This window comes from Nelumbo lutea, chromosome 8, assembly GCF_056320005.1.
Source record: "Nelumbo lutea isolate HS-2025 chromosome 8, American lotus-T2T, whole genome shotgun sequence".
In the NCBI taxonomy this organism is placed as follows: Eukaryota; Viridiplantae; Streptophyta; class Magnoliopsida; order Proteales; family Nelumbonaceae; genus Nelumbo; species Nelumbo lutea.
The window spans coordinates 43,396,226-43,468,314 of record NC_142691.1 but is presented as its reverse complement, the minus strand read 5'-3'; the positions used below and the strand labels follow the sequence as shown (position 1 = coordinate 43,468,314).

General features: G+C 40.0%; 1 protein-coding gene across 1 annotated transcript; it reads left to right on the top strand.

Moving 5' to 3' along the window:
• The first annotated feature begins 21,855 nt into the window (after window positions 1–21,855).
• Window positions 21,856–57,704, top strand: LOC148843931 (coatomer subunit beta-1-like). Its single transcript, XM_088958685.1, has 5 exons — window positions 21,856–22,268; window positions 22,508–24,571; window positions 29,663–30,172; window positions 56,450–56,535; window positions 57,154–57,704. Exons 2-5 carry the CDS (start codon window positions 22,523–22,525, stop codon window positions 57,356–57,358), a joined length of 2,850 nt encoding a protein of 949 aa, XP_088814811.1. The 5' UTR covers window positions 21,856–22,268; window positions 22,508–22,522; the 3' UTR covers window positions 57,359–57,704.
• The last annotated feature ends 14,385 nt before the right edge of the window (window positions 57,705–72,089 follow it).

The following is a 72,089-nucleotide window of genomic DNA, read 5'->3' as shown; positions in this document are numbered from 1 at the left end:
TAATCCTGCTTCACCTTAAGCTACGCCAACTTCAGTGGAGGCAGGATTTTGTGAACTCTTTGGCCGTGAACACTTACGTTGGGAGCTACATTTGTGGATTCCGTATCAGGTATATCCCTCCCTTACTTTTGGTTACAGATCTGGTTTGGTTTGTTTCAAGAACAAACCTTAAAAAATGCAGTTGTTTTAAAACAGGGAATACAATTCCTGGAAGGGAGAAAGAAAATTTTAAAATTTTGCCCAACCACCCTGCATGGTTCAGCCATCCATATGATGGATCTCACTTCCCTTCATTGTTCTGGTGTTCATAGCTTACCTCTAGGTCCTTTGTCAATGTCCTGTACTGAAGAATAGATATTTCTTTTAATGTGGTTTCCCCTCCCATCTGTCCTATCACTAGTTTAGAGTTTCCAATTACCTTCACTTTCTTTGCTCCAGAATCTCTTGCGATTGCCAATCCCAGTGTAAGGTCTCCGTATTCTACTATGTTATGGGAATAGGGAAATTATAATTTGAAAGAGTATGCAGAGGTTTGCCCTATCGGGGAGGTTAGGGTGACTCCCGCTCCTATAGAGGAGTTTATGCAACTGTCGTCAAAGGTGAGGGTCTATTCGCCACTTTCTACAGTTGCATTGAGTGGAATTTCACTAGGTATTTCCTCGAAGGTGTGAAATTCTTCACTAGATAGGAAGGCCACTAAGAGGTCTGCTAACACTTGGAACTTGATTGCTTTGGGTTGAGTGTACTCAATGCTTTATTCACTCAACTGCATCATCAATTTTTCCAACCTTCCTGGCAATGGTGACCTATCAACAAAGTATTTAATCTGATCCCCTTTGGCCATCGGGACTACTTTCGTCCTAGTATGTAGTGCCAAAATTTTTGAGTAGCGAAGACCAGGGCTAAACATTGCTACTCATATGAGAATAGTTCTTTTCTACAAATTTTAGTGTTCTATTGACATAGTAAGTGGGACACTCTACCTTTTCCTCATTTTCTTGGGCCAACAAGCATCCTATGGCATTCGAGTTGGATGCAATGTACAATCTAAATACCTGGCCACTTTTTGGCAAGGACATGGTCAATGATTTTGCTAGGGCTTGCTTTAGTTGGTTGAAGGCATGTTAGTGTTGATGACCACTCATATTCTACAGGCTTCTTTGTTAGTTTCAGGAGTGGAAACGCAGCAGATGCTAGACTTAGGATGAACCTTCTAAGATAGGACACTTTTCCTAGGAATGTTTTGAGTTAGAACTCATTGCTAAAAGGAGAGAGGTCAAGGACTGCTTTCACCGTACTCTTGTTAGGATGGATTCCCGTTTAGTTAAATCGGTAGTCTAGGAATTTTCCTGATCGTACTCCAAAAGCACATTTCAAGGGGTTTAGTTTTAAGTTAAATGTCCTACATTGCACGAATACCTTCCTTAGCACTTTGGTATGATCCTCTCTCTTCCAAGATTTTACTACAATGTCATCCAAATAGCATTTTATTTCCTTGTGCATCATGACGGGGAAGACACTCAACATGGCCCTCTGATAGGTAGCTCCGGAATTTTTTAGACCGAAGGGTATCATTTTATAGTAAAGTTCCCTATCAGTGTTCTGAACCTTGTCTGATAGAGGCCAAAGGGAAAACTCATATGATGAGTGGATATGATCCTTCACAGAAAGGTGGTGAGGTTATGCATCTGAAACAGTTGGCTCCATGCACCGTATGTGATTTCCCACATTTCCAAAGACAACCCGTAGTCTCCGTCACTGAGAAATGAGGGAAATCTTGGAGATGAATAAATGGAAATGGAACGAAGATTAAAATCCATATCTATATAATGAACATGAATCAAATTAGGTTGTGGACTGATGTTTGCTCTTTTATCAGAAAATGGCAAGCGGATCATTTGCAAAGCTTCTTGATGACAACAAGCTTAAGGGCCCAAACTATGCCGACTGGTACATGAAACTTATGTTGGTCCTAGCTTCTGAAAAGATAGACAAAGTGGCAAAGAATCATGCCCCGGAGTGTCCAAGCGATAGGGCTTCTGAGGCCCGAAGGAGATACTATCAGGAATGGGAGGAGAAAAACTTTCTTGTCCGGTGTTACATCATTACCTCCTTGGACAACCCAATACAGAGGTAGTTCGATCAGATCGAACTTGCCAATGACACATTGGACAGTGTCAGGATGATGTATAAAGAGCATAATCATTCTACTCGACAAAAAGGTCTTGAAACAGTTCATGACCACTCAAATGACCAAGGGCCAACAAGTTCACGACCATTGTCTTCGGAGGATGGGATACATCAACAAACTGGAGGCTCTTGGATCCGGGCTAAACCTTGCGACCCAGATAGATGCAATCCTTAATCCTTTTCCTCCTTCCTTTAATCAGTTCATTATGAACTATAACATGAACAAGCTGAGTGTCAGCTTACAAGAGCTCAACAATATGTTGCAAAGAGCTGAAAAACATATTAGAAATGATGAGCCTGTAACTATGCTTGTTGAAGCTAACAAGACAGGCAAGAGAAAGAGGAAGGCAAAGAAGCCTCAGAAGAAAGCCACTAAGGATAAGAAGTAGAAGAAAGACAAAGCATCGGATGCCTGTCACTTCTGCAAGAAGACCAGCCACTGGAAAAGGAACTGTCCTGCCTACCTAAAATCCAAAAAGGTAATTTCGAAACTTGTGTTATAAAAACCAATCTGTTGGAAGCTTCTGCGTCCTAGTGTATTAACTTCGGGGCTTCAACTCATGCGTATAATTCATTGTAGGGGTTCAAGGTAAGCAAAAGTCTGAGTGAAGGAGAAGTCACACTGTACTTGGGGGCTACTACAACTGTTACAACCGCAGCCATAGGAACTGTGGAGTTACTTTTTAGAGAATGAACAATTGTACTAAAAGATTGTCTTTATGTACAAAATTTAAGGAGAAATTTGATTTTTATCTCAAAACTGTGTACAGATGATTATTCTGTCTTCTTTAATAATACGATTACTATTAAAAGAAATAACAGATTCATCGCATATGGGGAACTGGAGAACGGTCTCTATGTTCTACATCCTTCTCTAGAAACTAACATAACTGAAACTACATCGGCTGAAATCCCCAAGAAGAGAGCCTGTGATACAATTAATCCCACATGTCTATGGCATTACCGACTTGGCCACATCGGTCTTGACCGAATCACAAGGTTGGTAAAGGATGGTCCTTTGGATTTTATAACCGTAGAAGATCTTCCCACCTATGAGCCTTGCCTACAAGGCAAGATGACGAAATGACCATTTAACAGTAAGCCTGAAAGATGTACAGGCACACTTGACCTAATACATACTGATGTATGTGGTCACTTGAGTGTTAGGACATGAAATCAACCCGTATATTTCATCACATTCACAGATGATTTTTCACGATATGGTTACGTGTACCTAATGAGACATAAGTCTGAATCCTTTGAAAAGTTCAAAGATCCAATCATCTAATGAAACACTCTAACAGCTCGGTTTGGTGAAGCCCCTCCCACATCGGTCTATGACGCCCCTATCATCTAATGAAACACTCTAACAGATCCAACAGCAAATGAATAGCCCAATTTTATGGTGTGTTTCCTCATTACTAATGGACCCATCATTGTGCTAATGATGGAAGGCCTTTAGAGAGTCCATCAAATGGATCTCCCTATCACACGCACTCATATTTGCTTGGAGGGAACAAAATTTATGCCCTAGTTCTAATTTAGGTCAAACCAAAGTGGCTCCCACGGCTTTCATAAAGCCAGATTTCTGGTGGGCCTCAACCGGCTAGGGGTTCCGTACGCATCCATTTTCAGGGTTGTGGGGCCCACCAAGTAGAGAGGGGTCATCCAATGACCTTAAGGGACACCATGGCAATGATGTGCATTCAGTCATGGTGTGCGCAAAAGCCACTAACGAATTATCATGGGCCAAGTGCTTATGGCCCATGGTCGCAGCACATCATACATCCAAACATCACATGTAAAGGAAGAATTGATCCAATCAATTAACTACTGTGAAGCCCATCGAATAGCCCATTTAAAAACCTAAAGCATTAACAATTAATGTTTACTAGGTGTATGAGCTGAATTGTAGTTAGGAGTTCAGCCCATACAGCTTTTCTCACAATAATGGGCTTTTGCAGTTTTAATCCTTTAAAACTGGGCCTTACAGGTGGGCCGAATTAATCCCTGTAATTGAACATCATATTTGGAATAATCAGTGTGAGAAATATGGACTGAAAAACAGCCCCCTTCGAATCTCAGATTCGGTCCAAACAATTTTGGTCCAATCTAGTCCGAAAAGGTCCAAAACTGATTTTCAATTCATGAATTAATTCGAGAGAGATATGAAATTAATAATTTTTTATTTTAGACAATCACAAATCAAAAATATGGACTGTTCGTACCACTTGCAAAACAGAGGTTAATCACAAAAGTTACAGTTTCATAAACTGTAAATCGCAGTATGCGATTTCTCCATCTGCAAATCTCCAGCGCCGCCATCTTCTTCCTTCTTCTTTAATCAAGAAAATAAATAAAAAATAGAAATCCTATTTCTATTAATTAATTATATTCTTGATCAAATCCTATACATTCAGTCTAGAAAAATTAAAAAAAAAATTATTTACAGACCGAATAATAATAAAAGGAAGAAAAAAGGGTGCGCAGACTATCTGTGCCAAAACTGCACTACCATCTCCAGGTTCTAACAGTCCATTAAATCAAAAATAAATAAAGAAAAATTCTAAATAAATTTTTGGATTTAACAAAATTAATTTCAGATCAAACGCCCTTAACAAGAAACCATTTCTTGAAAAAAAAAGAAAGCAATCTGCGCAGATCTTGGTAGAACATTTTCTGTTCATCAGCGCAGGGTCAGATATGATTTTCTTTTGGTTCAAGATTCGAACCTGTGGCTCTGATACCACTGAAAGAATGGTAGGATCCATCTAATGGATGCCAAGAAAGGTGTGGAATGGGGCGAATTTCAAAAAAAAATTCCTACCTTCTTCCAACTGGGAATCATATTCCCTAAATTTAGAATACATTATTCAAGGATCCTACTTGAACCATAAACAAACCATATCTGAACCAAAAGAAAACAAGAAGGATTATACCTGATCCAGAGAAATAATATCTCCCAAAGTTGGTGTTCACGCCAAAAGAAGTAACCAAGATCCGCTCCTGCTGAAGATGACACAGCTGTGGATGGAACGGAACCAGCAGGGTGTGTCCTACACACTGGATTCTTCACAAGAACCCTCTGGAAACCTTGAACACCGAATCCTAATGTCTTTCTTGCAAGACTATTGTCAAGAACTGCTTTCTTGACTTCCTGTTGCTGCAAAGATTCAATCTTCCAACAGGTAGTGGCTGCGGCTGAAGGAGGAGAAGTCCAGGGACGAAGAGGGCAGAATTGTCTCTTCTCTCTGGAGTCTGTGAGAGATCAAATCTCAGATTGCAGGATGTGTTTCTTGCTTTCTGAAACCCCCTAGTTCAAAATCTGATATTTCTGCTAGGCTTTTCTCCTCTTTCTTCTTGATTAAGAAATCTTCCAATATTTTGGGAGTTATCCCAATCCAAATCAGTATTTGGATAGAGATTAATCTTAATCATATCTACAGATTAAGTTAGTTAACTCCTGATCTTATCAGGAGGTTACCAGATTCAAATCTAATTTGAATTTGGTCTCTTAGAGTGGATAAGGTCAAAGACCCAATCCTTTTACTAACACTAATCTCAGATTCGCCCTATGAACTGGTGATCATATCAGCCCAGTTCGAAATGGGCTTTTGGCCCATTAAGTGTTCAGTGTTTAACTAGTTTCCAACCTGCTGCCCAGTTGGGCTTCTTTGTATGGCGTGGGACCCAAGCATTGATCTACACACCAGCCACATGGGTTCGGCCCAGCCTTTATTACAAGGCCCAACCGAATTCACTGAAAGACTCAGTGACCCCCTTGAGCCCATCACATGGACCCTATGGGCCCAACACTTACATTAAGTGGTCCTTGGGCCAAGCCATCTTATAAAAACCCAGGGATTGTGGGCAGGTGCAAGATTAGCCCATCAGGTAATATCCTAAATGGTCTTACACTTAACCTCTCAGCCCTTAATGATCAAGCACTGCCTGACAAGAGAAGACCTCTCCCTCGGCTACAAGGAACAGTGCCGCACTCTCTACTCACTGGATCCCGGGAATTAAAACCTTTTGCAAATCATTTGAAACCGTACATATACATATATATATATCTTATTTTGCAAAACAAAATTCCTCCGATTGAAACCAACTGCCGGCAGTTTTGTTTCCATCGGAGAGAGTGCATTCCCGATCATTACCATTGTCTGACAAAGGGGTTGATCCTGTCACTATGACCACTCACTCAGATGAATTCTCAGACTGCCCCAACATGTCCAGGTTTTGACCCCCACTAAGGATCTCACTGATTGACACATCGAAGACAGCCCGATCTGACACCTAGTGATGTGTCATAATCAAGTCTAGGGGTCAGGTGTAACTTTCCAGTTTTGCCCATCTATCTCCAAGGTCTATGGCAACACTGGAAATCTGGTCCGGTTCAAGGGTTCAAGCAATCCCATACTGCATGTGCCTTGGGTCTTACCCTGATGGCCGAAACAAGCCATCCCAACACTTGGTGGCGCATCAGTATCAGCCTTGGCAGGGTAAATCTCCCCAGACCTATCCAATGGATGTGAACATTTAAAACTAACACAAGTTTCTATAAGTGTCCAGTTTTAGGGCCTTAAACAGAATTACACCAAACAACATGAATCAAACATGCACTTTAATTTATTTCCACTAAATAACAAAAGTACATCAAATCCGATTGAAGCTAAGGGCATACAAGACTGTCTAATAGAATTTGCCCATAGTCCCTGGGTGTTACAAGGTGGCTTGACCCAGGGACCACTTAAGGTAAGTGTTGGGCCCATAGAGCACATAAAATGGGTTTCAGGGGGTGCACTGTCCATAACAATGTATTCGGCCAGGCCTTGTAACAAAGGCTGGGCTGAACCCATGTGGCTGATGTGTAGATCAATGTTTGGGTCCCACGCCATACAAGGAAGCCCAACTGGGCAGCAGTTTGGAAGACTAGGTGAGTACATAACCTTAATTGGGCCTTAAGCCCATTTCGAACTGGGCTGATTTGAACAGTCAATTAAAAGGAGCAAATTCTAAGGTGGATCAGCTCACAGGATTGGGCCTAGGCCCTGTCCACTTAGAGAGTCCAAGATCTAAACATGATTTAGATCTAGAAGCCTCCTAATTAGATTAGGAGATGGCTGATCTGATCTGTAGATAAGATAAGGGTTCTTCCTTATCACTTAAAAGGACTTTTAATTCAAATATAATTTGGATCAGCAACTCCTAATAGGATTGGGAGCTGATCCCTTTAATTCTATAAAAGGAGGAGGGGGCGGCAGCCTTTAGATAAGCAACCCAAAACTCTTGTCTTAAGAGCTGAAATCACAAGAAGAGAGAATTCTGCACCCTGCGAAATTTCTCTTGCTGCCTACTTCCTGTCGCCACCATTATCTCCAATTCGATCTCCAGTTCTTGGGAGAAATCAAGATCTGATCTTGATATCAATCTTTTGGGAAAAGATTGATTGGAGTTGTACTCACAAGACATCCAGTTGATTCTTGCAAAGGGTCAAGTTCTTTTGAAGAACATTGTTGGTTCTGGCTCCATCCTACACTGCGCCATCTTCAGTGGGAGCAGTCTTTAGATCCTTCCTTGGGCGTGAACACCTCCATTAGGAGATATTATTTCTCCATATCAGGTACATCCTCCCTCCTACTCCTTTTGGTTCATATCAGGTTTGGTTAATGGTTCAAGATTGATATTTGAAAAATATGTTTTTCTAAAACAGGAAATTCGATTCCCTACAAAGATGGGAGAAATTTTTGAAATTTGCCTAGTCCATTCCGCAAGATTTGGGCGTCCATGTGATGGATATCATTTCCCTTCATCTTCTATAAGCTTCGAATAGTATATTGTGACTTGTAGGAGATCTCCTGATCTTTCAAATGGGACACGGGTAGTCAGGATCCTAATGGTCCTACCTATCTCTATATTTGGCCTTGAAGCATTGATGGAATGTGGACTGAACTAACGCTAACCCATGTATTAGTGGGCACCCTAGTAGAGTACAGTAGGTGGTTTTTCCTAAAACCAATTGGAATTCTTATTCGATGACAAAAGACCCGATGACTATGGGCAACATAAGTGAACCCTCCATGGTGAATGCATTACCATTGAAGTTTGTGACTTCCATGGGTAAGCCTTTAACAACATCGCTCTGTATACTCATGAACTTCAGGTGTGTGTGGAGATCAGTTTTTACGAAACTCCCTTGGTCAATTAGCGACCGTCACATCTCGTACCCACCAATTTTTTCCATTATGTATAAGGGAAATTTATGGTGTGGATCAATCATGAGCATCTCCTCCTTTGTGAACTCGACATTAAGTTTGTCCATGCGATGTAGTTTTAGGGAATTGCGGAAGGCTTCTATGAGTGCTCTGACCATGAGTCTTTGAAATGTACTATTCACACCCTATTTGCTGAAGAATTGCCAAAGATTGGCACTATGCTCGAATCGTTGGATCAGCATGTCCATAATACCATGCCCTGACCTCCTAACAACATTGATGCTTCCTCCTTGTGAGTGCATGAGGAGGGGGTCAGTCTCAACTTGGGTGGGCTTTCTTTTGACGTAGTTGTCCAACTTGACCTTTTACGTAAAGAGCTGCCATAAAGAGAAGCAATTCATGAGGTCATGGTTTGGAGAATGGTGGTAATTACACCACTAAGGCCTGTGTCTATCCTTTTGGAGGTCGATCCTAACCAATCACGGTGGTAGGTTGATGACACGGTCCTTTACTAGCTTGTTCACAATCATGATCACTTCACTCTTGCTACAGGAAAATCTTGGTGGAGGCGGTAGTAGTGAGTTATTTTGTCAGTGGTAGTATGGTGCGTGGTTGGGCCCCCTTGCACCACGAGGCATGTGATCCACTATGTAGGCCTCCAGCCTAGTGTATGGAAGCTTTTGTGTGGTAGTTGTCATTATGGAGGTCGTTACTATTTGTGTTGTCCTCTCCATGCACTTCTAGAGTTGCTTGAATGTTTGTACTTCGACAATCTTGACTCCAATTCTATAGTTCGGGTGCATTCCTTGTACAAATTGCTCCATGGAATTTTTCTCAGTTTCATGTTCCTCAAAGATTGAATGGGTCTACTTTTGGAAGCACATGACATAGGCCAAGAGATATTCTCTGGTGCATTATTCTATATTGTGAAGGTCTGTCATTATTAGTCTCTGTTCAAGGGTGAACCATTTAGATAGGAATTTGTTTGTAAGCTCCACTCATAATCAATACTCATGACCATCAAATTAAGGAACCAAGAATACGTCAGTCTGGTTACTGACTTGGAGAACTCACAGACTTTCAGATCTATATCCAAGGCAAACACATCGAGTGCATCTTCGAAGTTGACATGCTCTAGTGGACTTCTTCTTTGGCCTTCATATTGGGGCCATTGTTGTAGTAGGTGTAACTAACGGGGTATGGTTTGTATAAGATGCAGTTGGAATAAGGATTCTAGAGTGTAAGGGTGGATTGCGTCTTGTTCTGGCTCTCCTCTATCAAGCCTTGTACGTATTCCTAGATTTCTAATCAGCTAACAGGTGTGTCAGCAATTGCTAAGTCACACACTACCAAGTGAGTTTTCTTGGCAGTAGAGTGTTGTGTCCTTTGTGAAGTGAAGGGAGATCCATCATGTGAATGGCCGAACAATGTAGGGTGGCTGGGGGGAAATTTCACAAATGCCTTTTTCTCTTTCGGGAATCCTATTCCCTGTTTTAGAAAAACTACATTTTTCAAGGTTCATTCTTGAAATAAACTGGACTAAATTTGTAACGAAGATTAACGAAGGGATATACCTTATACAAAATCAACAATAGTTCCCAACGTAGGTGTTTACACCCAAAGAGTTCACCAAATCCTTCCTCCACTGAAGATAACACAACTTAGGGCGAGGTAGGATCAGCAAAGAGATTTTTCAGCAAGAACCCCAATTCTTCAACAAGAATCATGCAGAGATGTGAGCACAACTGCAAGATTGTTTCTTCTAGCAAGAAACAATACAAGATCCAATCTTGATCACTCCAAGAACTGGAGATCGAATAGGGTAAGGTGGCAAGAGCAGAGAGAAGATCTGGAATTTGCAAAAAGTGTTTAACAGAAGGATTTTTCCCTCTATTTATAATCCTTTTTGGATTAACTTCCTAATCATATCAGGAGAGGGTTCTTTGATCCAAATCTTTATTTGGATCTGAACTCCTAAGTGGATAAGACATATCTTATCCTCTTACTGATCTAGAAGCATATTTAAACTCAAGTTTGCCCCTTTTAATTAATCTCATTAAACCCAATTCAAATTGGGCTTTAGGCCCGTTAATCTTTCAACCTCACTTCCTTTTAATTTCTGGCTAGCTTAGCTTTCTTTGTATGGCATGGGACCCTAACATTGATCTCCACAAAATCCATACGTGTTCAGCCTAGACTCTGTTACAAGGCCTGGCCAAATTCACTACTGAAAACAGTGAACCCCTAAGCCCATCAATATGGGCTCTTAGGGGTCCAACATTTACACTAAATGGTCCCTGGGTCCAGCCACCTTATGAACGCCCAAGGACTATGGACTTAAGTGAGATTAGCCCATCAGGTAAAAGCCCTAAATGATCTTATACTTGACCTCTCAGCCCAAAATGATCAAACACTGCCCGACAAGAGAGGACCTCTCCCTCGGCTACAAGGTATAGTGTTGCACTCTTTGCTCACATGGATCCTGGGAATTAAAACTTTTTGCAAACATTTTGTGAAACCATAATAATATATACAGCCCCTTTGTTATATATATATATATGTATATATATGTATATATATGTATATATGTATATATGTGTATATATGTATATATATATATATATACATATATACACATATATACATATATATACATATATATATATATAACAAAGGGGCTGATTCTATCACTATGATCACTCACTCAGGTGAATTCTTAGACTGCCCCAACATACCCAGGTTTTGACCCCCACTAAGGATCTCACTGATTGACATATCAAATACAGCCCAATCCTACACCTAGTGCAATACCATAATCGAGTCTAGGGATCAAGTGTAACTTTCCAATTTTGCCCATCTGTCTCCAAGATTCAGGGCATAATTAAAAAATGGTCAAGTTCAAGGTTTCAAGCAAACCCACAATACATGTGCTTTAAGTCTGATCCTGGCGGCTTAGACAAGTTACCCCAACTGACTTGGCAACACATTAGTGTCAGCCTTGGTAGGATAAATCTCCCTTGGTCTATCCAATGGTTGTGATGATTCTAAACTAACACGAGTCTCATAAGCATCCAGTTTAAGGGTATTACATAGAAATACACCATAGATAACATGATTCAATTATGTACTTTATTCATTTAGAATAAATGTCAAAATGTACATCAATCTGATTGGAGCTAAGGGCATACGTTGTCTAACATCTCTCACTTGCACTTAGGTCCAATCGGGTACAAACTAGAGTCCCATACTTTCCATGTGTTTCTCAAACACTTTTTATGTGAGTGGCTTAGTCAATGGGTCTGCCACATTCTCCGCTGATGCTACCTTCTGAATCTGGATGTCCCCTCTACCAACAATCTCCCACAATAAGTGGTACTTCCTCATGTGTTTTGACTTCGAGTGGGCTCATGGCTCTTTAGATTGAGCAATGGCTCCAGTGTTGTCACACAACAGTGGAATGGGTGATGTGCTAGATGGAATAACTCTCAATTCTTGAATGAACTTTTTCATCAAAACGGATTCCTTGTCAGCTTCACTTGCTGCAATGTACTCGATCTTGGTTATATAATCTATAGTGGACCCCTATTTGTTGCTTTTCAAGCTAACTGCACATGACTCCATAGTGAAAATGTAACTAAGTGTAGACTTTCTATCATCTGTGTTTGACTAGAAGTCGGCATCAGTATAGCCTAGGATTTGTAGTGAACTACCATCAAATACCAAACAAAACTCTTTTATCCTTCGAATGTATTTAAGTATGTTTTTCACAGTTGTCTAGTGCTCCTGTCCTGGGCTTAATTGATATCTATTTACCACACTCATTGCTTGAGCAATGTCAGGCCAAGTGCACAGCATGACATACATGATGCTCCCTACGACTGAGGTATAGGGAACCTCTCTCATGCCCTCAATCTCCTCGAGAGTCTTAGGAGACATGCCCTTGGAGAAAGTAACTTCGTGCCTAAAAGGAACATTTCCTTTCTTAGAGTTCCCCATGCTGTATCTCGTGACAATTTTGTCTATGTAAGTGGATGGGATAATCCTATTATTCTTTTCGATCTATCTTTATAAAGTCGAAGGACCCAAGAGGTTGGAGGCTTCTCCAAGATCTTTCATGGAGAATTATTGTAAAAGCCATACTTTAACTGTAGTTAACATTCCCATATCATTCCCAATAAGTAGGATGTCATCTACATACAGAAATAGGAACATAACCTTATCTTCCACTACCTTCCTATAAACACAGGGTTTATCCGAATTTTGCTCAAAGTCAAACTATTTGACGTAAAGTTAAACCTGATGTTCCAGCTCCTACAATCTTGCTTAAGTCCATATATGGATCGGTTGAGTTTACACACCATGTGTTCCTGACCTACAGCAATGAATCCTTGTGGTGTACTACTACAACTAATAGTAAGATCTCCATTCAGGAATGTGGTTTTGACATCCATTTGTCATATTTCATAATCATGGTGTACTGCTACAACTAGCAGGATCTTAATGGACTTGAGCATGACCCTCTTTTTGAGTGTACCCTTTTGCCACAAGATGAGATTTATAGGTCTCAATCTTACCATCAAGGCCCTTCTTCCTCTTGTAGATCCATTTGCAACCAATTGCTTTCATCCCAGGGGGTGGGTCTACAAGAGTCCAGATCTTGTTGGTCTCCATTGAGTCAATCTCGACTTTCATGGCATCTGCCCACTTCAAGGAATATATGCTCAATATAGCTTCCATATAAGTCACGGGATCTTCATCACTGTTCATGGCTTCCATAAAGTAACTTTCTTGATCATAGCCATAACGAATTGGAGGCCTAGATACCCAGGTAGACCTTCTAGGTTGGTTACTATCTAGATCATGTAGGACATCTCACACTACCCCTAGGCTTTCCTCATCAAAAACAACTTCCTAGTAATGATTGTCTAAGATATAGTCTTCTTCCAAGAAATAGGCATTTTGACTACAAAATAGTTTTTCCTCCTTTGGGTCATAGAATAAATAACCTATAGAGCTTTTGGGGTAGCCTACAAATTGGCAACGACTGGTCTTGGATTCTAATTTGTCAGCACTATTCTTTTAACATGTACTTGACAATTCCAAATCTTCAAGTGTCTTACACTTGGTTTCTTCTCAGTTTCTTACCAGTCCATAGCTCATATGGAGTCTTAGGAACGGATTTGGTTGGATACCAGTTCAGCACATAAATCGCAGTATCTGTTGCGTAATCCCAAAAGGATATAGGTAATTCCAAGTGGACGAGAAGTGAATAGACCATATCTAATAGAGTCTAATTTCTCCTCTCTGATATAACGTTTAATTGTGGTGTAGCAGGAGGAGCTAGTTGTAATACAATCCCATTTTCTCTTAGGTAGTCCCTGAATTCGTCAGATAGATATTTGCCTCTTCAATCTGATCAAAGGGCCTTAATTAGTTTCCCCAACTGTTTCTCGACCTCTTGTTTGAACTCCTTGAAATTTTTAAAAGATTCAGACTTGTGTCTCATTAGGTACATGTGTGAAAGAATGGTAGGATCCATCTAATGGACGCCAAAAATATTGCAGAATGTGTGGGCGAATTTCAAAAGTTTTCCTACCTTTTTCCAACTAGGAATCGTATTCCCTAAATTTTGAATACAATATTCAAGGATTCTACTTGAACCATAATCGAACCAGATTTGAAGCAAAAAGAAAATGGGAGGATTATACCTGATCCAGAGAAGCAGTATCTCCCAAAGTTGATGTTCATGCCCAAAGAGGACACCAAGATCCACTCCTGCTGAAGATGACACAACTATATGTGGAACAGAACCAGTAGAGTGCATCCTACACACTGGATCCTCCTCAAGAATCCTCTAGAAACTCTGAGCACCAAATCTTTTACAGTCTTTTCTGCAAGACTGATGTCAAGAATTGATTTCTTGATTTCTTTCCTCTGCAAAGACCAAATCTTGCAAGAAGGAATGGCAGCGGCTGGAGGAGAAATCCTAGGACGAAGATGGTTGAATTGCTTCTCTTCTCTCTGGAGTGTGTATGAGATCTAATCTTAGTTCACAGGATGCTTTCTTGCTTGAACCCTTTGTTCAAAAATCTATTTTTTCTCTTAGGGTTTCTCCTCCTTTCTTCTTGATTAAGAAACCTCCTAAATTATGAGTTATCTCAATCCAAATCAGTATTTGGATAGGGGATTATCTTAATCCTATCTCCAAATTATGTTAGCTTACTCTTGATCTTATCAGAAGGTTACCAGATTCAAATCTGATTTGAATTTGGTCTCCCATAGTGGATAAGGTTAAAGGCCCAATCCTTTTATTAACATTAATCTCAGATCCACCCCATAGATGGGTGATCATACCAGCCCAGATCGAAATGGTTTTTTGGCCCATTAAGTGTTCAGTGCTTAACTAGTTTCCAATCTGCTGCCCAGTTGGGCTTCTTTGTATGGCGTGGAACCCAAGCATTGATCTACACACCAGCCACATGGGTTTGGCCCAGCCTTTATTACAAGGCCCAGCCGAATTCACTGAAAGAACTCCATGAACCCCTGAGCCCATCACATGGACCCTATGGGCCCAATACTTACATTAAGTGGTCTCTGGGCCAAGCCATTTTATAAAAACCCAGGGACTATGGGCAGGTGCAAGATTAGCCCATCAGGTACTGTCCTAAATAGTCTTACACTTAACATCTCAACCCATAATGATCAAGCACTACCCAACAAGAGAGGACCTCTCCCTCGGCTACAAGGAACAGTGCCGCATTCTCTAATCACATGGATCCCGTGAATTAAAACCATTTGCAAACATTTTGAAACCATACAAATATATATATATATATATATATATATATATATATATATATATATATATATATATATATATATATGTATATATTAATTTTGCAAAACAAAATTCTAGTGATTGAAATCAACTACCGGCAGTTTGGTTTCCATTAGAGAGAGTGCATTCCCGATCATTACCTTTGTCCGACAAAGGGGCTGATTTTGTCACTGTGATTACCCACTCAGATGAATTCTCAAACTGCCCCAACATGCCCAAGTTTTGACCCCCGCTAAGGATCTCACTGATTGGCGTATCAAAGATAGCTCGATTCGACGCCTAATGAAGTGTCATAATCGAGTCCAGGGGTCAGGTGTAACTTTCTAGTTTTGCCCATCTGTCTCCAAGGTCCATAGCAATACTGGAAATCTGGTCCGGTTCAAGGATTCAAGTAATCTCATACTACATGCGCCTTGGGTCTTACCCTAGTGGCTGAGACAGGCCATCCCAACACTTGGCGGCACACCAATATTAGCCTTGGTAGGATAAATCTCCCCAGACTTATCCAATGGCTATGAACATTTAAAACTAACACGAATCTCTATAAGTGTCCAGTTTTAGGGTCTTACACAGAATTATACCAAACAACATAAATCAAACATGCAATTTATTTATTTACACTAAATGTCAAAAGTACATCAAATCGGATTGAAGCTAAAGGCATACAAAACTGTGTAACAATGTGACCATATCGTGAGAAATCATTGGTAAAGGTTTTAAAATAAACATGCTAGTTACATGTCCTAACATTCATGGGGACACATACATTAGTATGTATCAGGTCTAGTGTGCCTGTAGATCCTTTAGGATTACCTGTAAATGGTCGTTTCGTCATCTTACCCTGAAGGCAAGGTTCACAGGTTGAAAGATCTTCTATAGTTAGAAAATCCAAATAACCATCATTTACCAACCTAGTGATACGATCTATGCTAATGTAGCCAAGTCAGTAATGCCACAAGCATGTGAGATTAACTGTATCGCACGTTCTTTTCTTGGGGTTTACAACCAATGTAGTTTCAATTAAATTAGTTTTCAGAGAATGATGGAAAATATAAAAACCATTCTCAAGTTCTCCATAAGTGAGGAATTTGTTATTCCGTTTAATATTAATTACATTACCGAATAAAATAGAATAACCATCCATACACAGTTTTGAAATAGAAATCAAATTTCTTCTCAAATTAGGTACACAAAGACAATATTTAAGTAAAATAACTCCTCTAAAATACAATTCTATAGTTCCTATGGTTGTAGCTGCAATAGTTACAGAAGTCCCCCAAGTAAAGAGTCACTTCTTCGTCACTCAGCATTTTTCTTGTCTTGAACCCCTACAATGTGTTACATGCATGAGTAGAAGCCCTGGAATCAATACACCAAGATACAAAAGTATTCAACAAATTGGTTTTTGTGACAAAGGATTCGAAATTACCTGGTTTCTTACTCTCCAGATATTGAGGACAATTCCACTTCTAGTGGTCAGTCTGTTTGCAAAAGTGGTAGGCATCTGATGTCTTATCCTTCTTCTGCTTTTTGGTCTTACCAACTTTCTTCTGAGGCTTCTTCTTTGCCTTCCTCTTCTTCTTGCTCGATTTGCCACCTTCAACAAACATGGCAATCGGCCTATCCTTCTTAATCAGTTCTTCAACCCTCTGCAACATAATGTTGAGTTCCTGAATGCTAACTTTTAGTTTATTCATGTTATAGTTCATGATAAATTGATTGAAGGAGGGTGGCAAAGAGTTTAGAATAGCATCAATTTTAGTGTCATCATCAAGCATTGAACTGAGAGTCTCCAATTCATTGATATAGCCCACCATCCTTAGATAATGGTCATGAACATATTGGTTCTTAATCCTTTGAATGGTGATAAACAGTTTTAGGACCTTTTTGTTGAGTAGAACGATTCTGCTCTTCATACATGGTCCTTAGACTATCCATGATATCGTTGGACACTTTGATTTTATCGAACTATCACTGTATCAGATTATCTAAGGAGGCTATGATATAACACCGGGCAAGAGAATTTTTCTCCTCCCATTCTTGATACTTTTTCTTTTAGGCCTCGGAAGACCTACCACCCGAACGTTCTAGTGCAGGGTTTTTGATCACCTTGTCCAATTTCTCGGACATCAACACCAACATAAGGTGACAGAAACCAGTCAACGTAGTTTGGGCCCTTAAGTTTGTTATCGTCCAACAATTTGGCAAACTATCTGTTTGCCATTTTTGATAAAAGGCAATGCAAATTATTAGTCCACAACCTAAATTAATTCATGTTATTTACATAGAAAAGGCTTTTAATCTATGTTCCATTTCCATTTCTTCATCTTTGAGATTTCCCTCCCATCTTAGTGACGGAGACGCAATTATGTCTATGGAAATGTGAGAAATCACATATGGTGCATAGAGTCAAATGTTTCAGTTGCAAAACCCCACCACTTTCTATGAAGGATCATATCCACTCATCTTATGAGCTTTCCCTTTGGCCTCTGTCAGACAAGGTTCATTGTCATTTTAGGTTAAACATTTCTGTCCAATAAGTGCAGACCCGTCATATTCGTGAATGCCAAGCTACCATGAGAGAGTGTTCCATTTTAAGATAAGCCCCTCCCACATCAGTCTATGACACCCCTATCATCTTATGAAGCAATCAAATAGACTCACCAGCAAATAAATAACCCAATTAGATCTAGGGACATAACAACTTGTTCCCTCCATATCACACACACACACACACACACACACACACACACACACACACACACACACACACACACACATATATATATATATATATATATACACCCTTATCATCTTATGAAGCAATCAAATAGACTCACCAGCAAATAAATAACCCAATTTTATGGTGCATCTCCTCATTATTGATAAGCCCATCCTCATGCTAATGACAAAATGGCTCATTATTGATAAGCCCTCTCCCTCGGCTGCAAGGTACAATGTTGCACTCTCTACTCACATGAATCTCAGGAATTAAAACCTTTTGCAAACATTTTGTAAAACCATAATATATATGTATATCTCTATATAAATATATTTTGCAAAACAAATCTCAACAAGTTTGAAATCAACAACCGGCAATTTAGGTTTACATCAGAGAGAGTGCATTCCTCGTTCATTCACTTTGTCCAACAAAATGGCTGATTCTGTCACTATGATCACTCACTCGGGTGAATTCTTAGACTGCCCCAACATACCCAGGTTTTGACCCTCGCTAAGGGTCTCACTGATTGACATATCAAAGACAGCCCAATCCTATACCTAGTGCAGTACCATAATTGAGTCTAGGGGCCAAGTGTAACTTTCCAATTTTGCCCATCTGTCTCCAAGGTCCAAAGCATACCGAAAAATGGTCCGATTCAGGGTTTCAAGCATACCCACACTACATGTGCTTCAAGTCTCACCATAGAAGCTGAGACAAGCCACCTCAACTGACTTGGTAGCACATTAGTGTCAGCCTTGGCAGGATAAACCTCCCCATGTCCTTCCAACAGCTGTGAAGATTCTAAACTAACACGAGTCTCATAAGTGTCCAATTTAAGGGTATTTCATAGAAACACACCATAGATAACATGAATCAATTATGTACTTTATTCATTTACAATAAATGTCAAAATGTACATCAATCTAATGGGAGCTAAGGGCATACACTATCTAACACTTTGTGCTATGTTGGGCATAAACAAGTGGTTGGCTTCCAATGGATGTCACTCAGTCAAGGTCTCAATACAGCTATGGGGGTTGGTGGGGACGAAAGGAAGATGTTCGGGCACATCTGACCTCTGTAGCAATAGTTGCAGTGTTCTCCTCATCTCTGCTTGCAACTACTCCAGCCAATCAAAATGGGCCTCGAAACTATAGACCTTGTGAGAGAGGATTTCGATGTCTACTTGTTTAGCTGTTTCTTGAACACCCAAGTCCTCAAGTCCTACACTAGTGATTTTAGGATCGCTGTATTGTTCTTTAGGAATAGGGGAAAGGTTGGTTCTTCAAGCGGCGATTCTCCATGATCAAGGATCAAACTAGAGATTCTAATATAAGTATGGTGGAAAGGTTAAAGGAGGTGGTCTCCTTGAAGGACGAAGAAGGACTAGGGTCAAGGTCATAGGGGAAATAATGGGTTGTCGTGTAAGGTAAGGGTGTGTATGAGGGGTTTTCAATAAGGCTAAATGACAACAAGAATTGTGGTTGAAGGAGTGTCCTGCATTGTAAATTGCCATCCCATTTTATAGGGGAGATCCCAAGGCCTTAATGAGAAGGACTCCAAAAAGGGGTTTGATTCCTATTAGGAAAGGGGGTCCTCATCTTTACGCAAATTATCAAAGGAATGCCATTAGGGTTTCATCACATGTCTGACGAGATCCTCTAATGAAAAAGTTCCCTTTTCCTTGAAGATTCTCGCCTGGCATGTGCAGGCTACCTTCAGTTGTAGGTTTCCTCGTGATCACATGTCAAAGACAAGGTTTTGGATTTGACTATCATACTTGGGTGTCCACTCGGTCATCTCTAGGAAGCCTCATTGCAACTTGTTGTGTTAACCTCCCTCCTGTAGGCAAGTGTTGTTGGCATAAGGGTTTATTAATTGTTATAGTGTGGGCTACCATCAAGAAGTGCTAGTGATGTGTTGGGTTTGTCTCAAGATTGGTTGCATTGTCTTATGTTCATCGCAAGTCTCAGATGATGCTTGTTGCTCGTAGCAGGTCCTGGATGGTTTCCTAAGCTCATCGTAGGTACATGTGGTTCTGTTTGAGTACCTTCATCTTGATTATGTCAATAGAGGAATGCATGCACTTACAAAACCATTATGAACCAAAACAAAACAATTAAACCATTTAATTGTTTGACCTAGCCACTAGGGTCATAAATAAGATATTAATTCTCTATTTTATTTTTTTTTATTCTACTTTCATCACTAATAAGATATTTGATGAAGGGTGATTTGGCCTGACTTAGTAAAGAGGGGACACGTGGACATGACCTAATCAAAAGATGACAACTCAACCTGACATGACCAGTTCACAACAGATCGAGCTCGGATATTCAACCACCTCTGGATGAGGTGACCTTGGGTCACCTCGGGACGAGATCACCTCGGTACCAAATCGCAACAGGATTACCTCGATCCCAAGGCACTTTGGTGTTCAACCCAGTTCGAAACTTAAAGGCATCAACTCGGGGATACTGACAGACCACTACGTGGTGATCCCGAAAATCCCTCCAACGGATTCCAAACCTCGCAGGATCACACCGTGTAACGGCAAGCCTTATCTCCTCCTCATCCGGTTCGGGCGGAATTGATAAGCCTTATTAGCTGACAACGTTATCCCCCAATTAAAGCGGAAACGGATCTCATCATGACGAAGATCCCGCAATCGATCCGCAAAACCCACGAGGACTCAACTATATAAAGGCTCCACCCCCGATGGTTCAAGGTACATGTGATTTCTCTGCTCTCTAGCTCTCTATTTTCTTAAAGCAATTTTCAGCTTGCAATAGCCTACTAATTTAAGCATCGGAGCGACCTCACCGGGTTAGCCACCCCGGGTTCTCTGATCTTATTTGCAGATCCGCTTAGCTCGTTGTCCAACTGGAAGCCAGATCATCTTCCAGCAGGGAGCAATAAGATCGCGCTACATCAATATTAATTCTCTTATTTTTGTTTACTTTGTGAAATATATAATAATAGATATGTGGCCTTTTTGTATTTCCTCTACTTTTGCTTTTATCTATTTTTAAAATTTGATTATTTAATCATAAATAATTTGACTCAAATGATTAAACCATTGACGCACCACCTAAATAAAAATTATGGGATAGGCTTTGGTCATAAGAAAACCCTACATAAATGGGATTGGCTTTGGTTCGGGTTTGTCCGGTCTGCTCGACCCATTAACAACCCTAATTAGCCATATCTTAGCCCTAATCTTAGAAGAGATTGCCTGTTTAGGTAGGCATTCTTATGACCAACTTTGGTTTTGCAATGTGGGCATGTAGGCCCCACTCAAACAGCTTGTAAATAATGTTTGGTAGAAAAATCTGAAAAATACTAATTTGATCTATGCCAAAAGTCAAAACTCAACCAAAGCTTCGGCCCTATCAACATCCTTATCGACCTAAAAATTAGCACCTTTGTCTTAGTTCTCCTTTGTGGTTAGATTGGGCTGAGTGGGTCTAAATTCGCTCGGACCTATTTGGATTCCCACTCATGATTTTGTCCTGATTGACCTATCTCACCAACTTGAGGGTCAATCTTGTAAATTTGTAGGTGCTCAATTTAATTTTGATAGGAAAAAGGTGAGAAAATAAATTAAGTAAGAAAAAAATAAAAATTTTCAATTAGAAATATGAGGAAAATTTTCCTAGGATTTCTCCTTTTTAGAGATAAAATAAAATAAAAGAGATTGAAAGAGAAAATCTACCTTCTTAGTCTCTTAATTTTTTTTCTTCTCCAGGTAAGTAATTTTCTTGTATTAATTTTTATTCGTTTTCTTTGTAGCCAAACGCCCACCAGTCAAGAATATTTTGAGAGCCTTGACGTGTAACTACACCGGGTCTCATATAAAATTATCTTTCAATGCTCTATACTCATTCGTGGAATCTACGATATTTCCCTTTTCGTAATCCTAGCATTCCTGTAATAGTTCTTTTTTAATACTCGCGAAACACTCTCAGAAAACGGCAGATCTGATAGGAAATTCCTCTGACTACCTCTCTTTCTCTCTCTCTCTCTCTCTCTCTCTCTCTCTCCTCCTCTGTCTTTCTCTTACTCTTTCCCTCTCCTTTCTTTTCTCTCTGGATCTCACAAATTCGTTTCATATGGTTGCTATAGATCTGCTTGCGTGATAATACCTGCCCTTGATTAAGAAGCTGCGTCATTCTACAGGATTCGTCTCTGTTTCACATTTTTCTCTGGAGGACTACTTAGCTGTATTCTGAGGGTGGAAGAGGGAGTAATCGAATTTCTCGGGGTTTTCCGTATAGGTTTTCGATTTGGTTATAACAAGGTATGTCTCGAATCTCTATTGCTTGTTTTGCAATTGAAGATTTCGTAACTGGAGGATTGTTAGGTTCTCGATTTTTATAGTGTTTTTGTTGTGATTTTTATTTGATGACATTGAAGTCTGATGGACTCTTGACAAACTGGGTTTTAGTGAACTTAGCGGAATTGCTTAGGATTTGGTGACATTAGGGTAATTTTTGTGTCATAAAGAGTTCCGAACTTGAACCGAGAGACTCATTGTAGGTTTAGAAGAGAAAAATGGAGAAATCTTGTACTTTGCTTGTTCACTTCGACAAAGGAACTCCTTCTCTTGCGAATGAGATAAAGAGTGCTCTTGAAGATGGTGATGTTCCGGCTAAGATCGACGCGATGAAGAAAGCTATCATGCTTCTGTTGAATGGTGAAACGTTACCTCAGCTTTTCATAACAATTCTACGATATGTGTTGCCCTGTGACGATCACACGATCCAGAAACTTTTGCTTCTCTACCTGGAGATCCTTGACAAGACGGATGCTAAAGGAAAGGTCCTCCCAGAAATGATATTGATCTGCCAAAACTTGAGGAATAATCTTCAGTCCCCGAATGAATACATTCGCGGTGTTACTCTCAGATTTCTTTGCCGTTTGAATGAGACTGAGATTATTGAGCCTTTGATCCCATCAGTTTTGTCTAACTTGGAACATAGACACCCTTTCATTAGGAGGAATGCAATTCTTGCAGTGATGTCCATTTACAAGCTTCCACAAGGAGATCAGCTTCTGGTTGATGCTCCTGAGATGATTGAGAAGGCACTTACATCAGAGCAGGACCCATCAGCCAAGAGGAATGCCTTCCTTATGCTTTTCAACTGTGCTCAGGATCGGGCAATTAACTACCTTCTCACCCATGTTGACAGTGTAACTGAGTGGGGAGAACCACTTCAGATGGTTGTACTAGAGCTGATCCGCAAAGTCTGCAGAACAAATCTGGGAGAGAAGGGGAAATATATAAAGATCATTATTTCTCTGTTAAGTGCCCCATCAACAGCTGTTGTTTATGAATGTGCTGGGACATTGGTCTCTCTTTCATCTGCACCAACAGCTATCAGAGCTGCTGCGAACACCTACTGCCAACTTTTGCTTTCTCAGAGTGACAACAATGTCAAACTTATTGTTCTTGATCGTCTGAATGAGCTAAAATCTTCTCACAGAGATATCATGGTTGAGATGACCATGGATATACTTAGGGCACTCTCAAGCCCGAACCTTGACATCCGTAGGAAAACAATTGACATTGCTCTTGAACTGATAACTCCAAGGAATATTGATGAGGTTGTTCTTACATTGAAAAAGGAAGTTGTAAAGACTCAGAGTTCAGAGCTTGAGAAGAATGGAGAGTACAGACAAATGCTTGTTCAAGCCATACATTCTTGTGCAATCAAGTTCCCAGAGGTTGCAAGCACAGTGGTCCATCTGTTGATGGATTTCTTAGGGGACAGCAATGTTGCTTCAGCTATTGATGTGGTTATATTTGTCCGGGAGATAATTGAAACGAACCCAAAACTGAGAGTTTCGATAATAACCAGACTCTTGGACACTTTTTACCAGATCCGTGCTGCACGTGTTTGTTCCTGTGCTCTCTGGATCATTGGAGAGTACTGTATCGCACTTTCTGAAGTTGAGAGTGGGATTGCAACCATTAAGCAATGTCTTGGAGACCTTCCATTCTACACAGTTACAGAGGAAGGAGAGATTGCAGATAATCAGAAGCAGTTTCAACAAGTAAATTCTATCACTGTATCCTCTAGGAGACCAGCAGTTCTTGCAGATGGGACCTATGCAACACAAAGTGCTGCCTCAGAAATTTCTGTGACAACTTCCACCCTTCTTCCAGGGTCCTTGACCTCTTCTGGGAATTTGAGATCCTTAATTCTTACAGGTGACTTTTTTCTAGGTGCAGTCGTGGCCTGCACTCTGACAAAACTTGTTCTAAGGTTGGAAGAGGTCCAGCCAACTAAAGTTGAAGTGAACAAAGCAACTACTCAGACTTTATTGACTATGGTCTCAATGCTGCAACTAGGACAGTCTTCATTTCTTTCTCATCCAATAGACAATGATTCTTATGACAGGATTGTTCTTTGCATAAGATTGCTATGCAATACTGGTGATGAGATGAGGAAAATATGGTTGCAGTCATGTCGTGAGAGTTTTGTTAAAATGCTTGCAGATAAGCAGTTCCGAGAAACAGAGGAGATAAAAGCAAAGGCTCAGATTTCTCATGCACAACCAGATGACCTAATAGACTTCTACCATTTGAAGAGCAGGAAGGTGAGAGAAAAATGCTGTTTTTGGGATTCTAAAAAGCTTAATAAACATGATAAAATCATATAGTTGTCTTTCTTTTATTTATTAGAGCTAATTATGAAATATGATTTCTCATATTTAGGCTACATAATTCTTCTATTTCCATATTTACAGAAGTTAAGTAATTAGTTGTCAGATTCGTGCTTACATTTTGCTTTCCTATAAGTATTGATACTTCTCCAGTTGAACTACAATGGTGGGATGATTTTGCTGTTTTTTTTTTTTTTTTCCATTCTTCCTTTCTGTATGTGTTGGGTGGGGAGGGTGGCTACGAACGTTAACATCTATCTTGGTTCTCCTGTTGTCTTCTTATTTTCACATAAATATAGGTTTTTCTTTTGCTATTTTGCTTCTGTTCTCTCACCAATGTTGTTTGCTTTTGAGCAATCCTGATGGAATATGGCTCATAAGATCTTGGCCAACATGAGAGTTCACATATATGATCAATTCTTAGAGAGTGGAATTCTTTGGTAGTTAGTGTTGCTAATTTAGTAACAACAGCGGCCATTTTGTATAGTGACAGTTCCATACCGGTATAGATTTTTACAATGGGAATAACTGCTTGTTCAAAATAGTCCTGCTTTTGGTCTATAAGACAAGCATACATGTGAAAAAAAGATAGAAAAATATATAGAATGCTAAAATACTTGAAGATTTAAGTTAGATTGATAAATTAGATGGTGATGAAGGGCACAATCAGCTAAAAAAGAGAATTCTGTCATGAGCTACATGCTATTCATGGATCCACTAGCAGCTGGGTGCATGAAGAAAATTTTGTGGGTAGCTATATCAACCCTTTTAGTTAGCAAGGTTGCCAAAATTTCCTCTTTTGTAAACTTGGAAGAGATTTAGTCTACCTTGAGTGTACTTGGAAGAGATTATTTCCTATTTTGAGTTTAGTTGGGAATATAGTTACTTTCTTTAAGAGAATATTTTAGAGATCTTAGGAGATCTCTACAAAATCCTAGAAAATATTCTGGCTTTTAGATTAGAAGTCAATATTCTCTTATAATAAGTATTCCACCATATAAGTCTATAAATAGGGCAGAGAAGCTTTTGAATGAGGTATGGTGAATGAAATACATTTTCTGAGCAGGTTTGTTTCTTCGGTTGGTGCAGACTCCATTCATTTTTGATGGTGCAGACTCGTTCTGACTCCTATTTCAGATATGATTTGATTTTTTTCTTTTTAATTCTAAATGTGTTTTCATCTTTTAACCCTTCAATATTACTTTTTTTTTTTGGGTACTATGGAGCTATAGAACAGGGGATAACCCATCCCCCAACGCTCAAACCTGTAACTCCCCAACCCTGGTGAAGGTGGGATTCAATCCCTATGAATATGATTATTTCTCATCATACCATTTGTAGTTTTTTTGTTAATCCATATCAGAATTTGCATTTTTTCTGTACACGTTTTTTGGATAGTTTATTTCTTGACTGCCTAACTAATGTAGGAGTAGGACAAAGTAGGGGGTCCCACAAACTTCAAATCTGGTGGTGGGTTTTGTGGGGTGAGGGGGGGGGGCATTGGGTCATTAAGAATGAAGAATAGCAATGGAGAAGCAAGTAGACATCTTGTTGTCCACCAAAGAATGAGCAAAAAATTAGAAAAAAAGATCTCTTGTTATAGTACACAACAAAGAGATAGATAGATCACATAGAAGAAGAAATACTTGAGAAGAAAAAATAGAAAAAATCCTGGCAATAACCAGGATTCACTAAACCAAACTTTATTTCATCAAATCAATTCTTTTATTTTTAATTACGACTATATTTATAGATTAATCATAAGCACATGGACGTCCCGTTATAGGTTCCAGTTTGGACTAGGAAACCGACCTAAAACAACTTTTAAGCAATGGAGAAGCAAGTAGACATCTTGTTGTCCACCAAAGAATGAGCAAAAAATTAGAAAAAAAGATCTCTTGTTATAGTACACAACAAAGAGATAGATAGATCACATAGAAGAAGAAATACTTGAGAAGAAAAAATAGAAAAAATCCTGGCAATAACCAGGATTCACTAAACCAAACTTTATTTCATCAAATCAATTCTTTTATTTTTAATTACGACTATATTTATAGATTAATCATAAGCACATGGACGTCCCGTTATAGGTTCCAGTTTGGACTAGGAAACCGACCTAAAACAACTTTTAACAACTTCAAAACTAAGACAAACCCTTGGGGAATCTTAAACAAAGACTCTAACTCCTAAAAATTGTATAGCACTTTACTAATCCTACTAAAACCAACTCAATGTGAAGACAGTAGAAAAGAGAAATTACTAAAAGTAGAAAGTTGTGATTTTAGCAATTATGGATATAAATAGCAATTAAAAAATTACTATAAATTGTATAGCACTTTACTAATCCTACTAAAACCAACTCAATGTGAAGACAGTAGAAAAGAGAAATTACTAAAAGTAGAAAGTTGTGATTTTAGCAATTATGGATATAAATAGCAATTAAAAAATTACTATAAATTGTATAGCACTTTACTAATCCTACTAAAACCAACTCAATGTGAAGACAGTAGAAAAGAGAAATTACTAAAAGTAGAAAGTTGTGATTTTAGCAATTATGGATATAAATAGCAATTAAAAAATTACCATAAATAGTGATGTTGATATACAAATAACAATATATTTCTAGAAGAATTAAGACCCTATTCTTATGATACCTACAACTATAAAATATTGATAGATAAATTTGAAATTGGTATAGGAATTGAAAAAATGATTTATTTCTCCTTGGATTCTTTCCTTGCTTCCATATCTGTCATCATTCTCCCATGGTTTGAAATAGTTCATCAGTTTTGAAGTGAGGAAGAATAAAAATTAGATCCAAAGCTTGAGCATAACAACCATTGTTGTCATCAATGAAATTTGCCGGAAGTAGTGTAGGAATAAAGAGCTGAGAATTCAATTCCAAAGCTGAGATTTCAGCTGTTATTGAAGGAACTCAAAGGGCAATTGAACTGAACATTACCAAATTGGTCATAGAGGGTGGTTCTAAACTGATAGTGGATTGGCTGAGAAATGATACTGCTAATTTTTGGAACTACAGCAATGAGAAGAGGAGGTTTAATTGGTTAACCATGAATATTGAGGTGAAGATGAGTTGGGCTAAAAGAAGTCCTAACTCCTTTGCTGATGGGTTAGCTAAACAAGGGGCAACTGGGGACTCTTTATTCTGGGCTATCTTGTAATTTTTCTCTTGTCTTGTTGTTTTGGTTAGGTGAGATAAGAGAGTTTATCTCCATTTTTTGTACCTGTATTTTTTCTCTTTAATTTTAATGAAATATGTGAGTTATTGATCAAAAGCACAAAAAAATCAATTCCAAAGTAGGCTGAGATACTCAATCAGATGTGGCATTTATAGAACTTTCACAAATAACAATACCCTTCTTTATGAGTAAGCTTCCATCTTGGCATTTAAAATGTCAAATTTTCAATTGATTGTAACAAATTTCTGCTCTTGATGTAGTACAAGGGTAGGGGTCCTGCAAAATTCAAATTCAGATATGGTGGTAGGCTTTGTGGGATACTTTGTTATCAACTGTTGTGAAAGGTCTTTCCTTAATTGGCACTAGAACAAAGTATTCAGTAGACATTGGAAGTGTTTATCTAGTATTATTTAGTTTGGAAAAAAATTAATGGGCATTGGAAGTTATCTATAGGATGTCTGCAAGTTTTCTTTTTTTTTTGGGGTTTTTTACTCCATATATTTAATATGAGAAAGTAAAAGATTCATGGCAATAGGCACCTGTTAGTTGCAAGATTAGGGCTCTGGCTCTGGTCTTGAATGCTTTTTTCTGCTCTGTGACCACTGATGCAAAGTGCAAACATCTAATTAGGATATGGAAGATGATCTTACTCTAACTTACCTGTCTGATTTTGGCTTGTGGCCAATTGGAGTTCCAGTTATGGAGGTTCTAGATTTTGTTTTTGTTTTCCTTTTTTTCTTTTTTGGTGAGGGGGTGGGGTGGGGGTGTTCCATAGTCTATTTTTTTTTATCAGCAGAGTTAACTTAATTAAAAATAGTTAATACAATTTGATGATCAACATGTCATCCCCAAATTTCACATTCAAGTTACATAGAAGCCCCAAAATACATCAGATCACAACTTTGCCCAAAATAAATTCGGCCTATTAACTCCTTGCTTTGCCAAAACATCCGCCAACCCATTTGCAGTCCATATCCATCTAAAAGTAGAATTGAATCTCCTTGCTAGAATATCATTTTTTTATTGGAAACAGTAACTTTCATTAAAATAACAGTTAAATACAAAAGTGTCAACCACTTATAGCATGAGTGTTGACCCCATACAAATCTCAACAGTACAGCTCAAAACAAGCTTTCCCTGAGAGTCCCCTGCTTTGCCAAGTTGTTACCAAAGAATTGCTGATCTCCTTACCCATTTGAAGATTACTCCCACTTCTCTTGCTAGGCAAAGTATTTCCCTCATCTGTTGTCTAAGAGTCTATTTGATTTCCAACTCTCTTACTTCTAGCTGTACTGCAGGTCTCAAACCTTGTAAGAGAGCCAGAATTTCAGCCTGAACTGAATCTCCAAAACCAACTGTTCCTGAGAATAGGGCCAGCACCACTCCTTGGTGGTTTCTAAAAATTCCTATTCCTGCCCTTACTGGATTACCCAACGAACTGCCATCAAAGTTCAACTTTAACATGTTAAAAGCTGGAGGTTTCCAAACCAATCTTACACTTTCAACAGGTCTAGCTACTGTTTATTACCACCTCTGTCCAGGATCTTAAATATTGGATCCTGGGGAGAGCTTAGCTTTCATTTCTTTTAGTTTTTTCCCCTGGTATAAATTGAAGTACTCAGAATTGGTACTTATGTGGACATGTTAAATATTGGATCTGAAATGTTTTGGTGTTTCATATATGAGACATTTACTTGTGAACTTATTTGGTGTTTTTTTTTTTTTTGTCTAGAAGGTTATTTTGTACTTTTATCTTCCAATTTGGTGGTTTTGATCTTAATATATAACAACTATTGTAATTTGTCAAATAAATTTGATTTTCCAGGGTATGAGCCAGCTAGAATTGGAAGATGAAGTCCAGGATGATTTGAAACGTGCAACAGGAGAATTCACTAAGGATGGAGATGATGAGAATAAGCTGAATCGCATTCTTCAGCTTACAGGATTCAGTGATCCTGTATATGCTGAAGCTTATGTGACAGTCCATCATTATGACATTGTGCTTGATGTTACAGTTATCAACCGAACTAAGGAGACTCTCCAGAATTTGTGTTTGGAGTTGGCCACCATGGGTGATCTTAAACTAGTTGATCGCCCACAGAATTATACACTAGCTCCAGAATCAAGTAAACAGATAAGAGCCAACATTAAGGTTTCTTCAACTGAAACAGGAGTTATATTTGGGAACATTGTTTATGAAACATCAAATGTGCTTGAGCGAACTGTTATTGTCCTTAATGACATCCACATTGATATAATGGACTACATATCTCCTGCAACATGCGCTGATGTGGCATTCAGAACTATGTGGGCTGAGTTTGAGTGGGAAAACAAGGTATGTATATCATTTTATTGCATGAATTATTTTCAATGCAATAATTATTTCTTTTTCTCTTGATAGAATTGCCTAAAATAGTGGAAAGTGTCATTTTTCTTGTTTATTTATTTGTGATTTTCTTGTCGGGTGGAGGCATTATTTGCTATGACTGATGGATGAGTTGTATGTATTTCCATATAAAAGAGAATGGTTTAGAACATTAGTCCAACGATTTAAACAAACTTACCATAGATATTTCTTTGCCATGATTTTGTTTCAATTGCAGTAGCATTGGTGGTAGTTTTTTTATTTGATCAATAACAACAAGATTTATATTAAAGATAAAAAGATAGATACAAGAGGTACAATATACACAGACATTGAGAGACAGACTTGTCTCTCCCTGAAAACCTATAAAAGTTTTACAAAACAGACTCTCCCTCTCCACCCCTTGCTTGGCTAAACCATCTGCCCTAGAGTTAGCAGACTGCTTAACCCATTGGACCTTTACTTCCATATCTTTTGTTGTCCATTTGAATTTCTGTTTTACAGAGCTAAAAATCTGCATCCTCTGATCATTGCACTGCAACCAATTCACCACCAGTTTTCATTCTCCTTCAGTAACTAATTTTCTGATGTTTAACAGACTTAGCTCTTTGTATTCCTTCCATTGCAGCCAGCACCTCTGCTCTAAGTGAATCTCCTTCCCCAACTGGTCCTGAATAAAGTGACATAACATTACCTGTCTCATCTCTGAACAGACAGACCTCCTATGCCTGAAGGTCCTGGATTACCCATACAACTTCCATCAAAATTGAGTTTCATGAATCCCCTGTCTGGTGGGCACCATATTAGATTAGCTACTGATCTACTAGGTTGTGATTCAGCCACTGCCTTCCAGCTCCTTTGAGGATCATCCATTAACATATTAAAGAATTTATCCATGGAATTTAACCAATTAGCTTTTCTGATCAGGACAGTTTAAATTATAGCCTCTTTGGAGCTTTCCTTGTCCTGAAACAGCCTTGCATTCCTTTCTTCCCATACAGTTGAAACAGTCGCCACCCTTATACATTTCCACATAATCCTACTCCTTTTGTGTGGCCATTCAAAGAATGATGAGGCAAATAGGCTTTGAACATTATTTGGCAGAGTCCACCTGCACCTGAATAAAGAGAGAAACCATTCCCAAATACAAGTAGTAAAAGAACAAGAAATTAGCAAGTGATAACAGTTCTCACCATTGGCCTTTCACAAAAAAACATCTATGTGGGGGGGGGGGGGAGATAAACACCATTGTGGTCGCTTCTTTTGAATAAATCACTGGTATTAATCTTTCCATGAACAACTTCCCAACAAAATGCACTAACCTTGGGCGGAATAGGCTTACAACAAACCTCCTTAACTGGATCGGATCATGTTTCGATCTGATCCTATTTTGTCGAATTCAGATCTCCCTAGTTCAGATCTTCGGATTGGATCATATATAGGATCCAATCAGAAATCAGATTGGATCATATAATATATTTATTTATTTATAAATATATTATTTATATTGCATTTTTGTAAATTTGTTATATTATTTATTTATTTATAAAAACATGTATATATATGATGAAAATAGTTGAAAAGATACTTGTATTTTTTGTTTTTCTTTATTTAAATTATTATATTTTATTTTTCTTTTAATAATTTATTAATTTCTTCTGAAATTAAATTGGATTGGATCAGATTTGAATATCTGGCTTCTTCATTGGATTCAAATTCAAATCCATATTTATGAGATCCAATAAGATCTTTGGATTGGCTCTTAACAGTACCAGATCAGATTTGGATATACCTTGATTCAAATCTGTTCCAATCCATTTGCATCCCTAGTCCAAATTTGGCCATCAGGTTTGGAAGAATCAAGGAAAACATCTTCTAATAGTTGTAACAAGTTAGAGACATGAGGAGTTTTTAAATCCCTTAAACCCCTACGGAAACCCAGATCCCAACCAATGCCACTAGTAGAGCTAGAAGGACAAGGAAATTAGAAACTGGCTTGTTTTTGAAGTGGCTCAGAGCAAAAAGAGATGGCAATTGATCTTCTAAAGGGGAGGGACCCAGCCACACATGTTCTTAGAATTTAATATGGTCTCCACTACATAGATCATACTTAACCAAAGGAAGGTAAGATACCATTGATGGCCTTCTAAGGAGAGGCATGAGTGCCCAATTTAGTGCTCCACCATCCCATCCATCAGTTGAAAGCCCATGTATGCTTAATACCATCCTTGTCCAAAGTTTATCTCTCCACCGTCCCACCTAACCCTATGATCTCTTTTACTCCCTTGGTTCCCACAAAAAGTCTCTCATAACTTTTCAATCTTCCTACACACATTGACAAGTGCTTTAAAGACTAAAAGATTATCTAGGGTCGATTGAATTAGAGTGATTCTACCTCCCAATGATAGATACCCTTTTTCCCAACCATCAAGCCTCTTCGAAATTCTTTCTATAATTGGACTCTAGAAACTAGCATCCTTTGGGTTGGCTCCTAGGGGAAGACCTAATAGTTCATAGGCCAATGCGAGATGTAGCAACCCAATATAGTGGCACCAGTGTTATAAAAACGCAAGGCACAAAAAAAGAAAAACACAAGGGGCAATTTGTGCTTGAGGTGCAAGGCACAAGGTGAGGCATGCACCTTTTTGAAGCAAGGGACAAAAATACGAAAAAGCTAGAAAATAAAAAATGTAAGAAAATTAAAAAAAAGCCAAAAATTCAAAAAAAAAACAAAAATCCTAGGAAAAAGTACCATTGTTTCTTGGTCTCATAGTAATGGAAAAGAAGATGAGTGATTGGCTCCCACCCCTTCTCTACACAATGATTGAACCAAGGAGAGATTCAAATCGATTTCAATCAAGTTGGAGAGCTTGACGAGAGGTTGAAGATTATAAATGCAAGCTTAATCGGAAGGTTCATTCGACTGGATTTGGAGGAGAAGGACGTGGAAGCCTAGTGTAAGTACATGCCGTCCTCCATTGCTGTAATCATGATAAAGGTATTGAAACAAAGACACATATATACTTGCGATGAGCTCAGAAAGCCATCCATGGCCTGTGATAAGCATGAATTGCCTCCTCAAACCTACGATTTGCAATGGGTGTTGCCTGAGACTCACGACAAACATAAATTGACATCGTAGGCCTGATATTAATCAGGTATATCACTAGCACCTTGCGATGGATGTGGAATGGCAGCCCATACTGTAATGAGCATTAGATACACTTCGATACTAGCGAATACCCACCTATGGGTGATTGACATCCTTTCTGGTCACAATGAGTTGTGACGAGGCACCTCGAAGGTGATTGATCGGACACCCGAGCACGCTAGTCAAACCCAAACCTTGTCCTTGACATGTGGCCACGAGGAAACCCATGATGAGATGTAGCTTGCATGTGCTAGGTGAGAATCTTCAAGGAAAAGGGAACTTTGTCTTTAGAGGATCTCGTCAGACACGTAGCGAAACCCTAGTGGCGTTCATTTGATAACCGGCATAAAGATGAGGATTTCCTTTCCTAATGGGAATCAAATCCTTTTTGGAATCCTTCTCCTTAAAGCCTCGGGAACTTCCTTATTGATAGAATTCAGGTCTGCCTAGAGTTCGGCCTGACTGAGTTCAGTTATGTAGAAGAAGAAAAGGTGATAAACAAAGAGAGAGAGAGAGAAAGAGAGAAGAGAGAATTTTGGTTCGAACTGAAAGAGTCAACTTGACTTCTCCCAGTCGGCTAGTAAGTATTTATATTATTATTAAAACATGACTGAAAAGACCTATGTGCCCTTACTTAAGTTAAGAGCACATGTTCCAACACAACATTACAGATCAACAACATTAATCAAGGTATAAAGACAGAAATACCCCTACGCTAACACTCCCCCTCAAGCTGGCGAGTATATCATATACTCCCAGCTTGTTACATATGTAGTCCACTCTTCCCCGACTCAAGCCTTTTGTAAATAAGTCAGCCCACTGATTTCTTGTATTAACATGTGTAGTGTCTAGCTCTCCATTCAGCACCTTCTCCCTTACAAAGTGACAGTCAACCTCAATGTGCTTGGTTCTTTCATGAAACATTGGATTAGAGGAGATATGAACTGCAGCCTGATTATCATAATAGAGCTTCATTGGAGTGTTGTTGTACCCTACTTCCTGTAGAAGGTTCCTTAGCCACACTAATTCACAAGCAGTGTGCGCCATAGCCCTATATTCTGCTTCTACACTGCTTCTTGCCACAACCGCCTGCTTCTTACTTTTCCATGTCACCAGGTTATCTCCCAGAAACGTGCAATAGCTTGTAGTAGACCACCTATCAGACATAGAACCGACCTAATTAGCATCAGAATACCCTTCTATTTCAAGTTTTCCCCCACTCTTGTATATTAGACTGCGACCCAGAGCCCCTTTTAGATACTTCACAATTCTCAAAACCGCATTCCAATGAGGGATCAGAGGTTTTTGCATGAACTGGCTTACCACACTAACTGCAAATGAGATGTCTGGTCTGGCAATGGTTAGGTAGTTTAGTTTGCCCACAAGTCGTCGATATCTGCCAGGGTCTTCAAACACTTCACTCATATCACTGCTTAGCTTGGTATTTGTGTCCATGGGTGTTTCAGCTGGTTTGGCACCCAACAGGCCTGTTTCTTCCAGCAAATCAAGCACATACTTCCTCTGGCACAGGTTAATCCCATACTTGGATCTCGCTACCTCTATCCCCAAGAAGTATTTCAGTTTACCCAGATCCTTTGTCTGAAAGTGATCTTGCAGATAAGTCTTCAGCCTATCAATACCAATGTTATCATTCCCAGTAATAACAATATCATCTACATACACCACTAATAGTATTTTTCCTCCCGGAGAGTCATGACTAAATACAGAATGGTTAACTTTGCACTGTTTCATACCAAACTTCTTTACCACCTCACTGAACCTACCAAACCATGCTCGAGGAGATTGTTTAAGCCCATATATAGCCTTCCTTAGTCTGCATACCTTACCATCCTCCCCCTGAGCAACAAACCCCGAAGGTTGCTCCATGTAGACCTCCTCGAGTAAGTCACCATGCAAAAAGGCATTCTTGATATCAAGCTGATATAGTGGCCACTCATACATGGCTGTAAGAGAGATCACAACACGAACTAACCCTATCTTAGCAACCGGTGAGAAGGTCCCTGTGTAGTCAATACCATAGGTTTGGGAGTACCCTTTTGCAACTAATCGCGCTTTCAGGCGTTCAACACTACCATCAGCAGATACTTAACCGTATAAACCCATTTACAACCAACAGCTTGCTTCCCAGGAGGAAGAGCAGTGAGGTCCCAAGTATGATTATGATGAAGGGTTGAGAGTTCTTCCATGGCATGACACCACCTTGGAGAGGCAAGGGCTTCCTGGACATTTTTAGGAACAATAACTGATGATAACAAGGTAACAAAATGGTGATGGGAAGTGGAAAGATGAGTAAGAGAAACATAATTAAGAATGGGATGAAGGGTGCAAGTACGTTTACCTTTCTGCAAAGCAATGGGTAGATCAATCTTAGATGCTAAGTGCGCGGGTCTGGTGCCGGATCTTTCGACGGAGATGTAGCCGGAGGAGTAGTAGCTGGTGCACGTGGGCGATGTGTATACACATGACGGATAGGTGGGCGTTCAATAGGTGGTGGCACCGGAGGCAAGGATTTGGTCACGATTGGAACAAAGGGAGGGGGATCAACAACAGGAAGTGGAAGAGGAGGTGATGAGGAGGAAGAAGCATCACCAGATCCCAAAAAGACCGGAATAGACTCAAAGAAACTGACATCAGCACACACAAAGGACCGTCGAGAACCAGGATGGTAACACCTATACCCTTTCTGGGTCCGAGAATAGCCAAGGAAGATGCACTTGAGAGAATGGGCATCGAACTTGTTGTTCTCGGGACCCAGATTATGGACGAAGCAGACACACCAAAAAACTCTCGGCGTAAGAGGGAACGGAGACAAAGTGGGAAACAAGACCTGAAACAGAGAATGACCATCAAGGATGAACGTGGGCATCCAATTAATTAGAAAACAAGAGGTAAGCACCGCATCACTCCAAAAAGGTTTGGGAACATGCATGTGATGCATTAGGGATCTTGCTGTTTCAAGGAGATGGCGATTCTTTCTCTCAGCCACCCCGTTTTGTTGTGGGGTGTAGGTACACGAGGTTTGATGTATAATGCCGTGTTGGTCTAGGTATTCCTGAACTGATGAGGATAAATATTTGCGACCATTATCAGAACGAAACTTTGATGTGGGTACCAAATTGGTTACGAATCTCAGCATAAAATTTTTGAAAAATGGTAAACAATTCACTTCTTTCTTTCATTAAATAGAGCCACGTCATCCTTGAAAAATCATCCACAAAAATGACAAAATATCTGTATCCATTATATGACATCACTTTATAAGGACCCCAAACATCTGAATGAACTAAAGAAAAAGGACTCGACACACGGTTATCAACCCTAGAACTAAAGGGAACACGATGGTGTTTCCCAAACTGACATGACTCACAATTCAAAACAGAAAGCTGACTCAAGGACGGAACCGAGGACTTCAAGACTTTTAGTGACGGATGACCAAATCGGCAGTGCCACTGGAGAGGAGAAAGAGATGATTGGAGAGCTGTTGAAGTTCTACCACCACCACCATCAAGATAATACAATCCACCTGCTTCATGCCCTCCACCAATCTTCATCCCTATTTTGAGATCCTGAAAGACACACATAGAAGGATAAAAGGTAATGGAACAGTTAAGTGATTTGGTCAGCTTACTAACAAACATAAGGTTAAAAGGCAATTTAGGAACATACAGAACTGATGAGAGGGATACAGGATCTAGGTCAACATTACCTACACCACAAATTGAGGATGTGGAACCTTTAGCAAGGGTGACAGATTGTGATGTTGAGCAATGAGATAAGGAGGAAAACACACATGGAGTTCCAGTCATGTGATCGGAGGCTCCAAAGTCAATGATCCAGGGATTGGGTGTAGATGCCAGACAAGCCATACCTGAGTGAGCAAAAGTCGCCGTGTTCTGCTGTGATTGGATAAACATCTCATATTATCACGGGGAACACTCACCATCTCCTTCATGGGACCATCTGTGGAAGTAGGAGGCATCTGGTTAGATGAATGATTCTCCTGTCTAAAGCCAAAACTTGAGTCACCGGTCGCGGCATGATTGGCCCAGGTTGAGGGAGGACCATGTAGATCATAACAATAGTTGATGGTATGTCCATCCATACCACAATGAGTGCACTTCCTCGGGCCTGAGCTACGTCCTATACCACGGGCTCCCCTTGAATCTCTGCTCCCAGTACGACCACCACCACGATTATGAGTAGACCCACCATTGCCACTTCGGCCATATGTAGAACCACTACCACCACCATGGCCAGACTGAGCTCCCCGAGCTCCACCTCTAACACCACGGCCTCTCGATGTAGCGAAGGCAGATCTATCTGAGATATTAGAGTTCTCAGTAGATCCGATAGAAATCCTCCGGAGTAGAGTAAAAACCTCTTCTAGGGACGGAAGAGCTGATCCCCCTAATATCTGAGCCCGTACTGGTTCATATTCAGACTTTAGTCCCACAAAAAATCTAGTCACATCAAGCTGCTTTCTCTGTTGTTGCTGAATCTTGACATCAGAAGTGAGAGGATGATAGACATTCAACTCATTACGTATGTTCCTCATGTTGGCATAGTACTCCTCAAGACTCTGATTGCCCTGTTGCAGGTTAAAGTACTCTTGATAAAGATGATAAACTCTGGTTGTATTGTCCTGCCCCGAATACAATTTCTTCGCATGGTCCCACACATCTTTGGCAGTATCAAGGAACATGAAGTTCACACTAATCCTGGGTTCCATACTGTTCCACAACCATGTGATGATTTGAGCATCCTCTTGCTCCCAGTCTTCATACTTGTGAGAGTCAGAGGAGGGTTTCTCCTCTCTGATGTGTTTTACCTTCTTCTTTGCCTTTAGAAAGACTTCAACGGATTTAGCCCAAGGCACATAATTCTCTCCATTTAACTTAATGGAGGTCATCTGAACATTCAGGTAGTTTGTAGGCACCATCACACTAGGTTTGTAATCATTATCGTCTCCCATTATGTTATTACCGATTCTGCACACTTGCTGAATTCTATTATCACTGAGATCTGCACACTACACGCCACTAGGTCACACCTGTTACACTGATTGCAGCACTAATTGTTGCTGGAATGTGTGCTCTTTACACCACAAACCCTAGATCACACCTGTCACACTGATTTCAGCATTTGTTGTTGCTGAAAAGTGTGCTCACACCACAAACCCTACTCCTACAACTACCTGAAATCTCACCACTATATGATCATATCTCTTCCTTCAAAATGCACAAAGAAACCAGCATAAACCCTAGTACTTACTGGCCGAAACCCTAGCATATGGTCTGAAACACACCTCCTATTTAATCCATAACAGATATCATGCACTGAAATCTCTTACCTTATCGCTGAAGTAACACCCATACGGGCAGGAAAGCAGTCCACACACAACAGCCGCTGCACACACAACAGCCACACACAACAGCCACTGCCCACACAGTTCGGCCCTCTATTCTTCCTCTACTAGGAGAGGGCGATCTCAGAAATCACAGCAACCGACCACATACGATCTGACTGGAGGCATAGAGACCTCCAAGGGAAGAGGGCGATCACTCCTTTTCAGCCCTTTCCCTTATCTCCAATTGAACACAGAAAAAAAAGAGGAAAACCCTAGATAGGGTGCATAGAGAATGAACCCTAGGCAAGCAGAAATCTAGGCAGATTTAACCTTGCTCTGATACCAAGATAGAATTCAGGTCTGCCTTAGAGTTTGGCCTGACTGAGTTCAGTTATGTAGAAGAAGAAAAGGTGATAAAGAGAGAGAGAGAGAGAAAGAGAGGAGAGAATTTTGGTTTGAACTGAAAGAGTCAACTTGACTTCTCCCAGTCGGCCAGTAAGTATTTATATTATTATTAAAACATGACTGAAAAGACCTATGTGCCCTTACTTAAGTTAAGAGCACATGTTCCAACACAACATTATAGATCAGCAACATTAATCAAGGTATAAAGACAAAAATACCCCTACGCTAACACTTATAAAAAGAGGTGGTAAAGTACGACTGGGGGACACTCTCCCTGAGTACTCTTACTACCCGACTCTGCTAAATTTCTCCATAAGCAAAAGCCTACCCATTATTTCCCCCTGCGGCCTTAACCCTAATCCTTCTTCGTTCTTTAAGGAGACCACCCTATCTAGCCTCATCCCCATACTTACACTTGGTCCTCTTTTGAGTGGGGTAAAGAGAAAGTTTTGGGTGTTAAAAGGTTAATGGAGGACTGTTTCTATTTATGTTTCATGGAAGAGAGGAGGCGGAGTGGGTGTTGGAACACGAAGGCAAGATGAAGAGGAGTTGTGGTTTACGTTTAAACTGGTGGTTTCCTGCAATAGGACATATTCAAGAAGGTAAAAGGAGGAGGGCGATGTGGATTGGAGTCTTGGGAATCCCCCTGCATGTGTGGAGTGTCGAATCAATCAAAACGATTGGAGATGCCTACGGTAAGTTCTTGAACGCCGATTAAAGGAATAGGACTTGGGAAAAAATTGACGTTGCGAGAATTCTGGTGGAGGTCGATGCAGCCTCTGTTATCCCAAGCTCCTTATCTCTAGCTTTTTGTAGGTGAGAATTACGATCTGAGGATTTTCATTGAGGGGGAAGGCAACACGTTCCTTAAAGCACATACTAAAAAGAAAATAGGAAGGGTGAAGAGATTGAGTTGGTTTGGAGTTGCAGGTCGATGGCTCTGGTGAAGAGGGGAAGATGGAGGGTCGTTTGAATGAGGGAGAAGAGTCAAGGGGTAAATTGGTAATTTCATGCAAAGCTATGATGTTAGAAGGGAGGCACATGGATGGTTTTGGTAAGGAGAATGTGGAAAGGCAGGACTTAGAGGGTGGGATGGTAAGCGAGTCTCGGTATTTGATCGAAGCCTTGGGTGTTGGGAGTGGGGACCACCCTCTAAGATTGAGGTTTAAGAGTGGCAGTAATAGGGGGTTCAAACAAAACAAAACAAAGGATAGAAATGGATTAGGCACCAAGTTTAAGCAGTTTAAGAGGATAAAGAGAAGGAGAGCTTCTCACAAGCTTCACTTTGACAAGACAAAGGAATGGATTTGGGTCATTGCCAAATTTGACAGAGATGGAAGGAAAAGTGTGGGTTGAGGGGAGCCGAGATAGTGAGGATGAGCTTAGCCCAATTGAGGGCATTGGAGGTAAGCTCGCCCATGGGGAGAAGAGTGTTGGGAGTTTGGAGCAGAAAAAGCTTAATCTTCCACTGGGTAAGTCTATTTGTTTTGGTACTTTTGAAGTTGAGATCCCTGTTGCTTCGCCTCAGGAGGGGCGATTGGTTTTGTCTAATAAGGAAGTTGTTAGGTGTTAGGAAGATAGGGGAGGAAATGAGGTTGGTTTAAAGGAAGGAGAGGAGGGTGTAAGGGAGGAAGAAAGTACACAGAAGGGGAGGAGAGAAGGAGAGGGTCTTGAAGAAGGTGAAATTAAGAGCTTAGAACAAAGAAGTCATGTTGAGGATGCAGGAACAGAAGAAAGTGGTTCTTCAGAAGATCTAGAAGAGGATTTATGTTTTGAAGTCCCAGCTGGAAGACTTGGGGTTACAAGAACTGATATCAAGGTTAGGGACAATGTTGCTCCAAAGATTTTAAGGAAAGGAAAAGATGAAAGCAGGTTTCACCTTGTTCATGTCTCTAAAGTCTTCTCTCAACTGAAAGTTGGGCTGATCGGTGCTGGTCCCACTAACAAATTTAAGAAAGTCTATAAGAAGAGAGATTCAAAGGGTAAAGCCTCGAATACGAAGAGTTCTGAGCTTCGGGGAGTTAAAGGACAAGATCTAGAAGGAGTAGAGCTGCAGAGGATGTCAGCTTCTGAGGAAGGTTGGGAACTGAGGTTAGAGATGGTGGATAAGGTGGAAAAGGGCAATTGAGATAGTGGAAAAAATTCACATGCGTCTTCTTCAACCATTATAGGTGAGAGGGGGGAATAATGGAGAGATTAAATGTCTGGTTAACAGGGGAGTTCAGGTGGGTAAGAGCTTAGGCCTGTTTTTTTTTGGGGATGAGAGGAGTTCGCTAGAAGGGCTTTCAATGTTTTTAAAAAAGAAAAGAGGGTGGAAAGCTCAAGGAAGATCGTGGATGGGGAAGGAGGAGAGGCATGGAATGAGGAAGGTGGAGAAGATGATTTTCTTGAAGAAGACTATTAATTTGCTGTACTTCGGGACTGTTTGCAGTACCTTCTTGTTTTTTGAGCTCTTGTTTTAGTTTCTTCTCTATGTTGGGCAGGTGTTATCTTTTAAACCTGAGAGATGCTTGTATTTGGACTGCTTTTGTTTTTTTAGTTCTAATAAATTTTTTTTTACTCTTCAAAAAAATTATATGAATAAAAATTGTAAACTTAAAATTTAAAATAAATGGTTTAAAAAACCAATTATGTAAAATTAAAATACATAAACATAACATTTATAAAGCGTATTCAAATGAAAATTTAAAAATAAAATCAAACATATAAAGCATTTTCAAGTATGTAAAACCCAGAATCCTAACCGAAGTGTGTGCCAGGCTGGGTAACTCCATCACAAGGGGTTATTAAATTGAATTTTGACGGAAGTAGTCAAGGTAATCCATGGCCGTTTGGCATAGGAGTCCTGAGGAATGAGAATGGCAACATCATCTTTTTCTTAGGCCTGGTGGGGATAGGGGATTCCATAAGAGCTGAGATGCTGGCCGCAGTACAAGGGATTCAGATTGCCAAACAATTAGGAGTGGAGAACTTGCTAATTGAAGGCGATTCTAAACTGATAGTCGGCTGGTTGTCAAATCCAGACTTAGTTGTTTAGAGTTATAGGGATCTCATAAAAAAAGTGAAATGCTTATCAACACACACTGTGTAGATTCCAATGGGTGGGTAGGGAGTCATATGCCTTGCTGATTTTCTTGCTAAACAGGGGTCCTCTAGGGATCAGTTATTTTGGGCAGCTTTGTAATCTTTATTTCTGATCGCTTGTAATGCTTAGGGGAGGCTGCATCTCGTGCCTCTCCAAGGGATGCTTGTAAAGCTTTATTCTTCTTGTTTAATAAAATTAATTCTCAATTATCAAAAAAATCCACAATCTGTTTTTTTCTTCAATTACATTACTTCAAATAGCTAATGTGATGTAAAGCATCATTTATCAAAAAAAAAGTGATGTAAAATATATTGCATTTCTGATTCTACGGGCTGCCTTTTTACCATGCCTCTCAAGGCAAGCCCAAACCAGTCCATGCTAGGGTCTTAAATTCTTAATTCTCACATACAAATGATGATTTTATAACTTTAATTGCCTTTTGAGAAGATATTTTATTAGAATGAATGAATGAACAACATTAGAAAATAAGTGAGCGAGTGAACCAAAGTGGAGCCCCCGACCTAGTCGCTAGGTTAAAATAAAACAAAAAAGCGTGAAATTTTCAAAAGGCGCACGCCTAGGCTGAGGCACATGGTGCCATAGATTAAAATATTGACACGATACACCTGATGCGGGGTGTATTGTATCGGTATCGACCCTACCTGGTACATGATACGTCACGACTGTAAGTTTATCCCGCCATTCGTGCGTATCAGTGCGTATCGAGTCGATACGGGTGCATATGAGCCCGTATCGATGTGTACCGGTACAATACAATGCGATACGGACTGATACACCGCATGGCCCTGCCTTTTTGTTAAAAACAGATTTTGATGAAGGGGCGATTCAAACCTAAGTCTCCCTACATGTTATGCGATTCTAAATTCACCTCTAAACCATTGGTCCAACTTGACTCTCATATTAATTATTGAAATACAATTAATTCTATTATACTGTATGTGCATACCACATGTAATTCTATTAAATAACACATTTATGTTTAACAAATCCTACTAAAAATTAAAAGAATAATATTAAAAATTGTTATTTTATAAACTAATGCAATAACCAAATAAATAACCTATCAAATTCACATTAAAATCAAAAAATGATTTTGATATCAAGAAGTGTATGCAAATAAAAATATTAATAATAGAATAATTATTTTAATACTTAAAATTAATATATATATATATATATATATAAATTATTAATTATAATTTTAGTTTACCTCACATTAAATAACAACATATTAAATATTTACAAAATATTTGGGTATATAATATTAAAAAGAATCTATCAATTCTACCAATGAAAATTTATACCAAAAATGGTTTTTAATTTTAGAAAAACTATAGAAACAAAAATACTAATATGTAATGATTATGTTAGCAATTAAGAATTTTCAACTTATATATAATATAATTTTCAATTTTTATCTTAGAAATTTTAACAAATTTGATTTATTTTAAATTAAAATTATATATTTTTATAAATTATTAATTTATATTTTACTTACGTTTGGGAATTTAATATTTGGTTGACTTTTTTTTTGTTAATGTAAAAAAGTAAGAAATAGTAAAATAGAAAATAATTGATTTAATAATTAAAATAAAATATGTACATATTTTATGTGTCTTGAACTCTTGATTGATGCATTATCTATAAAATTGTATGATATTTATGCATCTTGACATATTAATTGTAATATGTTTTTCATACTTACCATTAAAATATACATTTACTAGGTATTTATAGATTATTTGTGGTTATTTGATTTTAAGTTTGGTGTTATTGATACATTTATGGAATTTCTCTGTGTTTCCCTAGCGTATCCAAATCTTTCGTCCATATCCATGCATTTCCAAAGCATATCCTTATCCAAGTTGTCCGGTACAATACTCGATACTGATACTTTAATCCTTGCAAGGCGCATTAGGCGCATGCCTAGGTGCACCAGGCATACCAAGCATGTCCCTTTTGATAGGGCTGCACCTAGTACCTAGGTGGGGTGCATACCTTAAAATACGCCTTGCCTATGTGCCTAGGTGCGCCTCAAGTGTGCCTTTTAAATCACTAGCTACCATTGCATCTTGATTTTCTACAAGCTGGAATAACTAGGGAAAGGACTCAGCTAAAGGCCTGCTATTACACCAAGTGTCCTTCTAGAATCTCAGTCTGACCAGATCCCAGTTTAAGGGACAGTTCTCTATTTAGAAGTTGAGCAACCTCCATAATTTTCTTCCATAAAGAACACCCCAAAGAGAAGTTTGAAACAGTTACCCAATTACCTTTTTCTGTACCATGCTTTGATGCTAGTAATTTCCTCGACCAACTTTTCCTTTCTTTTCCAAATCTCCAAATCCATTTCCCCAATAGGGCCTTGTTGAAGGTCTTCAGATTTCTGATCCCCAATCCTTTTTCTTTTTGGTGCACACACTTGGTCTCAATTTACTAAGTGGATTTTCTTTTCCTCCTCCCAACCTCTCCATAAGAAGCTCCTCAGTAGCTTCTCAATTCTTTGAGCCACTTTTATCGGAATTGGGAAAAGAGAAATAAAGTAAGAGGTTAAATTTGAAAGGGAGCTCTTTATGAGAGTAATTCTACCTCCCAAGGCTACGTATTTAGATTTCCAAGAGGCCAATTTCCTTTCAAAACGATTCATCACAGGATCCCATCTATAGAGGAGGTGCACTTGGCTCTCAAAGGAAGCCCTAGATACTTTACAGGCAGAGAATCAACCTGACAAGCCAGCACATTAGTAAGAGCTTCTTAATTCTCTATCCTTCCAACTGGAATTAAACTGCTCTTTGACCAATTTACTTTGACTCAACACCACTTCAAACCAACCCAACACCCCTAGCAAAACTTCCAATTGTTCCACATCAGCAACAATGAAACAAAGGGTGTCATCAGCAAATTGAAGCAATTGAACCTTCTACCCCCTGAGTTTGTTTCAAAACCATTCTACAGCCCTTCGTCCCCTACTTGGCTGGTAAAGATGGCTAGAATTTCCATCACACAAATAAAAAGGAGGGGAGATAAGGGGTCCCCTTGCCGTAAACCTCTTGAACTCTTGAGAAACCAGCCGACTGACCATTCACCAGAATGGAAAACTTTGGAGAGATGATACAACCCTTGATCCAATTCCTCCATTTCTGGCCAAAATTCATTCTTTCCAAGACAAAATCTAGGCATTTCTAGTTGACATGATCGTAAGTCTTTTCCAAGTTCAGTTACGTAACATCCCAGGCCTCCCCTCTCTTTTCCTTGAGTTAATTAGCTCATTTGCCACCAAGACACTATCTAGCATTTGTCTGCTCAGCACAAAAGCAAACTGTTTTTTTTTTTTTTCTATCACAAAATTTATTACCTTTTTCAATCTCTTTGCAAGGACCTTAGCCATAATTTTACAGAAACTGTTTAACAAACTAATCGGTCTAAAATCCCTGATGTTTGTTGCAATTTCCACCTTTGGGATTAAGGAGATGAAGGTAGAATTCAGGCTTCTTTCCAAGGCTGCATTTTGATGGAAGTCCTGAAATACCTTTAACGGGTCCACTTTTACCACCTCCCAACATTTCTTGTAGAAGAGATTGCTAATACTATCGTTGTGGATGCGTTTGTGGGGAAGACTTACCGCCGCCAGCAGCAGCAGTGATGCAGGGCCCATGTGGGCAGCAGCTTATCTTATCAGCTTATCTTATCCTTAGCCAGCAACAACTTATCTTTAGCAGTTTCTCTTATCTGTTCTTATCTGTTCTTACTTTATTTATTAGAAGAGTAGTAGGAGTTTGTTTATCTTAGGGAAGCCTTATCCTTCCCAAGTTAGGAGTCTTATCTGTAAGCAGTCGAATTCAACAAGGAGTCTTCCTACAAGGAGGACCCTCACCTCTTGTAATCTCCTATTTAAGGAGCTGCGACTAGAGAATAAGGCATCGAAGAATTTCAGTCAAGAGACGAGTTGAGGAGAGTTAGGGTGATCTCTTGGACAAATCACCCCTTAGGTCGCCACGATAGGGTCTACACGCAAAGGCAGGGGCAAGGGGAAGCTAGAGGTTCTCCCCATGGACTGACCCGTGAGGAGATCCTACGCCCGGGCCCATAACATGGTGACATGTCCACTTCCAAATTTTTTATCATATGCCATATTTCTTCTTTTGAGAAGGGGGCTTCCAATTCCCTTTGGTGCAAGTTTGATAATCTCCTAAAAATAAGATCAAGGCAAGATGGCTTGATTGTTAGAGGTAGGAAAAAATAATAAAGGGTCATGAGGTTGGGCATATTAGAAAAAAATGTTGAAAATGCAAAAATAAGGGGAAAAAGAAAATTGAAGAGATCTTTGGTGCTGCAAATTTTGCTAGTGAAGGGGAGTGTTCTGATGATACTGACAATGCATCAACAAAGGAGTGAGGTGTCAGGCAAGTAACTAGTGGGCTCACGAGATGATTCAATGATGCAAGAGGTGGTCGCTAGCTCGACTGGAGGAACAGTGGGTTGGCTTAAGCTGTTAAACAGAAGCTTGGTTGGTCGTTTAATTAATTCTAAGCCAGATGTGAAAGAAGTGTGGGTTTGGGCAATGGTTGAGTGGAATCCAAGTAGATCCTTTCAGGTGAGGAGGCTTAGCATGGGGTTCTTTCTTTTCACCTTCAGTAGTGAGAAAGAAGCTCTTGACATCCTCGACTATGATTTATGAACAAGATCTGCTTATGTTTCCAGTTATAAGTTTGGGGAGATGGAAGCCTCTTGTTGGAGCGTCGAGAAACATGGGGTCGTTGAGCTTTGTTTGGATAAATGTCTTTGGCATTCCTCTACCTGCCTGGTGTTTCCAAACATTTAGAGATGTTGGGAATGCATATGGAAATTTTAGGTTTGCCGAGTCAAGAACCATTGAGTGGAAAAACTTTGTTTGTGCATGGATTTTAATTGAGGTGAAGGAAATTCATCTTGACCTTGTTTCTTTGCTGCTCCAATCTGGTGGTAGAAGGAACTTACCTTGGTGGTTGGTTGGATGATTTTTTTTCCTGGGAAGGAGGGGAGAGATTCTCAGTGTTTGGTTGGGTCGAACAGTAAGTTGAACGGGCTGGTAGCAAAGGAAAGGTAGAAGATTAAAGACGAGGGCAGTTTGGGAACAAAAAAATTATGAGGATGGCTGGGTCGTTGAGACTTTGATTCTCAAGACTCTGGGAAGGTAGAGAAGGGAGAGTTGGGGAAGGTTTCAAATAAAGGAAAAAGAAGTGGGGTCCATTTGAGGATGGTAATGCAGCTGGGGCCCACCTCCCAAAATCTCCATCAAGAAGTAGAAGAAAAAACTTCAACTCACTCAGGTTTAAGATAAATAGAAAACATGTAGCAAAGTTTAAACATTCAAAGGCTGTTACTGGGAAGGGTTCAATTAGATTAGTTTGGGATAAGCTTCGAAATAGGAGAGGGGTACGAGGGGAACAAGAGGTCTTCAGTGGTGATAAAAGGAAGAAAAAGGATACTGCAATTCTAGCGAAGGTTTCTGTCTGTAGTGATGTGGAGCAAAGCCCAAATAATAGTGTGGAAGAGCTTGTTGGCTGTGTTTGGAATAGGGGCGATCATGTGGAGGTTGTGGAAGCTGCAAATCTAAAGGTACTCGATGGTAAGTTTATTTCGGGTTCTAACCCTTCGGTGAAGGAAGGTCTGAGTGGTGTGAATGAGTGTTTTAGTAAAGCTGAGAATGGATTGAAGGAGGAGGTGGATTTAAGAGGTTCCACTGATGCCGATTGTCAAAACTGTTGGAGCAGACCAACAAAAGGCAATTAATCAGTTTTACAAGAGGAGGCCACATCAGCACAACTAACCATCCACTTGTAACAACTACCATCCACTTGTAACAATTGCCATCCAATTGTAACAACTTTCGTCCACTTGTAACAACTGTAACAATCAAGATTGTAACACTATAAGTAGTAGAGTAGAAAAGGAATAGGACATTGACTCTTTCAGCATTAGAACTCTCCCCCCCCCCCCACCCCCCTCTCTCTCTCCTTCCAAGAAATCAGGAGGTTGGCCCTTCGAAGAGCCTTGAGTTAGGTAGGTTCCTAACAATTTGGTATCAGAGCCAACATGACCAAGACAAGAAACACGTTAGTAGACACCCGAGTGGATCAGATGGAGGTTGAGATCCATTGAATGTCTTCAGATCTCAAAGAAATGAAGGAAGGCTTCATTGCTCTCCTCCTTTGATTGGAGTAGGGGGCAACGAACATTGACAGAGGAAGCCAAGAAGAGTGCAGCAATGAAAATAGTCATAGAATAGGGGCGGCAACAAGAATAGCCAAAATCGACTTCCCCATCTTCTCAGGTGGCGACCCAACTCCCTGGATTCTCAGGCCGAAAGGTATTTCGATTACCATGAAACACCGGGGCAAGATAGGGTAGCTCTGGCTTCTACGCATCTTGAAGGGGAAGCCATCCTTTGGTTTCAATGGTACCGAAGGGGGCACCCTCGTCAAACCTGGGCAGACTTCACGGATGCCATGACTGTCCGTTTTGGATCATCTGGGTTCAAAGATCTTGATGAAAATTTGGCAAAGCTGCCGAAGGTGGGATCAGTAAAGGAATACCAAATGGAGTTCGAAAGGCTGGCCGTGAGAGTCCAAGGGTGGACGGAGAAGGTGTTGGTGGAAAGCTTTATCGGTGGCCTAAAAGAAGAACTACGACTAGAAGTGAAATCGATGCAGCCCACTTCAGTCATCAATGCGGCAGCACTAGCAAGATTGTATGAGGACAAGTTCAGTCGAGCAAGAAAGGTGCAATGGCCATGGGGTCCAGGAGCAAGAAGGGAGCAAGGACGACAACACCAGACAAGGAGGGAGGAGTACTAGGCCCAGGCCCACTAGTTCCTTTCAAACGGCTGACCTGGGCAGAGATGCAAGTCCACAGAGACAAAGGTCTCTGTTATAACTGCAAAGAGAAATTTGGGCCGGGCCATCGCTGCAAGAAACAACAAGCATTTCTCCTCCAAACAAATGTCGAAGAGGAAGACGACATCACCAGTTGCGGAGAATCTAACCCAAGTTGGGAAATACAATCCAATGGCACGCCCGAAATATCCTTACAAGCCCTTACGGGACTTGCGTCTCCTCAAACAATGAGAGTTGCAGGGCTGATTCTAGGACGCCAAGTGTCAATCCTCATAGACAGTGGCAGCTCCCTTAACTTCATAACTCAAGTCTTGGTGGATAAAATGGGACTTCCGGTTCAACCAACAACGGCCTTTACGGTTCATGTGGCCAACGGTAACAGCCTATCTTGCAATAGCATTTGCATGGGCCTACCACTAAAGATTCAAGGTCATCAGTTTGCGGTGGACCTATATCTTCTCCATCTCAGTGGAGCAGACGTGGTACTAGGCATTCAATGGTTAAGACAACTAGGACCCGTGGTCTGTGACTGGGCCCGTCTCACCATGGACTTCACATCAGGAAACTCTACAGTCCATCTACAAGGGCTAACATGCAAGGGCCCAAGGCTCATCAGTCTTGCAACACTGACAAAGCGAAGAGGAGATCTAGATCAGCCCATATTCATGCACATGGACTCAAATTGGACTAGGCCATCCTTAGCTAACAACAGCCTAGATGGGCCTAGAGACTTCCAAAGCCGCCTACAACAACTCCTTCAGCACTATGGCAATGTGTTCAAAGAACCCCAAGGACTGCCACAACGTGTTCAAAGAACCCTACCGACTCCCTTACTTACAAAAATCTGAAATCGAGAAGCAAGTTCAAGATATGCTTAAGCAAGGGATAATACAATTCAGTCACAGCCCATTCTCTTCACCGGTACTATTAGTCAAGTAAAAAGATGAGACGTGGCGGTTCTGTATTGATTACAGAGCCCTTAACAGCATCACCATTAAAGACCGATTTCCGATACCAGTCATTGATGAGCTGCTTGATGAACTCAGTCAAGCCACCATATTCTCAAAACTGGATTTACGAGCTGGGTATCATCAAATAAGGGTACACAAGGAGGATGTTCACAAAACAGCTTTCAGGACACATGATGGCCACTATGAGTTCCGGGTCATGCCATTTGGGCTGACCAAAGCTCCAGCCACATTTCAAGCATTGATGAATGACATATTCCAGTCATATTTACGTAAGTTCATCATTGTTTTCTTTGATGACATATTGGTCTATAGCCCCAATTGGGAGGAACATCCGAACCATGTACAAGTTACCCTTGCAACACTTGAGGCCCACCAGCTGTTCGCTAAAGAGTCCAAGTGCTCCTTTGGACAAAACCAAGTTCACTACTTAGGACATGTTGTAGAAAAGGGGACTGTAGCGGCTGACCCAGATAAAATCTCCAATATACTGGGTTGGCCGCAACCCAAATGTGTGAAAGAATTGAGGGCCTTCTTGGGCCTGTTTGGGTACTATCGCCGCTTCATCAGAAACTACGGCCTAATAGCTACCCCATTGACCCAATTGCTGAAACAAGACGCTTTTAACTGGTCAACCCAGGCCCAACAAGCTTTTGAGCAATTGAAACAGGCAGTTGCGAGCCCTCCAACATTAGCACTGCCCGATTTCACAAAAGATTTCATCATTGAGTGTGATGCCTCCGGTCAAGGTGTTGGGGCTGTTCCCATGCAAGAAGGGCGACCACTAGCCTTTTTCAGCAAGGCCTTAACATCACAAAAGTGGGCCAAATCAGTTTATGAGCGAGAATTAATAGCAATAGTCTTAGCAGTCCAATGTTGGCGATCCTACTTGATCGGTAGATGGTTCACAATTTGGACCGACCATCAAAGTCACGGTTCACAATTCGGACCGACCATCAAAGTCTGAAGTACTTATTGGATCAATCAGTTCTATCCTCGGAACAACAACGCTGGATATCCAAGCTACTGGGGTATGACTACAGAGTTGAATACAAAGCATGGGCTGCTAACAGAGTGGCGGACGCCCTCTCACGGCACCCCCAGTCATTTCAGTTACTAGTATCTTCCCCAACTTCTCCACTCCTGGATCTACTGCAAAAAGAAGCACAATCCCATAAGGAGTTTCAGCAGTTGAAGGCCCAAGTATTGGCAAATCCCTCATTGCACCCCTGGTACACAATTAAGAATGATCTACTCTTCTTCGAGGGACGCCTGGAAATCCCTACAGCCTCTGCTCATCTCAGGAAGCTCCTGGAATTATTCCATGCCTCACCCACAGGTGGCCACTCCAGCATCCTACGAACACAAAAGCACATCGCCACACAATTTCATTGGAAAGGCATGCGTACATCTATCCAGAACTTCATAGCCGGGTGTGCAGTATGCCAGCAAAACAAGTCAGCCACTACAGCAGCAGCAGGCCTCTTGCAACCACTCCCAATACCAACCCAAGTCTGGGATGATATATCAATGGATTTCATCACGGGATTGCCCGTTTCTATCGGCAAAACAGTTATCCTTGTGGTAGTAGATAGACTGACGAAATACAGTCATTTCCTACCTCTATCACACCCATTTACAGCAGCCATAGTTGCTGAATTATTCCTTCGGGAAATTGTGCGCCTACATGGGCTCCCCAGCTCAATTGTATCAGACAGGGACCCTATCTTTATGTGCCGTTTCTGGGCTGAGCTCTTCCGCCTACACGGGGTTAAACTGTTCAAGTCAACTAGCTACCACCCCCAATCTGATGGACAAACAGAGGCGGTTAACAAGAGTCTCGAAACATATCTGAGATGCTTTGCAGGAGATTGACCAAGACAATGGGTGAAGTGGATCCACTGGGCCGAATGGTGGTACAACAGCACTTTCCATAGCGCCGCGGGGATGACACCCTTCAGAGCTTTATATGGTCGGGACCCACCCCCTCTACTTCCTTATGAAAAAGGAACCACCACAGTAGCGGCCGTTGAAGAACAACTAACGCAATGAGATGAGGTGCTAAGGGAACTGAGACATCATCATCTCTTATAGGCACAGCAATTGATGAAGCACACCTATGATAAACACCACAAGAATGTCCAATATGAAGTAGGTGATTGGGAATTTCTCAAATTACAACCTTTCAGGCAGATTTCAGTTGCAATCCGACAGTGGAACAAACTCAGCCTGCGCTATTTTGGCCCATTTAAAATCCTGGAGAGAATAGGATCAGTGGCCTACAAACTGGACCTTCCGGCAACATCCAAACTGCACCCTGTATTCCATATCTCCTTACTAAAGGAAGGGCCGAAGTTGGGAGTCATTACAAGTACAACCCTTCCCATATTTTCAGAAGAAGGACAAGTGCAGACTGAGCCAGCTCGCATCATTGATTTCAGATGGGTGTGCCGGGGTGGCAGAGTCATACCAGACGCATTAGTTGTTTGGTCTGACCTTCCGGAAGAGGATGCAACCTGGGAATCCTACTTAGATCTGCAATCAAATTTTCCTACATTAGACCTTGAGGGCAAGGTCGCTCTAAAGGAAGGGGGGATTGTCAAAACTGTTGGAACAGACCAACAAAAGGCAGTTAATCAGTTTTACAAGAGGCCGCCACATCAGCACAACTAACCATCCACTTGTAACAACTGCCATCCACTTGTAACAACTGTAACAATCAAGATTGTAACACTATTAAGTAGTAGAGTAGAAAAGGAATAGGACATTGACTCTTTCAGCATTAAAACTCTCTCCCCTCTCTCTCTCTCTCTCTCTCTCTCTCTCTCTCCTTCCAAGAATTCAGGAGGTTGGCCCCTCGAAGAGTCCTGAGTTAGGCAGGTTGCTAACACCGATATAGGAGATGGTCATGCTATTGATGTTGAAAGAAGTGGAACTGTGGGCGAGAGTCATTGTGCCCTGCCCCAATCTGAGAGCACAGTGGAAGATCATTGTCTTTGAGGAGGTGGTGATTAGAAAGATAGGTGTGAACTTGGGTAGGAGGGGGGAGGCCAAGAATATTTGAGATGCTGCTGAATCAATGAAGTCCAAAAGACCCTGCAGAACTTCAGGAGTAAGATACTCTCATACTGTTCATGTTACAAAATTTCTCTCAACTAAAAGGTGGTTTGATTGGGGCTGGGCCTACTAAGAAACGCAAGAAGGTTTACAAGAGAAGGGGCAGCAGTCTTACAAAGTCGACAAATGAAGGTGCTGCTGGTAACGACTCCCGGGCTGGTTCTAACCCGGACAAGCAGTTGGGGACTCAACAGTGGGGGGAAGCATTAGGGAACAATTCTATTCCTCTGTAAGAGAATGCGATAAAATCATGGAAAGGAAGGTGGTGAGTTCAGGAAGTATCTCCATTGAGGAAGTGGCTGAAAAAGATGTAGAGATTGGAAAAAGCTTGGGTCTGTTTTTCTAGGGTGGCGAGGAATTTGCTAGGAAAACCTTAGAAGAGTTTGAGAGGAAGAAGAGAGAAGAACCCCGAAGAAAGGCAAATAGAGGTGGGAGGTGGAATGAAGATGACGACGATCAGGAGGAGGTGTTTGAAGGGGAAGAGTAGGGCCTTGATCCCACTAGGATTGTTGATGCTCATGTACTAGTCTGTCTCTTTATTTTAAGTCTTGTAGTTGGTGGAGGTTCTATGTCAGCAGTCAGTCTTTTTTTCTCTCGGGTGGTATCTTATCACCTCATGTGCTCGTCTTTTTATTTCAAAATCCAACTGGGAGAGGTCTTGTAGTCCAACTTTCCTTGAACAGGTCTGAGTAGTAATTAATGGCAATGTTTTTCATTTCTGGCCAACTCTCTCCTATCTGATCTCCTAGTTCCAGCCTCTCCAAATGGTTTAGCCTTTTCCTTGCATTAGCCATATTGTGGAAAAAACTAGAATTTTTATCCCCTGCTTTAAGCCACTTAACTCTGGCTCTTTGCCTCCATTTCACTTCATCTTTATAGGCTAGCTTGTCAAGGGACATTTTTGCTGATACTCTTCTTCTCTCCTCTTTTGATGAAGGGCCATTTTCTTCAGCCAAATCCACTTTCTTAAATGCCTCTAAACAATTCTTTTTTTTTTTTTTTTTCTGATTCTGAATATCCTTGATATTCCAGCCTCCAGGATTTCAGAAATTCCTTAATTTGATTGATCTTTTTTGCCAAGATAAAAGAGTTGGTTCCCTCATATTGTAAATCTGACCATTTTTCTGATAGTAAAGGGACCAGCCCTTCCTCTTCAAACCAGGTGTTTTCCGTCTTGAATGGTCATTTTCTAGTCCCTCGAGTTCCACAAACCAGCTGAATGGGGGAGTGATCCAAGACAGGTCGCAGGAGAGCTACCTGTTTTATGTGCTGAAAATCGTCTTCCCAACCTGGAGAAATCAAGAACCTCTCTTTAACTTCACCAAGACTGGGGATTCTTTATTATTTGTCCAGGTGAACTGAGCCCCGAGAAGGGGGGAGGTCCATCAGCTCAAACTGATTCACATACTCTGCAGGCCTTCTCATATCCTTGGTTCTCCTAATTCCTCCCTTTCATTCATCCATAAACCTCACCACGTTGAAGTCCCCTCCTATCACCTATGGGATGGAATTTGCTCCTCTGATTTCTGCAAGGTTTCAGCTAATCCATTTTCTGATCTCCTTAATCACGTCCCTTGTTATACTAACAATTTCCCTTTATCAGCTGTCTATGTTGCCAAATTCCCAGATGCCCTGATTGCATCCATCCAATTACCAATTTGGAGTCCCCTCTATCTCAATCTGTTGTAGCCCCAACATTTTGGCAAATCTTACTCCTTGGTGTAGTGCCAAGATTTCTGCTCTTAAGGAATCTCCAACTCCTACTGGACCTGAGTACAGAGCCATTATCTTACCTTCATCATCTCTGAAAACACCCCCTATTCCAGATGGGCGTGGATTACCTATAGAGCTTCCATCATCTCTTTTTCTCTCCACATAACCCTTCCACATATTTGGCCTCTTATTTTGCAATAAATCCAAGGTATTAATTTTTTGGAGTACCACTTCCCAGCAAAAGGCCTGCATTTTTGGAGGTACAGGGCTACCCCACACCTCCTTTGAAGGAAAGTTCCCTGCAAGGTTAGAAGTCTGAAGCAAAATATTGTAGAAAGAATAGCAATTGAAAAAAAACAAGAAGGGGAAGGTTTCCAAATTCTTCTATCCCTACAAGATTGATCTAGAAAGACTGCCCCTAACTGAGTAATCAAATCATCAACAAACACTGATGAGGCTACTTTTCTTTTGTTTTCTGACAAGGAATAAACAGAAGGGAATCTATCTCTAAGGGAGTTTTCACCAATCCAAACATCTTCTGAAAACAAGACTTTGTTTCCCGTGCAGACTTCATATTTGAAATAAGAAAGCATAAGAGGCAAAATACCATGAATAGCTTGGGTGGTCCCACTGTTTAAACAACTCGTTGCCTGCTTGGGGTCTGATAGAGAGGTTGGATGGGTTTCAATTGACTATGTTGGGCCAGCACAGGTTGATGCCCTGCATCACTAAACTGTGGAAATATATGGCTTGACTAAATTGCTTTTAGAAGAAATATCGGTGGACAGTAAGAGCCCTGAAGGAAGAAGATGAGGAATATCTACAGTGATCCATATAGCCTTGAAGAAAGAAGATGAAAAGCAATATCCAAAATGATCTGTAACTCACTCTCCAGTCTATCCCAGTAGGGTCCAAAAGAAACTCTCTAGAGATCAAGAAGTTCGGATGCTTCCATGGCTTCATGATCTTGAAGGTCTTCCTAAACTAAAATCCCAACAAATTGAATTGCCCAAGAAGGAAATAAAATAGGAGGGGGAAATTTTTGTATGATGACATGGAATATAAACCTTGTGAAACTCAGTTATAGAATCGACTCTCCCCACTGAAGGTTTTCCAAAAATTTAATTCGTTCACCTTTACCAGGGTTGTACCTCATAAATTTTGGATACTGTTTTTAGTCATATTTAGAAACTGATGAGGTGTGCTACTGTGCTTTTATCTGTATTTGTTTTTCTCTAATATTATTTTTTGGTCTAGTTAAAACAAGTTAGATATTGAAGGCGGCCTGCGATGATAACAGTACTAAACTACCAAAAAATAAGTTAGTTATTGAACGTCATATTTTTTCACCTTTTAAGTAATGTGCTAATGCTAACAGAAGGTTTTACATTTTGCTACCCATTTTTATTTGATTGGCTAGTAGAGGGTAGTATAGAATTGCAGCATGTTATAAACTGTTGTTGCGAAATGTATTTTTTATCAGTGACCGATTGTTACAAACTTAATGCTTTTGGAACTACTATTCAAGTAATTATTTTGCATTTCAGGTGGCTGTAAACACTACATTTCAAGATGAGAAGGAGTTTTTGAATCACATCATCAAATCGACAAATATGAAATGCCTCACTGCATCGTATGTTCTTACTCTGTTAGGGAAGTCTTTTGTAAGCTTGCTTTTTATTAGACGGTTGAAAAGTGGTGGATTACACCAAATATTTACTGGAGGAAAAACTTTACTTTGTCTGGACCTTATCCAGACCTAAAATATTTGGACTAGGGCCTGACCTATTAAAAATATACCCTTTATCTGGATAAGGAGTAAAGAACCTAGTGTTTCAGTTGTCTTATATAGAATATGCTCTTAGTCTGAAGTTGGTGAAATTGAAGAGTCTGTAATGGTTCTGAAAATCTATGGTACCTAAGATATTTATAACCAATCAATCAGTGTTTTTCATTTAAATTCATGTGAGAATTTGATTGGTTGAAGTTTTCTAGGTACAGTACCTTTTTGGTACCATGGGAATTGCCTAAATTTAATGTTCCTAATTAAGAAGTTATAGAACCTTTTATCTATGAGCATTTGGATAGTTTTAGCTTTCAAGTTTTTCATCTTTTTAGCTTTTTTTGTGTGGATATTTTTATACTTATTTGTCCTCTTTTTCTGGGGATTTTCTTGGGGGCATTCACCTGGTATCTGACCAAAATTCTTTTACTTTCTCTTGTCTTGTCTTTCTTGGCTTGTTGGTTTTAGGTCTGCACTGGATGGAGCTTGTGGATTCCTTGCTGCTAATTTGTATGCGAAGAGCGTTTTTGGGGAGGATGCCCTAGTAAATGTCAGTGTTGAGAAACAAGCAGATGGGAAGCTGAGTGGATACATTCGGATAAGGAGCAAGACCCAAGGGATTGCCCTCAGTCTAGGGGACAAGATCACTCTCAAGCAGAAGGGGGGTAGTTGATGGATATGTACCTACCAACATGTTCCCTTTTCTATGTTGCTTTCATTTGATATTCAACTTTTCTTGTTTCCCTCCACCATTTTGCTGTAATGTCTGCAGGTATTTACAGTCGGAGTTGTAGGATTATTTTCGGCCTTTGTTTTCATTACATCTAGGGAGAGTAGGAAAGTAGTACCTAGGTAGCTAGATTGTTTTTCTTTGGGTCTCTCTTCCAATAGTAAAGTTTTAAACGATAGTTTTTATTATGTCTGTATTTCCCGTCAAGATTGGGTTGACTTCATTACAGATATCCAAATTGTAACTAGTCATTATTATTAATCTTACTGTTTTCAGTTATGGTTTCAAACTTTGATTCCAACTTCTATTTCATATTTTGCTGTGGTGCCTAGTGAATTGACTGCCCATTTGTTCTATATTTATTTATTTTTTTAATTTCATGCAATTATCCATTAAACCAACGAGGAAACAACAAACAACATTGGCTAAATTATCTCTAACAACATATAAATGAGGGAGGGATTTGCTTTCCTAATGTCTAGCCAAGTGGTACCATAACCCCCTATTTTCTCTTAAATTTTCTAATTCTTATTTATTTCCTAAATTATTTTTAATTTATTAGAGATACTCTCCTAAATTATCTCTAATTCTTATTTATCCTCTCCCCCACTTTTTATCCATATCTATCTAAAGAAAGTTTGAATTAAAAAACTTTATAATTATTTTAATATTACAACAAAATTATATACTAACTTTAAAATACTTATTAAAAACACAAAAAAATAATTTTAATAGATTTAAAAATATTTATATTATTAATTGTTCTATATTTTTACAAAATTCATCATGAAATTATGTACTAACAATATAAATTATAATTTTATGGATTATTCAATTTAAGTGTTATTCAAATAAAAAAATTAACATTAAAAAGTAAAATATTATTTAAATATTTTCATAAATAATATCTTCAATGAGAAAATATTAAAAATAGATAAATAATTATATAAGAAAATATTTAATATTACATAATAACTTAAAACAATAAAATTCAAATAACAAAAAAATGAAATATTTTACATATTATTTAAATATTTTAATAACTAGATATTTTAATTAACCAAAGATTTAACATAACTAAATTTAAATAGTTAAAATAACAAAAATGTGTAATAAATTTAAAAAATTTATTAAAAGTAGAAAAATAAGTATAATGGATTTCAAAATATTCAAATTAATAATTATTTAATGTTTTACAAAATTATTAACAAAATTATGTAATAATAACATAAATTATAATTTTATGGATTATTAAATTCAATAAATAATTAATACTTTAAAATTTTATCTAATGATACTATTTAAATAACTATATAATATTGTAAATAACTAATTTCACTTAATCAATTAATCATTCTAGGAATTAAATTTAATAAAAATTAATATTTACTAATAATAATTTTTGATTGTATCTTTGTTATAAATTAATTTTTAGTAATCATGTATTTTTTATAATGTATTGATTTATATTCATTAGAGACTAAACTATTATTTGGGATTACATTATTTATTGACTGATTTAATATATTTTTAGTATTTATTGTATTTTTGTAATTATTGTATTTATTATTGATGGTGTGCGATTTGGTTGTTTCTTGCTAGAGGGCAGCTTGGACGTCGGTTGCTTAACTGGCCGGTCGAATTGCAAGGAGAGAAAGACTTAGAGAACTCGGGGTGGCTTACCCGGTGTGGGCACTCTGATGCTTAAGTTAGTACTCTTGTTGAGCGAGCTGAATAATTGAATGTTTGAATGCTAGTAAGCAGTAAATCATGCATACCTTGTGTCACTGGGGTAGATGCCCTTATATAGGTTAGTTGCTATAAGTCTCACGAAACACCTCTGAGATCCTTGGCCCACGTTGTTAGGAGACCATTCCGCAGCAAGAGGTAGACTTCATGTTCGTCCGATCCAAGTAGGATAAGGATAAGACCTATAGTCGTACGGCGTGATCCCGAAGAGTTTGGAGACGACTGGCTTGCTTCTAGAAGTTTGCTACGTGTCACCTCGGCTGGTTGGGCCATCCCAAGCTACTCGAACCTTGGTCCTTGCCGAAGTACCCAAGGTGCCTGAGGTACCCGAGGTGACCTGGCCTACTGAGGTGGTAGAAAATGCCAAGTTATTGTCAAATCAGTAGGTCACATCCACATGTCAACTAATTAGTAGGTCGGGCCAAATCACCCCTCATTAGTTGCCCCCCACTCCTCGTGCCAGGGGTCTTGACCCGGTGTGGGGAGTTCATGACGAGCTCATGTGGATTTGGCCCATTCTTCTCTCGGGTAAATGTTTGATCTGGAGGTCAGACCATGATGACCCAACCATTTCGATTGCAAAGCCAGGTCGCATATTGGGGATGCACGGGCGTCATGCGGATTACAAACTCCACGGATGTCAAAATGCGTGCTCAACCGATTTTGGCCTTGGGAGGCGTGCAATCGATTTTTATGAGAGTCTGGATCATGTTGATATGAGCCATCCAAGATTGACTACTATGGCTATTCTCAAGGTTGACACTGATGTGCTGCCAAGTTGGTTGGGGTGGCTTGTTTCCGCTGCCAGGGTGAGACCTAAGGTACATGCAGTGTGGGTTTTCTTGAAACTCTGAACCAGACTAGAATTCTAGCATTGCCTTAGACCTAGGAGATAGATGGGCAAAACTGGAATGTTACACCTAACCCCTAGACTCGATTATGATACTACACTATGTGTCAGATTGGGATGTCTTTGATATGCCAATCAGTGAGATCCTTAGAAGGGGTCAAAACCTGGGTATGTTGGGATAGTCCAAGAATTCATCTGAGTGGGTGATCATAGTGACGGGATCAGTCCCTTTCTCGGACAAAGTGAATGGTCGGGGATGCACTCTTTCTGATGGAAACCTAAATTGCCGGCTGTTGATTTCAATCGTTGAAATTTGTTTTGCAAAACATATTTATATAGATAGATATACATATATCTATATATATATATATATATATATATATATATATATATATATATATATATATTATGGTTTCAAAATGTTTGCAATAGGTTTTAATTCCCATGATCCATGTGAGTAGAGAGTGCAACACTATTCCTTGCAGCCAAGGGAGAGGTCCTCCCTTGTCGGGCAGTGTTTGATCATTATGGACCGAGAGGTTAAGTGTAAGACCATTGAGGGTAATACCTGATGGGATAATCTTGCATCTGCCAACAGTCCATGGGTTTTTATAAGGTAGCTTGACCCAATGACCACTTAGTGTAAGTGTTGGGCCCATTAGGAGCCCATGGTGATGGGTCCATTAGGAGTTACAGTGAATTCGGCCAGGCCTTGTAAGATAGTCTAGGCTGAACCCATGTGGCTCATTTAGATCAATGTTTGGGTCCCACGCCATACAAGGATACCCAATTGGGCAGTAATTTGGAAGCTGAATAAGCACATGGACTTAATGGGCATAAAGCCCAATTCGAACTGGTTTGATTTGATTAATTAAAGAGGGGCGGTTCTGAGATTTAGATCAGTAGATAAGATAGAGAGTTATCCCTATCCACTCAGAGAGTCCAGATCCAAATAAAGATTTGGATTAGGAAACTCCTAATAAGATTAGGAGGGTTGATATTTATCTATAGATAAGATAAGGGATTATCCTTATATCTTAAAGAGTCCAGATCCAAATACAAGATTTGGATTAGAAAACTCATAATGGGATTAGAAGTTCCTCTCTTTAAGGCTATAAATAGAGGAGGAGGGTGAACCCTTCAGCACACAATTCTGATTACAGATACAAGAGAGAAGACAACCTTAGTGAGGCTGATGTCATCTTCTGCTCTTGCCTTCTCCTCCTGCTACTGCCATTGCCAATTCATTCTCCACCTGTAGGAGCGATCAAGAAGCACTCTTGATATCAATTTTTGGTGAAAAACTGATCTGAAGTCATGCTCACTCACCCTTCATCGAATTCTTGCTGAAGAACCACCTGCTGATTCTGCTCCACCCTACGCTGTGTCATCTTCAGTGGGAGCAGTTTTTGGCATTTTCCTTGGGCGTGAACACCTTCATTGGGAATTACTGTTACTTTGTATCAAGTATATCCCTCTCCTACCTTTTGGTTTCAGATCTGCTCCAGTTTAGGTTCAATATTGGTCCTTGAAAATGTAGATTTTCTAAAATAGGGAATGTGATTCCCACATGGGAGATAGAGAAATTTTTGAAATTTTGCCCTACCTAACTATAGGGTTTGGCTATCCATATGATGGATCTCTCATCCCTTCAGTGGTATTAGAGATAGGTTCAAATCTTGAACCGAAATAGATCAGATCTAAAACTGCACAAATGGGCAGAAGGCGTTCTACCCGATTTGCGTAGATAATTGATTTTCTGGGAAATCGGTTCCCAGATTAAGGGTTGTTGATCTGAAATTAAATCTTTATAAATCTGAATTATATTTAGAATGGTTCTTTATATTTTTCTTGATTTATAGGTTGTTCATATGGTGGAGATCAAAGTCTTTTTTGGCATAAGAAATCTGCATTTTTGCAATTCTTATATTTTGGTCTGTAATTAATTTTTCTTTTAATTTGTAGACTTAATGTATAGGAATTCAATCTGATGTAATATTAATAAGAAATTAGAGATTTTCTATTTTATTTTATTTAAGATCAAAGCTGATTGTGCAGAAGGAGGAGATTTTGCAGATTGAGATTTCGCTATCTGTGATTTGCAGTTTGTGAAACTACAAACTGTAATCTAACCTTTGTTTTGCAGGTAGAAGATGTACAAACAGCCCTATTACTGATTCTTGACTGTCTTTAGTCAGTAATGTAATTTTTAGATCAATTCTTGAATTAAAAATCAAACCCTAGACCCATTTGAACCAGATTGTACCAAACTGGTTGGACCAAATCTATGGTTCGATGGGAGCTGTTCTCAGCCCTAATTTTTCATACATGGGCCCAGGGGTAGATATTTAATTGCAAGACCTAATTCGGCCCACACCTATAAAGCCCAGTTTTAAAGTGTTAAAACTGCTTAAGCCCATTAACTGTTTAAAAGCTATATGGGCCGAACTGCTCACTGCTATTCAGCCCATATACCTAGATAATATTAATCAGTAATATTATGGATCAAATTGGGCTTTAATAATGGCTTTATAGATATTAATTGATTGGATCAATTTTATCCCTACATGTGATGTATGGATGTGTGATGTGCAACGTTCATTGGGCCATAAGTACTTGGCCCATGCTGATACGACAGTGGCTCTTGCACACATATGGCTGAATGCACATCATTGCCATGGTGCCCCTAAAGATCATTGGATGATCTCCCTTTGTGGTAGGCCTCACACCTCTTGAAGAGGAATCGTGCAGAACCCTAGCCATTTAGGGCCCACCAAAATCTAGCTTTATGAAAGTCAGTGGGAGCCACTTTAGTTTGACCTAAATTAAACTAGGGCGTTATAATTTTGTTCCCTCCTAAAATATGAGTGCATGTCATAAGGAGATTCATATGATGAACTCTCTAAAGGCCTTCCATCATTAGCATGAAGATGAGTCCTTCAGCAATGGGGAAACACACCATAAAATTGGGCTATCCATTTGCTGTTGGATCTGTTGGAATGTTTCATAAGATGATAGGGGCGTCATAGACCGATGTGGGTGGGGCCTATCCTAAAATGGAAGACTCTCTTACGGTACATTGGCATTCATGAATATGATGGGTGAGCACTCACTAGACAAAAAGGTTTAACCTAAAATGACAATGAACCTTGTCTAACAGAGGCCAAAGAGAAAGCTCATACGATGAGTGGATATGATCCTTCACAGAAAGGTGGTGGGGTTATGCAGCTGAAACAGTTGGCTCCATGCACCCTATGTGATTTCCTACATTTCTAAAGACATAATCACAGTCTCCATCACTGATATAGGAGGGAAATCTCAGAGGTAAACAAATGAAAATGGAACATAAATTAAAAGCCATATCTATGTAGATAATATGAATCAAATTAGGTTGTGGACTAATATTTGCCTTTTATCAGAAATGGCAAATGGGCAATTCACAAAACTTTTGGACGACAACAAACTAAAGGGCCCAAACAATGCTGACTGGTATCGTAATCTTATGCTGGTCCTCACTTCAGAGAAGTTGGATAAAGTAGCTAAGAATCCTACCCCGGAGCGTCTGGGTGATAGGGCTTTTGAGGCCCATAGGAGGGACTACCAGGAATGGGAAGAGAAGAATTCCCTAGCCCGCTACTACATCATAGCCTCCTTAGATAATCTGATACAGTGACAGTTCGATCAGATCGAATTGTCCAAGGATATATTGAATAGTCTAAGGATGATGTATGAGGAGTAGAATCATTCTACTCATCAAAAGGTCTTAAAACAGTTCATGACCGCGCAAATGTCCAAGAACCAGCAGGTTCATGACCATTGTCTTCGGATGATGGGTTACATTAATGAACTTGAGGCTCTTGGATCCGGGTTTGAACATGTCACAAAGGTAGATGTCATCCTAAATTCTCTGCCCTCTACCTTCAATTAGTTCATCATGAATTACAACATGAACAAGCTAAATGTTAGCATCCAAGAACTCAGCAATATGTTGCAGAGGGCTAAGGAACTGATAAAAAAGGATGAGCCCCTTGATATGCTTGTTGAAGCTAGCAAATCGGGCAAGAAAAAGAGGAAGGCAAAGAGAGCCTTAGAAGAAAGTTGCTAAGCCCAAGAAGCAGAAGAAGGACAGAGCATCAGATGCTTATCACTTCTGCAGACAGACCAACCACTGGAAGAGAAACTGCCCTGTGTACCTGGAATCCAATGAACAAGGTACTTTTGAAACCTGTGTCATAGAAACCAATTTGTTGGTAACTTTTGATTCTTGGTGTATTGACTCTGGGGCATCGATTCATGTGTGTAACACACTACAGGGGTTCAGGATAAGCAGAAGACTGAGTGACGGAGAAATAACTCTTTACTTGGGAACTTCTGCAAGTGTTGTAGCTGTGGCTATAGGAATCGTAGAGTTAATTTTTAGAGAATGAACAATTGTATTGAAATATTGTCTTTATGTACAAAAGTTGAGAATAAATTTGATTTCTATTTCAAAATTATGTGCAGATGGATATTCTGTTTTCTTTAGTAATATGATTACTATCAAAAGAAATAACAAATTCATCGCATACAGAGAACTTGAGAATGGTCTCTATGTTCTCCATCATTCTTTGGAAACTAACATAACCAAAACTACGTCGGTCGATATACCCAAGGAAAGAACCCGTGATACAGTTAATCCCACATGCCTGTGACATTACCGACTTGGCCATATTAACATAGATCATATCGCAAGGTTGGTAAAGGATGGTCCTTTGGATTTTCTAATTGTAGAAGATCTTCCCACCTGTAAACCTTGCCTTCAAGGTAAGATGACAAAACAACCATTTAACGATAAGCTTGGAAGATGTACAGGCACGCTTGACCTTATACATATTGATGTATGTGGTCTCATGAGTGTTAGGACACGTAACCGGCATGTTTACTTTATAACATTCAACGATGATTACTCTCAGTATGGTTACGTGTACTTAATGAGACACAAGTCTGAATCATTTGAAAAGTTCAAGGAGTTCAGACAAGAGGTCGACAAATAGTTAGGGAGAAAAATTAAGACCTTCAATCGGATTGAGGTGGCGAGTATCTCTCTGGCAAATTCAAGAACCACTTAAAGGTCAACAAGATAGTATTACAGTTAGTTCCTCCTTCTACACCACAACTAAAAGGTGTATTAGAGAGGAGGAACAATACCTATTGGATATGGTCCAGTCACTTCTCGTACACTTAGAGTTACTCACATCCTTTTGGGGTTACACATTGGAGACTGCAATATACGTGTTGAACCGGGTTCCAACCAAATCAGTTCTGAAGACTCCCTATGAGCTTTGGACTGGAAAGAAATCAAGTGTGAAACACTTGAAGGTTTGGGGTTGTCTGACACATGTTAAAAGAACAAGTGCAGACAAATTGGAATCCAAGACCAGTCGTTGCCTATTACCTAGGAGAATAGAAGGTGTTCTATAGCCAAAATGCCAATTCTTGGAGGATGATTACATTTTGAACAATCATCATTAGGAAGTTATTCTTGATGAGGAAAGCTCAGGGGTAGTGGGAGGTGTCCCATAAGTTCCAGGTAATGACCAACCTAGAAGATCTACTTGGGATCTACTTGGGTTTTTAGGCCTCCAGTTCATTTCGGCTATGACCAGGATAGTTACCTGGTAGAAGCTACGACTAGTGAGGAGGATCTCGTGACTTATATGAAAGCTATGTTGGACATAAATTCCTTGATGTGGGTAGATGCCATGAAAGCTGAGATGGACTCAGTGGAGACCAATGGAGTCTAGACTCTAGTAGATCCACCCCCTGGGGTAAAAGTAATTGGTTGCAAATGGATCTGTAAGAGAAAGAAGGGCCCCATTGGTAAGGTTGAGATCTACAAAGCTCGTCTTGTAGCGAAAGAGTATACTCAGAAAGAGGGCATCGATTATGAAGAAACCTTTTTGCCAGTGGCCATGCTTAAATCCATTAGGATCCTGCTAGTTGTAACAACATACCATGACTACGAGGTTTGGCAAATGGATGTCAAAACTGTGTTCTTGAATGGAGATCTTATTAAAGATATCTATATGCAACAACCACAAGCTTTCATAGTTGCAGGTCAAGAAGACATGGTATGTAAATTAAATAGATCCATATATGGACTTAAGCAACCTTATAGGAGTTGGAACATCCTGTTTGAATCTACTGCCAAAACGTTTGACTTTGAGAAGAACCCAGATGAGCCCTGTGTTTACAGAAAATCCAATGGTGATAAGATTACTTTTCTGGTTCTGTATGTAGACGACATTCTACTCATTGGGAATAATGTAGGAATGTTGACTACGGTGAAAGTATGGATTTCATAGCAATTCTCCATGAAAGATCTTGGAGAAGCCTCCTGTATACTGGGTCTTCGACTCTATGGAGATAGATCGAGGAGGATAATAGGATTATCCCAATATGCTTACATTGACAAAATAGTCAAAAGATACAGCATGGAGAAATCCAAAAAATGAAATGTTCCTTTTAGGCATGAAGTCACTCTCTCCAAGGGAATGTCTCCCAAGACTCCCAAGGAGATTGAGGTAATGAAGGACATTCCCTATGCCTCAGCTGTAGGGAGCATCATGTATGCCATTATGTGCACTCGTCCTGACATCACTCAGGCAGTGAGTGTAGTAAGCAGATTTCAAACCAACCCAAGGTAGGAGCATTGGACTGTTGTGAAAAACATACTTAAGAACCTTCAAAGGACATTAGTGTTTTGTCTGGTATTCAATTGTAGTTCACTACAGATCCAGGGGTATATTGATGCCGACTACCAGCTAGATCCAGATGGTAGAATGTTTACATTTGGTTATATCTTCATAATAGGATCGTGTGCTATTTCCTGAATGTAAGAAAATTAAGGTCCTAGGTAGCGAAAATAACAGTCCACAATCTAGGCCAAACACATTGTCGTAAGTGAGGTTGCCCAATGAATGAAGGTGTTCATTCTAGAATTTGGAATTCCGCACATCACCCATTCCACTATTGTGTGACAACACTGGATCTATGGGAGATTGTTGTTAAGAGGTAGTATTAACGGAGAATGTGGAAAACCCATTGACTAAGCCACTGACACAGAAAGTGTTTGAGAAACATGTGGAAAGTATGGGACTCCGGCTTATACCAGATTGGACCTAAGTGCAAGTAGGAGCTATTAGATAGTGTATGCCCTTAGCTCCAATCAGAATGATGTACATTATGACATTTATTGTAAATAAATAAAGTACATATTTGATTCATGTTATTATGGTGTGTTTCTGTGTAATACCCTTAAACTGGACACATATGAGACTCGTGTTAGTTTAGAATCTTCACAGTCGTTGGATAGATCTATGGAGATTTATCCTGCCAAAGCTGACACTGGTGTGACACCAAGTTGGTTGGAGTGGATTGTCTCAGTAGTTAGGGTGAGACCTGAGGTACATGCGGTGTGCATTTTCTTAAAACCCTAAACTGGACCAGAATTCTAGTATTTCCCTAGACCATGGAGATAGATGGGCAAAACCGAAATGTTACACTTGACCCTAGACTCGATTATGATACTTCAGTAGGTGTCAGATTGGGCTATCTTTGATATGTCAATCAGTGAGATCCTTAGAGGGGGTCAAAACCTGGGTATGTTGGGATAGTCCGAGAATTCATCTGAGTAGGTGATCATAGTGATAGGATCAGCCCCTTTCTCAGACAAAGTGAATGATCAGGGATGCACTCTTTCTAATGGAAACCTAAACTACCGACAATTGATTTTAATCGTTGAAATTTGTTTTGCAAAATATATATATATATATATATATATATATATATATATATATTATGGTTTCAAAATGTTTGCAAAAGGTTTTAATTCCCGAGATCCATGTCAGTAAAGAATGCAACACTGTTCCTTGCAGCTGAGGGAGAGGTCTTCTCTTGTCGGGCAGTGTTTGATCAATATGGGCTGAGAGGTTAAGTGTAAGACCATTGAGGGTAATACTTGATGGAATAATCTTGCCACCTGCCCACAGTCCTTGGGTTTTTATAAGGTGGCTTGACCCAAGGACCACTTAGTATAAGTATTGCGCCCATTAGGAGCCCATAGTGATGGGCTTAGGGGTTCACTGTGCCTTACAGTGAATTCTGATTGCAGATACAAGAGAGAAGACAACCCTAGTGAGACTGACACCATCTTCTGCTCTTGCCTTCTCCTCCTACTGCTGCCATTGCTAGTTCATTCTCCACCTTTAGGAGTGATCAAGAAGCGTTCTTGATATCAGTTTTTGGTGAAAAACTGATATGAAGTCGTGCTCCCTCACCCTCCATCGAATTCTTACTGAAGAGTTTGATTCTTTCTGAAGAACCACCTGCTGATTCTACTCCACCCTATGTTGTGTCATCTTTAGTGGGAGCAGTCTTTGGCATTTTCCTTGGGCGTGAATACCTTCATTGGGAGTTACTGTTACTCTGTATCAGGTATATCCCTCTCCTACCTTTTGGTTTTAGATCTGGTCCAGTTTATGTTCAAGATTGATCCTTGAAAATGCAGATTTTCTAAAATAGGGAATGTGATTCCCACATGGGAGAGAGAGAAATTTTTGAAATTTTGCCCTACCTACCTGCAGGGTTCGGCTATCCATATGATGAATCTCTCATCCCTTCAAAGACTGCGCCTCCACTACTTTGCCGGTCATCTCCACTGTCTCTCAAGCTCTTAGTAACTCCAATGCTGAAAGATTTCAAGGTGCCCCCATTAGACAAGTATGACGGGTTATTCGACCCTAGTGATCATGTTGATTCTTTCCAGTCTCAGATGCACCTAGCTGGGGCTGATGAATCCTGCATGTGTGTGGCCTTCTCCACTACATTTAGGGGGTAGCTCGAACTTGGTATCGGAACCTCACATCGGGCTCTATCAAAAGCTCGTTCCAATTTTCCAAACTATTTACTACACACTTCATTACCAATAAGAAGTGCCTGAAGTCATAAGAAAGCCTTCTGAACATGGTTTAGAGGGAAGGAGAATCAATCCGAAGCTATGTAAAGCGCTTCAACGATACTTGCTTGCAGATACCATATCTCAACCCAGCAGTACGATTCATTGCGGCAAAGAAAGGAATCACCCATGAAGAGTCCAAGTGGCACATGGTAGCTAACAAACCGAAAGATATCACCTAATTCCTCAGGTTAGCAGATCTGTTCATCGGTATTGAGGAGGAGATCAACCAAAAGATTGATATTCTACCATCATAAAAGAGGAAGATAGAGAATGAATGAATGAGCAATGGTGGGTAAAAAAGAAAGAAAAGCAAGTCCCCGAGTAGGGGAAGAAGCAAGTCAAGAAGTCGGTCCCCCTTGCGCATCCTCAAGTCAGGTCGGTGCTCTAGGACCCCACCTATGGAGAGAACAAGCTATATGCCTTTGAAAGCTAAGCGAGGAGAGATCTTAATGGCTATTAAGGATTCCTCCTTTGTCAAATGGCCTCCCAGGTTAAGGGGAGATCTGGCAACAAGAAAACCTAATGTCTACTGCCATTTCTACCAAGATCATGGACATAGCATGGAGAATTATAGGAATCTTTGCGACGAGATCGTGGAACTTATCCACCGCGGGTGCCTGAAGAACTCATACTGCAAGAAAAGAGGGGACAAGTAGACTGATAGGCAGATTGACAGGGGGACCAGACGAGGAATACCCCCAAGGTCAGCAGGCAGAATGAGCAACCACATTGATGGTTGCTAGAGGAAAGACCAGTCTGTGGGGTAATTAACATGATCACTGGCGGGTCCATCATTGTCGGATGTACATTAGCAGCTAGGAGGACCTCAGTCAGTGAATTGGAGAACGAAGGGGAAAACCTACCGAAAGCAACCTCGGCTCGAAGAACCGGTATACTTCACTAAGGACAATGCGCACGGGATCTAGTACCCTCACAATGATGCCTTAGTGGTTAAGCTAAGGATTAACCACTTCGAGGTAAAATGCATCTTGGTGGATTTAGGCAACTCAGCAGATATACTCTTCAAGGAGACCTTTAACAAACTATAGTTATAGGGTTTAGCGGCGAGGAGGTCAGTCCTCTTGGTCAAATCATAGTACCCGTGGAAGTCGGCACGTGGCCAAATATCGTGCGATTTGAGCACACGTTCCTAGTAGTCATGACTCCCTCCCCCTACAACGCCATAGTAGGTTGGCCTATCACACATGTTTTATGTGCGATAGTTTTCACTTACTATTTAGCGATGAAATTCCCAACTGATTACGGAGTGAGAGTCGTGCGAGGTGATAAGCTTGAATCCCGCAAGTGCTACGTGGCTGGCTTAAAAGGGAAAGCAAAGCTAGCAAAGGATGTTGAGCTCCAGTGACCAGTGGAGTATACCGACGAACGAGCTGCCCCGAAAGAAGAGACGGTCCACATATTAGTCTCTGCCATCAAACCAGTCAAAACTCTTCAAATTGGTGCCTCGATTAGTGAACCACTTCGAACCCAGCTAGTAAGTTTCTTACTTGAAAATTTAGATATTTTTGCTTGGTCCACGGCAGAGATGCCTGGGATTGATCAAAAAATTATAACTCACAAACTTAATATTGACCCTTTAGTCAGGCCAGTAAGGAAGAAGAAACGCGACCTCGCCCTAGAACATTGGAGCGTAGTCAATGAATAGGTTGGGAAGATCCTTGCAACAAACTTTATTAGGGAAGTCCATTACCCGAGTTGGGTGGCTAACCCGGTTCTAGTGGAAAAAGCCAATGGCAAATGGCGCATGTGTGCCGACTACATTGACCTGAATAGAGCCTGCCCGAAAGACTGCTTCCCGCTGCCCAAGATCGTCCGCCTGGTGGATGCAACCTCAGGGCATGAGTTGTTGAGCTTCCTGGACGCCTATTCTGATTACAACTAGATTATGATGGATCCCGCTGACGAGCAAAAGACTGCTTTCATAATCGAGCTTGGGTTATATTGTTAAAAGGTCATGCCCTTCGGATTGTAAATAAAATTTACAATTCCAATGCCTTGTAAATAACTGGTTACATTCCAATGCCTTGTAAATAACCGGTTACATTACAATGCCTTGTAAATAACCGATTACATTCTAGTGCCTTGTAAATAAAATTTTTGAGTCGTTAATCGACAATAAAGTAGAATGTTATGTTGATGACATGGTCATGAAGACCCAGTTTTCAAATTCTTTGTTGAATGATTTAAAAGATGCTTTTCAAATTTTATGAAGATATAACATGAAGTTAAATCCAAATAAGTGCATCTTCGGAGTCACTTCGGGTAAATTTCTAGGCTATATAGTCAACCGACATGGCATCAAGGCCAACCCAGACAATATAAAAGCAATTCTAGATATGAGACCACCCCAAAAAGTAAAAGAGGTCTAGAGGCTGACTAGTCGGATAGCCACCATGAGCCACTTCATATCCAAATTGACAGACCGATGCTTACCATTTTTTAAAGCTATAAAAAAGAGCAAGGACTTCGAGTGGGCTGAAGAATGCCAGCTCACTTTTGACAAGCTGAAAAGGTACTTAGGTACCGCCTCGATTTTAACTTGACCCGAAGAAGGGGACGTGTTAAAATTATACATCTCTACGAGTGATGAAGTGGTTAGTTCGGTATTGATCAAAGAAGTAGATCGGGTCCAATGACCCATCTACTATGTTAGTAAAAGTTTGCAGGATGTAGAAACTAGATATCCAGATATCAAGAAACTAGCATACGCACTGATCATAGCAGCCTAAAAACTTCATTCGTACTTCCAGGCCCATACTATCATTGTTCTCACCAACAAACCCTTGAGGCAAATTCTACTCAAGCCTAAAGTGTCTAGAAGATTAACAAAGTGGTCCATCGAGCTGAACGAATACGATATCCGGTATGAGCCTTGACCAGTAGTCAAAACTTAGGTCTTGGTAGATTTCATAGCAGAGTGCACGTTCAGCGCAGCGACCCCTGAGTTAACCGAGTTTGCTTACATGACGGAAGCATCAACTAGTGCGGTACCAGCCCTAGTCAGAATGGAACCGACCTGGGACGAGGAGCCTTGGATCTTCCATGTCGACGGTTCA

Bases quoted from the DNA above. Each gene is read 5' to 3' on its own strand.
- LOC148843931 (XM_088958685.1), top strand. From the start codon at position 22,523: ATGGAGAAATCTTGTACTTTGCTTGTTCACTTCGACAAAGGAACTCCT. The intron at 24,572-29,662 runs GTGAGAGAAAAA...TTGATTTTCCAG, and splicing joins ACCATTTGAAGAGCAGGAAG to GGTATGAGCCAGCTAGAATT. The intron at 30,173-56,449 runs GTATGTATATCA...TTTGCATTTCAG, and splicing joins AGTTTGAGTGGGAAAACAAG to GTGGCTGTAAACACTACATT.